The sequence below is a fragment of the Sapajus apella genome, unplaced genomic scaffold (genome assembly GCF_009761245.1).
Source record: "Sapajus apella isolate SASKATOON/1434 unplaced genomic scaffold, GSC_monkey_1.0 scaffold14, whole genome shotgun sequence".
NCBI classification, from domain to species: Eukaryota; Metazoa; Chordata; class Mammalia; order Primates; family Cebidae; genus Sapajus; species Sapajus apella.
The window spans coordinates 28855122-28927210 of record NW_022436954.1 but is presented as its reverse complement, the minus strand read 5'-3'; the positions used below and the strand labels follow the sequence as shown (position 1 = coordinate 28927210).

Genomic DNA, 72089 nt, shown 5'->3' with positions numbered 1-72089 from the left:
CCCAAAGGTAAACACTATCAAAACCACCATCAATTAGTTTTGTCTGTTTTTGAACTTTATATAAGTGGAACCATATAGTAAACATTATTTTTCAACTGGCTTTAACTCAGTAGGACTGAAAGAGGGTACAAGGGGACTCTGTGGTGCTGGTAATGTTCTGTTTCATGATCTAGGTGCTGGTTACATAGGTGCATTCACCTTATGAATATTTATCAAGCTGTATGTGCACTTTTCTGTATGTGTAATTATAGCTCAATAAAAATGTTTACTAAAAAGTAAAAAAATAAAATAAAATAAAAACAAAACAAAAAACCCACCAGCAGCCAAGACGTTATACCAACATGACATAAGCAGACAACCGCATTTGATCCTTACCATGTGTTTCCACTGTTACAGAAGTTCACTCAGAAGCACACAATTTCCCCCCAGAAACCAGGGGCTGGGTGGGTGAGGGGAAGGGGTGGCCCAGTGACAGGTGGCCTGGAGCAGGAAGGAAGAGCAGGGACTCTGCTGCCAGACCGTGTGTTCACATTCCAGCACACCACTTGTGTGTGTTATTTGACAAGTTATTCATTTTGGGGGTCTCAATCTTATTACTTGTAAAACAAGGATAAAAATAATACCTACTCTGTTTGGTTGGCATGTGGACTAAATAAGTAAATCCATGTAAAATGCTTAGAACAGTGACTGGCACATAAATGCTGTCAGGGTTAGCTAGCTGCTGCTGCTGTCACTATGACCATCATCATTGTTAAAACATGGGAGGAGCCCAAGGGCAGAAGGACTGAGCTCAGATGGCTCCAAGCAGAGTGGTGCCCCAAAGGGACTTGCACAGCACTCTAAGAATGGCATCCACTGGTGTCCCCAAGCAGCTTATGGTGACAGGGGTGAAACTTCAGCCGCTGAGCGTTGAAGCCACTTGTACCCCTGCCAAAAGCCACCTTGTAACTCAGGATGGGTTGTAACTCAGGAAGATGCCCCACTGAGGACAAGGTCATAACATAGGAAGGAGCTGTCATACAACCCGACCTGTAACACTGGAAGTCAAAAGAACCAAAGCCAGGCCTGGAGGAGGAGCTGGGGCTGAAACTGAGGCCTAAGAAGGGACTTCATGGCCAAGGCAGCCTAGATCTGTGTCCTGAAACTGGAGCACTCACCTGAATGGCAGAAGACAGCCAGGACGAGCAGCAGCCCAAACAGGACAGACCCTCCTTGGATTCCCATTGTGACTGTCCAAGAACCTGGAAGGAAGGGATAGGAAGGACTGTCAGGAACCAACAAATGACTGCTGGTTGTCTCCAAAACCAGGGGCTGGAAGGCCAAGGAGGCTTCTGAGAGGAGTATTAAGGGGGAGTCAAGGCACACTGGGCTCAGAGTCAGGAATCTTTGGGCCACACCTCAGCTCTAACCCACAGCACCACATACCCTTGAGTAGGCTCAGTCCCTATAAGCCCCAGTGTGCACCACCATGTCACAGGAGTAACACTGTCCGCCCCATCACGGTCAGAGAGTCAAGCAAGAACATGTGCAAACTGACTCATACAGCCACTGCAGTTCCCACTCTACTGTCCCCACCCCCGGCTGCTGGCTGAAACAGAGGGCCACTTCCCTGAACCACAGCACTCAGTGAATCGGACCAAAGGGGTGACTCTGGAAGGCACCAGCATGCACTTAGCAGCAGAACATAGAGCAATGGCTTAGCATACCCAGACGCTCTCTCTCCCCACTGTAAGAAGTATAATGGGTTCATTTCCTTGCTCCCTTTAGGGATATGAAGAGAGGTATTGGGCAACTTTTTAAGTTTCCATTACACAAATGCTTAGATGTGTAGTGATAGCATCAGGTAAGAAGAAGGGAAGGCTGAAATGCCTCCAACCATACTTTACCCAGTAAAGAAGCCAAGGCACGGGGAGGGTTTAAACTTACCTAGATACAAAGCATCCACAGCAGAACTAAGAAATCTCCCTCCAACTCTACGTCTCTGAACCCATCCTGAAACAAGGAGGTGGCAGCACCTGTAAACCAGGATACTCCATATTCTATTCTCAAGAGCCCCACAGGCCAAGACAGACAGATGGGGTTCTTGGAACAGTGGATCACCTACCCTCCTCTAAGTTAGAAATGCAGAGTTCCCTGGGGCTACGAAATCATCACTTGTCACAGCTTGACAGAATTTGCTGGTACAGGCCAGCAGAGGACTAAGAAGTTCCAGGAAAAGGGCAGGGTCTGACATTGTCCAAAGAAGAAAATGCTCAGTGAGTCAACCCTGGGGATGGATGTGGTGGAGGTGAGAAAGAGGTGGCTTTATGATATGTGAGAAACCAGAAGAAAGACAATTGTGGCCTGGCCTTTCCTTACACACTGATGGATCCCCACCACCCCCTGGGCTCTGAAACCTACAGCCTGCTATGGGACACCATCCCCCATGTGGACCTTCCCTGGGGCCTGGGCTCCAGCAAATGCCAGCCACCTTCTCGGTTCCCCATTGTCAGGGGTTTCTGAGTAGGAAGGGTGAGTCACAGACTCAAGTTAAACAGGGCTCCAGTCCATGAGGAACTGCTACAAGTGAGCAGGGGGAGGAAGGTATTGTTCTGAGGTCCCCCAACAGAGAGTTCCAGACACCTCCTAAAAGTTAAGCATAGCATGATTGGAGCCTGGGTATTATTAGTGAGATCCTGTCTCTACAAAAATAAAAACATTTAAAAAAAATTAGGCTGGTGCGGTGGCATACACCTGTAACCCCAGCTACTTGGGAGGCCGAGGTGGGAGGATCACTTGAGCCCAGGAGGTCAAGGCTGCAGTGAGCTGTGACTGTGCCACTGCACTCCAGCCTGGGTGACAGAGCAAGACCCTGTCTCTAAAGAAAGGAAAACCCAACGTAGCTACGATGTCATCCCTGTGGAAGGAGGAGGGAAGGAACCTCCTGACTTGGGTTAGGCACCGGAAAGGTGTCCAGATGGCAGGAGCTACAGACTCAGCATGCTTCCCTTGGAATGGTCCTTGACATAAATCACACTTCCACAACACACAGCGTCCCTGACAGGGAGCTGTTCTTTGATGAGTACCTTAGAACTGGCCTGCTAAGAAAGCAGGAAGGACACAGTGAAAGTGTTCAGGGCACAGGTGTTCCAGTCTAGTCTGGAGGCCTCCGAACAAAGCCAGATAGTTCTGGCCCTGCCACCTCTTTGCTATATGTTAACCTCTGATCTCCACGCTTTGGCTAGTAAGCATGGTGACAGTTATGTGTATCATAAAGTACAATGCCTGGCCAAAGATGACACTCAAAAAGCTGTGGCCACTGTCAGTGTTACTGAGAAGTCATGAGGTTACCCGAGGAAGCAACTGCATGGGGAGGGATTGTTGTGGGATGAAGGGTGGGAAGTGAGACAGAGGAGGGTGTGAGGTGCTTGGACGCCAGAGAGACACCCTGAATTGAATGAGCAGGGGAGACCTCAGGCATCAAACTTAAGGCAGCCGTCTGTTTTCTGGGTGGGTGGGGAGTGTCAAGCCTTAGCCTCAGTTAAATAAAACTGGCTGCTTGCTGCTACAGCTGATCCCATGACATGCTGCAGGGGAATCCAAGATAGCAGAGGAAGGAAGTAGCTACGTGCAGATGCCAGGGTCAGGCTGTTTGATCAAAATAAGACCAGGCCTTTATGAACCACTGCAGAGATATGAATTTCCAAGAGCAAAACGTTCAGATGGAGTGCGTGTGTGGGGGGGGGGGGGGCAGAGGAGGGCGGGAGACAGAAAAAGAAATAGTTGATGGTTTTAAGGCTATTTTATAAATGCCCTAAAATGCAGATGGTAATTAACACTAAGCAAGATCATTTACGGCTTTTTCTTTTTCTTCCCGATTCTTTATTTTTGCCATCCTTTCCCCAAATATTCTATAATAAATAAACCAAGTATCATCAAAACATCAGGAAAATCCATACATGAAAATGCTCCTTTTCTAGTAGTCATAGATCATCTGTCTTTTGGTAAAACTACTCCCTAGTCTAAAACATCCTCCATTTTAAGTAAAAAAAAAAAAAAAAAAAAAGGAAGGTGCCCATAAGTTAAGTGCAGATAAAAGATCTTTAGCTGGGCACGGTGGCTTACGCCTGTAATCCCAGCACTTTGGGAGGCTGAGGCAGGCAGATCACAAGGTCAGGAGATCGAGACTATCCTGGCCAATACGGTGAAAGCCCATCTCTACTAAAAATGCAAAAATCAGCTGGGCATGGTGGCGGACACCTGTAATCTCAGCTATTTGGGAGGCTGAGGCAAGAGAATCGTTTGAACCTGGGAGGCAGAAGTTGCAGTGAGCTGAGATCGTGCTACTGTACTCCAACCTGGATGACAGAGCGAGACTCTTTCTCAAAAAAATAAAAGATCTTTAATGCCATTCTCTAACACCCAATTATCCATTCCTCTGCAGATCTTGTGGACTTTACCTTTAAAATGTTTACAATCTAGCCAGTTTCACAATACTTTGGTTCAGGCCAACACCTCACGTTACTGCAGTGCAATGGTCTCCTAGTCTCCCTGCCGCCGCCTGTACTCCTTCATTCAACACTGCAGACCATGTGATCTAGCTAAGAGTATGTCAGTTCAGCGGGGCGCAGTGCCTCATGGCTGTAAATGAACCCGAAGTGCTGCAATTCCATCCAAACCAAGAACTTACATGCAAGATACTCTCAGCATCACCACTCAACTCCTCTCCAAGCATCTCCGGACTCCTAACAGTGGGTTTGTCCCTAAGGACTGTTCTAATAATATTGCTATTGTTCTAATAATATTGCTATTCTGAATGATTTTTAGTTCCTTTAAAGAATGCACAACTGAAAAATCCCTCAAAGAAGGTATGTAGGGACAAGTCTTTCCCAACCTTAGGAAGGAAGGGCAGGTTGTCCTGGCTGGAGCGTAAGTTGACTCCGAAGTCATTTCTGTAATGGGAGCTCCAAGTAGGCCTTTCATCACAGGAATAAGAAACAGTCAATGTTATACAAACATTGTTTAAAATAGCAAAAATTTAGTGACACACACATCCAATAAAAAGAAAATTGAGTATATTTTGGTATACTTCCATGGTGGGGAACTGCAGAGCCAGGAAAAGTAATGGGCATGGAAGGCTGTTCACAATGAATTAAGAAAAAAAGCTAGTTTAAATATAGCTATTATTATTTTCTTTAAAACATATATGCATCCAGCCTTCCACACACACACGCTTGGAATACATCAATCTTCTGAATTTAGATCATGTGGGTTAACAGAGTGGAAGAATTATGAGCAGTTTATGCTTAAATCCATTTTTTTTCTTAATGAACATTTTCATAGAAAAATCTCAACATGATAGATTTCTTTTTTTTTTTTTTTTTCCTGAGGTGGAGTCTCGCTCTGTCACCCAGGCTGGAGTGCAGTGGGCCAAGATTGTGCCGTTGTACTCCAGCTTGGGCAAGAGTGAAGCTGTCTCCAAAAAAAAAAAAGTAAAATTATTAAATTTTAGCAACTTCCTCACTGGCAACTGGTAGAACAGCATTTAAACCCAGGTCTAAGCTCTGAGAGAACCACAGTTACACTCTCTAGTAGGAAGACAGGAGACTTCTTGTGAATTCACTTTCGGGAATACATTAGTTAAGCTGAGGTCACTAGAGAATAGCTTTTACATCAGTGGTGTTTCCACAAGATTCACAGATGCCCATGAGTATAGTTACTCCTCCTAGGAGCCTGAAGCCTTAAAGGCTGAAGAATTTTAGGTCTAGACATGTCCTCAAAATAAAACCCAATGTCTTTATTTTATAGGAAATTAGTGGAGGCCCAGCAGGATGAAATTACCTGTCCTAAGGCAACAGGTTAGTCGCAAAATCACCCTGAATGGATCTGGTTTCTATTTGCCAGGGGCTGGTAACTCACAAGATACCTGGTGTCAGCTGTGTCTGCGAACTAGAGCTTCTGAACTCCAGGTCTGCGTGTCACCTTGGAGACATACACAGTACCTGCTCTAGCCAAGCCTGTTGAGGTGCCCAGGAAGTATCAACCACTCAGTTCACAGAACCAATTACATCAGCAGGAAGAATCAAAGAGAAAACACCCATCATAATGGAAAAGCCTCTCCCAGCCAGCCAAGGTTCTCATGCCAGGAATAACCAATCCAGAACAGAACTGTGTGTGTAGTGTGTGTGTGTGTGTGTGTATATATATATATATACACGTGCAGGGTACACGTGCAGGATGTGCAGGTTAGTTCATAGGTAAACGTGTGCCATGGTGGTTTGCTGCACCTATCAACCCATCACCTAGGTAATAAGCCCAGCATGCATTAGCTATCTTTCCTGATGCTTTACCCACACCCACCCCACCCACTGACAGGCCCCAGTGTGTGTTGTTCCCCTCCCTGTGTCCATGTGTTCTCATTGTTCAGCTCCCACTTAATAGGTCAGAACTCTTTGAACCAAACAAATCCACGGCTTCCCCCACTAGGGCGTTTCCTGCAGTTTGTCCCTGAACGCCTATCCCTAGCTCTCCAAAGAGTCTCTTACCTCTGCACTCACAGCCCCAACTATGTTAAGTACACAAGCAAAACCAAGGTTGAGTGAAGATATTTCACAAACATATGGGACATAGGTAAAAACAAGTCTTTGCCTTTAAAAAGCCTCAAGCACTTCTGGGCTTGGTAATGTCTGTGGTGGTTTGGCTGAGGTTCTTAAAGAGATAGCCCAGAATTTTCCTTGCTCTCCTTTTCAAGGGCTTCTACCAGCAGCTGTCAAAGATGAATGCCATTAGGCACCCACTCTCCCACCCTAAGATCCATTTTATTTGGGTTTTTATCTCCCAAGCCATTCAGCTAATGGGATGTTTTCCTTACAACTAAGTTTAGCAAACAGTTTCTAGTTTCCACTGTGAAAATTAGAGGCTACAAGTTTTAGGACTGTTTGGCTTGTAGATGAGGCAGCCTCCCTTTCTGCCTCTCCTTCATAAACGGCCATGTAAATAGGCACATTTTGGTACACGTTGCCACCTCCCTCAACACTCTGAGCTCTGTGCCTTCTTCAGGGAACTGAGAGTAATCTGCCAGGAGTGGGGAACTTGAACAACTGTTCAGGGATCACAGGGTACCTAAAATATTAGCAGCCACCGCGTTTGTGCTAAGCGCTTTCCATCAATCATCTCAACCACCCTATGACGTGAAGCCTACTGCTGTTTGTTTTTTGTTTTAGACGGAGTCTTGCTCTGTAGCCAGGCTGGAGTGCGGTGGCGCGATCTCGGTTCACTTCAACCTCCGCCTCCCGGGTTCAAGCGATTCTCCTGCCTCAGCCTCCTGAGTAGCTGGGATTACAGGCGTGTGCAACCTTGCCTGGCTAATTTTTGTATTTTTCGTAGAGACGGGGTTTCACCATCTCGATCTCCTGACCTCGTGATCCGCCCACCTCGGCCTCCCAAATTGCTGGGATTACAGGCATGAGCCGCTGTGCCCGGCTGAAGATAAAGCGCCGTTAAATACTTCCCGAATGACCATTGGAGAGTCTGGCTGGCACTAAACGGCCTTAAAAGGTACATTGCCTAATGTTGTTTTTTAAAAGTCAGCAGTCAGACTCTAAGAAGGGCGAGGCCCGAGCCGACCCAAGAGAACAAAACATCACGTTGTACTTAAAATGTCCTTTTCGCCCAAAACCTGCTTTTCAAAATTACACATTTAGACAGCGAGGGGAGAGAGGAACAGCCGGGAACCACAGAGGGCTGGCCTTCCCCGCCACTGGCGAATTTTCTCTAAACTGCCACAGCTTCCCTTGAGAAGAAAGCGGTGGCGGGGGTCCGGGTACGAGGCTGCCCCCGAAGGGATGGGGGACGGGGCTGCTTCTGCGAGGGGACCAGCTCCCTGCTTCTCCCTCCCCGTAGATGAAAATGAAGTGGCGTTCGCCCAGGACACCGGGCCGCGGGGACGGGCGAAAGCGTCAGGCCTCTGTAGGCTCGCCCGGCGGGGAGGGGGCGTGGAAAGCGAGGACGCGGGGAGCCCCCCGCAGACTCTCCCTTGGCCCACAAGGCCGCCACCACAGCCTCGGCTCGGCCCACCCCAGCCCCAGCAGGCTCTCGGGCCTTCTTACCTTGCGGCGCCTGGGATCCACTTCCAGCCTCGTGCAGCCTCTGCGCTCAGCCCGCAGCAGATCGCTCCGGTCCGCAAGGCCCCGCCCCTGGCCCCGCCCCTCCGGGATACCTGCCAGACCCAGGGCGCAGCCGGGCTCCGGGCTCCTGCACCGCGCGGCCACACCTCGGCAGGGACCCTCACACCCCTCACCCCCGCCGCCGCGCTGACCTCAGCCTCCTGGCCCAGGTTCTGAGAAGTCCGGTGGCCAGGACTCGATGAGCACCTTCAGAACCCCAGGGAACTGAAAGTTTGGGGCGTTCTCCTCGGATTTGCTATGGGACATAAAACCAGTAGGAAACATCCAAAGACTTCTGATTTTCCCTTTTATGTTTTTTTAAAGTATATTAAAATGTTTTTCAAAACGTTTTTGTGCCCAGGCCTTGCTGGTGCCCTGGGCGCCCCGAGGCCTGGCTGTCACGCTATGCGGCCCTGCTGCAGTCCGTCGCTGCTTCCTGCTGTCAGACTTGGGCAGCCTCCAAACAGCCATCAGCCACAGTCGCATTTGTGCCTTGTGATTTTGTTTGAAACCGAAACAGAACTCTGTTATGCGTTTAAAAGCTTACTGGGCTGCTCAGGGACTAGTGTTTTGAATGAACTTCTTTGAGTGTCTCTATCAACTTAAGCTAGTAGCTACTGTGCCCCCAGCAGCCACCAGAGACGGGGACAGAAGAGTAAGAGCAGGGGATCCCCCTGCGTGAATCCGTCCCTTCAGGGTGGCCTCGCCTTCAGGGATTGGATTGCAGGAATGGTTTCAATGACAGAGCTGTGTGAAAGTTTTAAGAGTTTTTAGTACTTACAGACCTTGGGGGATACACAGCATGCCTAGAGGGGAGACACACACACACACACACACACACACACACGGAGGTCAGGGAGCACACGGCGAGGAGAGTGAGTGTGGAGTAGGGGAGGGAGGGACCGACGGCTGGGCCAGCAACTTTATTCAGATAATTTCCTCTGGAGAGCTCTAACTGGTGATTTAAAGCAAGCAGGTGAAAAGGCAGAGGTGGGAGGAACTTGAACCGGAGTTTGAAGCTGCAGTAGTGCCCTATTATCATGTCACATATTTATTTCTCGCAACCAGCCGTTTGCGTGGGGTATGGTACTGGAAACTGTCCATGGTAATTGAGACCTGCTTCTGTTATTAAAAGATAAACAAGTTTGAAAATGGATGCTGACATAACACCAAATTACATGCACTCACTAGAACCAGAACCACCATTTGGAACATTAGTTTTATGTGCAGATGTAATTAGAAGTTTCCATTTGCTATTATATTTGGAAAGTGTCCCACTCACTGCAGAACTGGCTTTAAGAACCCAATAGGAGGAAGGGTGGGGCTACAGGCCAAAAGTACCTCTTCCTTCGAGAGGACAGCCTCTGTTGGAAAGCATGAGACACATTTTGACTGTCAGGAAAAGAAGATACTACATCTCAGGACTGCTTGTGTTGAACTGGTCAGGGAAGAAGGCATGAGATAAAATGTAAGCACGGGGAATCATGGATTCCTGAATCTCTTGCAGAGAAAATCATATGGTAACTGTCTTGACATGTGCCTTCTACCTTAATTCTGATGGCTTTGGGCTGTCAGGGAATGAATTTCATTTAGTGGTGCTCAAATCCTGGTATTCCTCAATACAAGTGGGAGTTTCTTAAATCAGGAGGACTTGTTTTGATGTTTAAAGGGTGCCTCCTTAAAACAGCTAATACTGTATTTTTCCTAAGATGGTTTCCAAAGTTCTTTTGCGTGCATTACCTTACATGCATCCTATTAGCTATTCCTTCCTTGTCACACTTGGCTTCTAAGATGCCACTCTCTCCTGGTTTGGCTCCCAGTTTCTTGGCCATTCGGTCTTGAGATTCTTTTTCTTTACCCCCTAATAATTTGGTGTCCCAGGATTAGACTGAGAACCATGGCTATGTGTGCTCCCTGGGAGACTATAGTGTATCTACTCTGTTTTACCTTGGATGTATATGTTTGCAGATGATTCAAAATTTCAATCTCCATCCCTGCCCACTCCCCCTTTTTTATATTCATATCCAGCTGACTCCTGGATGTCTCCATTTATATGTTCCACAGACATCTTGAACTTAATGTGCACAAATCTGAGTCATCTTTAAAGACTGACTGCTTTTCCTGCACTTTTTTTCATAAATGAAGACAGAAACTTAAGAATCAATGTTGACCTCTTCCACTCTCTCACATCGACTCACATTCCTGCCTACTTTACCATTTCGATACCTCAGTTTCATCCTCTCTTCGCATTGCTACTGTGTGAATTCAGATCTGTAGTTTGCCTTGCTTGAACCATTACAATTCCTTCCTACCAGGTCCCCATGTTGCCCATGTTAATTCCTGCACACCCTGCCCCTTCCCTACTTATCCTCCACATGGCTGCTAGAGACCTGGCTAGTTTACCTCTCCAGCCTCAGGTCTCACTTTTTATTTTCCATTTCATTTTGCCTTGTTCTCATCATCCTTTTGTGAACACAGTATGGCTGAAGCAGCCAGTATGCAACCATGAAGACAAAAAGTCTTGTGCTAAGGATGGCAGGGCAGAAAGATGGAACGAATCTGGACTGTTGATAACACCACTGTGCCATCATGTCAGCTCTGAACTAGCTATCTCTGACTATTCGCAAGAATAACCACCCCCTAACTATTTAAGCTACTGTTAATTTAGGTATTTGTCTGATTCTAGTGATACACCAAGCTTCAGAGAAATGAGTAAAAAAATCGGTTGTGTTTTCAAGAGCCAGAAATGGCCTTTTCTCTACCATTAGTAGAGTCTGGTTTGGGCAATGTTCATGCCAACTGTTAAATTCCTGTTATGTGTGAATAAGCGTTCTTGCCAACGGCAGTAAATACAGAAGCCTGTTATCAACAAACTACACCACAGGCTGGGCATGGTGGCTCACGCCTGTAATTCCAGCACTCTGGGAGGCTGAGGGAGGCAGATCACTTGAGGACAGGAGATCCAGACCAGCCTGGTCAACATAACGAAACCCCAGCTCTACTAAAAATGCAAAAAATTAGCTGGGCATGGTGGTATGTACCTGTGATCCCAGCTACCCTGGAGTCTGAGGCATGAGAATCGTTTGAACCCTGGAGGTGGGGGTTGGAGTCAGCTGAGATCATGCCACTGCACTCCAGTCTGGGAGGTACAGCAAGACTGTCTAAAAAAAAAAAAAAAAACTACACCTTCGTTTGAACTAGAGGTCATACTAAGAGAATATACATTCTAATGAGAGTATAAGCAAATCAAAGCCTTCTGAGGAGCAAGAGTTGGGAGATTTGGGGCATCATGAGTACTCTGGAAATGGAGAGAGAGCTCATCCAGAAAAGAGAAAAATGGAAAAACTGGCACGGGATTCTGGGGCCAGCTTTAATCACCAAGATTTATTAGTTTTTGATTACTGCTTTATTGGGACAATTCAGTTTTGAAAAAAATTTAAGTGGGTTGACGCTGTGGTCTGAATGTTTGTGTTCCCCCATATTGTTGAAATCTAATCCCTAAAGCAATGGTATTAAGAGGTAGGGCCTTTAGGCTCTGCCCTCATGAAAGGGATTAATGCCCTTATAAAAGAGGCCTGAGGACACTTGTTTGCCCCTTCCACCACATAAAGACATGGCAGGATGGTGCCATCTTTGAAGCAGAGAGTGAGCACTTACCAGACACCAAATTTGCTGACGCCTTGATCTTGGACTTCCCACTCTCCAGAACTGTGAGCAATAAATCTCTACTGTTTACAAATTACTCAGTCTAAGGTATTTTGCTATAACAAACTAAACAAAGACAATCGATTTTTCTTTTAAAGGATAGCCATAATAGTATTTGATAGCCTGGTTATACTCCATTAAATGAAAAGTAAGCAGGAAAAATGACTTAGTCTATTTCAGAACATTTCGACATGTGTGAATATGAAAAGGTAAGTTTGTCTTCATGGTCCCTAATGGCAGCTGCTTAGCCTTGAATGCCACTTCCTTTTCTTATAGTTTTCTCTACAAAGGAACTGTTCTTGGGGGGAAATGGACGATAGAGCACACAAGAGGGTACAGTCAAAGCCAGGAGAAGACTTTGAATGGGCCTGCTATACTCACAGCAGGTCAGCAAGAATCCATCCCATCTTCTATGTTAAAAGCAAAGGCTGATTAATGTTAGTTTATGAAAAATAGGCAAGTATACAAAATACAAGATTGGAATCAAAATTTGCTTTTAAAATGTGAGTTTTTAACACTCGAAGGATTTCATTCTTAACTCTCAATTGTATAATTACAAAAAAAATCCAAGTTTCAGGAAAACATACTTAATCCTAACATAAAATTCATGTCACTTATCACAAAGACAGTCAAGTGTATAAAGAAGAAATGAAACAGAAGCAGTATTTACAAATTTAAACTACATAAGATGTTGTGAACAATCTTTTGTTAATAAACAGCACACTACATACTTTTACACACTACATTTCAAAAATGCATCTGTGAATAATATGATAAAGCGCATAGTATTGAAGACTTTAAAGGTCATCATGTTGAAGACTTGAAATTAAATTCAAGGTTGTAGTGATGAAAAATTTCAAGTCAAGGTCTTAGCAATAAAGACTTTCAATTCAAAGACAGATTGTCTAAGGGCAAACCACTAGCGTTCAAGTTGTTTACTCAATTAGTTCTCTGTGAGTACAAAATATTAGGAATCACTAAATGGATTAGCCTAATTACAAATTCTGATCATTTCTAAATAACTCACAACTGCAAGAAGTCTTTTGCCAGAATCAGTCACATAGTTTCTCTCTATCCTTGTGCAGGTTATTTTAAATCCTTATTTCTAGATTGATATAAAATATTTTAAAACAAAGGTATGTCTGTTCCTTAGCTAGAGAACTATTCTTCCATTGACTCCTGGAAGAGAAAAAGATTCCCATTTCCTCCTCTACCTCAAAAACACAAAGCAAACCCAAACAATCCAATTCCTAATGTAATGTCACATAGAACCCAGGGCCTGGAACAATATTTCATGCTAGTTTCCTGCTATATGCAGAGAACACTTTAGTTATTTACATTATTGAGAAATCTATTTAACAGCCTAGAATGATCCTAGTGCTTCCATCAGCAGAAGGCTTGCTAAAAAAGGCGTGAGCAGCGGCGTCGGCGAATGGGAACATCAAAGACTCTCCTTCGTCTCTCCTCTTCATCTTCTTCATCTGATTCATCCATATCTGCTGAATCATCATCCTCGTCTTCCTCTTCTTCCTCCTCCTCTTCTTCTTCCATCTCTTCATACTCATCAGGACCCATTTCCTTGAAAGAGAAAACAGTCTTTTGATAACAGCATCTATCAGTTTTAAACAGTTATTTCATATAAATTCTCATTTATCTATAATTCAAACAGCCAGACACGCCAAATACGAATTTCCATAGACTTGAACAGTGTACTCTCATAACACACAAGCGGATGCAAGATTCTGGAGTAGATTTTGTATCTCGTGTTACATAATGCTCAGTGCGGTTTTTGTTGTTATTGTTTAATGGAAGATCTTTTTAAAAAAATATTTATTTTTAGCTTTTCTTAGAGACGAGTTCTTGCTATTTTGTCCAGGATAGGCTCAAACTCCTGGGCTCATGCAATTCTCCCACCTGAGTAGCTGGGACTATAGGTACATGCCACCTGGACCCGCTCAGTATGGTTTTAATGGTAAATATTTCACTAAGGCAGTACTTATTTTTTATACAGTAGTTGGTAATTCATAAAGGTAGCAAACAGACCACCTGTAACAATCCAAGATACAGTTTTACTGAACTTATATTCATGTACTGAATAATTATTAATCTATATACTTACAGAAAAGAGGATATAAAAATATTAATCAAGTATGACCTCTACTGGTAACTTTTATGCATTGTCAACAAGAGTTCTGAGATTTTTATTGAGCTCCTACTATAAAGACACACCATTTCAATTCAACCATCAGTAGCCTATACTTTTTTAAAAAATATTTTTATTTTTTTAGTGGCTTGAAACAACAGTCATTTTTATCTCTCATGATTCATGTGGGTTGGTATTTGGGAAGTATTCAATGGGGTGGTTCCCGGTTGGGGTCTCTGGTGATGTTGCAGTCAGACGGTAGCTGGAATTTCACTCATCTCACGAGCTTCTTCATTCACACATCTGGTATCCGTGTGGCATGATCCAAATATCTGGAGTTTGAAACAGCTGGGGCTCCTGGGTGCCTCCCTCTATCTCTATGTGATGTCTCTACATGGTCTCTTCTGCATGACAGCTTCATGGTAACTGCACTTCTTACATGGTGGCTCAGGGCATCAAAGACATATATCCCAGGAGAGAGAAAGAACTCTAGGCTGAAGGCATATTACCTTTTTCTAACTAGGAAATCACAGTGTCACTTTGCCAATTCATTATAAGTACATCACTAAAATCAACCCACGTTGGAGGGAAATGACAGCCTCTACTTTTAAATTAACTTGTTGGAGGCTCTCAGAATAGAACAGTAGTGATGTTGAATGTGCAACATCTGAATCTCTCTTGGAAATATCAATTCTGCCCATGCAGTATCTTTAATCAAGCCTTCGCTTACTCTGCTGTCAATGTTCTTCTCTCTCACACATTTGAAGACACAATGGGAGGAGTTGCTACATTGAACAGAATTCTGAATAGCCAGGACCTACTTGGTATTCTGGAGAGTATGGGGCAACTTTTGGCTTGATGTCAGCCAGAGTCCTTCCACCAAGGCCTTTATGGCGTTACATGATCCACCACCCCATTAACCCTCTGATCTCATCCCCCGCCCCTCCCCTCCTGTTCACTGCACTCCAGCTACACTGGCCTCCTTGGGTCAAGCACACAAGCACATTATTGTTTCGGAGCCTCTACACATGCAGCTCCTTTGCTTCGAACACTCATCTCCCACATATCCACCTAATTCCCTCTGCTCCTTTCACGTTTCAGCTTAAATGTCACCAAGGCCTCTCCTGACACATCTTTATGTTAGAACAACCTAACAATAAATTCTTTATCCCTTTTACTCTGCTGTTTCTCCATAGCACTTATTACCACTTAACATTAGTACATAGGGTTTATTGTTACAGTTTGTCTCTTTGAATTGGAATGTAAATTCAAAGGCAGGGAACTGATTATATTGTTTATCACAGTACTCAATAAATAGCAGTTGAGCAAGCAAATGAATTAATATAGGAGAAAGGAATTGTGTCACTTAGGATTTATTATAACACTAACAACAACAATAACAGAGAACATATACACTGATATGACTTATAAGACATTACATTCTTTTTATCTTTGGATTTTTTTTTTTTTTTTAATCTAAGGAATGAAGACTTTGAAATTCAGTTAGGAGGTCCAAAAGGTGGGAAAGGGAAAGGCTTGGGAAGTTCTAAAATGTGGTATCTGAGTAGTATGATCATTAATTATCTTAATGAAGAAGAAAACAGAAAAGCTGTTAAAGAACTCAATGTGGCTAAAGAAAGAGACTGCTCAGAAAAAAGTGTACACACACGAACAGCATATGAAAAGAATCACACACAGAGAGGAGTGGAAATGTGAAGCCAGAGCCTCTACAAGTGCCCCAAACGAGCCACACACATACACCACCTAGACCGAGAAAAGACACAGGCCAACGAATGCATATTTCCAAGAGGCATTCCAAGGAGAAAGAAAAAGGAATTGTTAAGCCTACGAATTAATCAGACTGGTAGAGGACGGAGAAGGAGCAGAACAAGTCTCCGTATCAGAAAACTATTATTTCAACAGGAAAGGTCAACAAATACAACCATCATTGTCTAATATTGATAAGAAATAAGTCCAGAATTCTCATTTTATTTCTCATCCTTGAGAGAAAACATTTTCCACAAGGCAGGTCAAGATTTTATATGTTTATTTGTGGTTAGAAGGAAATGAAAACTAGTAAGAAAGAACATAGTTAAGAGAGAGCTGAATATGTAATGGATTTATTATTGTCATTTGAAAAGGAACTAATAAGTAAATATTGTAAAACTTTCTCAGTTTTAATTCCTGATATGGTAAGTATTAATACAATCCACATAAGCAAGAATTCTTCAGAGCCCTCAGTAAGTTTTTAGAGTTTCAGGGGGTCATGAGACTGAAAGTTGGCAACTACTGTCCTTAAATAAAGACTACTTTACACCCACCCTAACCAACATTAAAAACAAACAAGACTCCAAAGGATCAAGTTGACCCAACAGTAACTCAACTACCTGCCAAAACAAACCTCAATGCTCTTTAAACTTTAGGACAAAGAATATTATCAGTGATAAAGAGGGAGATTTCATAATGATGAAAGAATCAGGTCATTAAAAATACAAAATAATCCTCAGCATATTTGCATGTAATTATACAGCTTCGAAATACATGAAGCAAACCTGGCAGAACTAAAAAGAGAAACAAAAACTATAATTACATTTGGAGATTTCAACAATCATCTCTCACTAGTTGATAGGACAAAGACCAAAAAAAAAAAAATTACAAGTATACAGAAGACTTGAAAATCACTGTCAACCAATTTGATCTATCATATGTAGAATAATATTCCCCCAAATAGCAGAATGTACATTATTTTCAAATATACAAGGATCATTTACCAAGATAAACCATAATTTGGGGCCATAAAACATTTAAAAGGATTGAAAATACAGAGCAAATTCTCTAACCACAATAAAATTAGAAATCAATAGCCAAAAGATAACTGAAAACTCTCCAAATGTTTGAAAATTAATACATTTCTAGAAAAGTCATAGAGTAAATTAAATTACAAGGGAAATCTAACACTATTTTGAACAACATGTTCATGAAAACACATCAAAATGCAGCTAAATGAAATGCAGCTAAAACAGTGCTTAGAGAGAAAAAAGGTCTAAAATTACTAATATAAACTTCTACCTTAAAAAAGCTAGAAGAAAAGCAAATTAAATTCAAAGTAGAAAGAAATAAAGATAACTGCAAAAATCAATAGAAAATAAGCAAATAGAGAAAATCAGTAAAACCAAAAGTTGCTCCTTCAAACGATCAGTAAAAATGATAAGCCCCTAGCTAAAGCAATGAACAAAAGAGAAGATATAAATTAACAATATTAAGAACAAAAGAGGACATGTGACTATGGCTTTTGTAGCCATTAAAAGGATATCATGGGAATACTGTCAATAATTTTATGCCAATAAATTCAACATTTAGATGAAATGGACAAATTCCTTGAAAGGCACAAATTACCAAAACTGAAACAAGAAGAAATAGAAAATATGAATATTAAAGAAATTAAATTCAAATTTCAAAATTTTCCCACAATGAGAACTCTAGCCCCGGATAACTTCACTGATGAATCCTATCAAACATTTAAGGATAAGATTATTCCAAACTCATACAGATACTGGGCTGGTCAAAAAAGGAATTCTGTTATGCGAAGTAACAAATTCGCAGTACTGGAAATACAGTTTCTAGCATTCCTCCATTGGAAGAAAGCTAAATCTTCACTTCCAAATGTACACTGTAGATTCTTTTCACTAGATATTTCATACATGTAATGGCCCAAAGTCTCATTATCATCCTTCTCTTTCCCAACCGGAGTTGAAAATGTGGCTGCTCTGGGTCATATTAATATCATGTCTCTCTTCCAAAACTTATTTTAGACCCATCCACTGGGGTCATTCGAGGAGCTAGCAGGCATTTTCCAAACATTCAACACCTACAACTCAATTGTATTCTGGGTATATAATTCATATTTTATCCCCATTGTATAACTGGAGCTTCATAATTTTCTTTAATCACATTATAGTCTCTAAGATTGGGGTTACTGTTACACTTGTCGTAAGGTAACCCTAAAACTGAGATTTTTAAAATATACCTAGTTGATTTAAGAAATGACCCCAGAGAGGCTGCCAGAAGTACACATCTACACATTAAATTCTCTTTATAATGAACCCCGTTAGAGAATATTTGTTTATTTGACATTAAATTGGAAGTTTTAGCAAAAACACTGTAGGAAGTTGTTTTCCCAGTCTTAATGAAATAAAATAAAGCTGATTTTAACTGGTCTAATGTGGTATTTCTCATAATGTAAAGCATTTAGGCCACTGAAAAGTGAAAAAGAAGTTGAATCTTTAAAACAGATAGCAGAAATTCTCTGGTTACAGAGTATGGCACCTTACTTGTCCATCTCTCTCAGCAATTCATATGACCCCAAGATACTTCCTCAAAATCTCTAGAGTTCTCTGGGACATTATTTATAAACTAACTACTTGCCTGCCTTATCTGTAGTGTTAACTCTACAAAGTCATATAAATCAGCACTAGAGGAAAATTTAACTTACCAATCGGGCTATAGACACCCTGAATGTTGGGCATGCCATATGGAATCGGGGAATGGCAACATTAAAGATCTTGTCTTTAAAGTAAAGAAAATGGAAGGTATAATATCCTTCCATGTATCCTGATGTTGTAGAGAATGTGGTACAGCTTGTATATTCATATACCCGACCTGGGCTGATGATTGGAAATTCACCTACAGGGAAAAGAGTAACAATAAACCAAAGTATAAAATTCATTTCTTTATTATAATACATAAGGTATGTTCTCTATGGCATTATGTAAACTATGAAATAGTAAATGCAGAGTTAGAAAAAAAATTCCAAAAGAAAATGTAACAAAATTTAACAGTGATAGGACAATGAGTAGGTATTTTATTCCTCTTAACACTTTTTTGTTTTTTTGAGACATAATCTTACTCTGTTGCCCAGGCTGGTGTGCAATGGTGTGATCTCGGCTCACTGCAACCTCCATCTCCCAGGTTCAAGCGATTCTCCTGCCTCAGCTTCTTGAGGAGCTGGGATTAAAGGCACCTGCCACTATGCCCAGCTAATTTTTGAATTTTTAGTAGAGACGCGGTTTGACCATGTTGGCCAGGCTGGTCTCGAACTCCTGATCTCAGTTGATCTGCCCACCTTGGCCTCCCAAAGTGCTGGGATTATTACCCACCATGCCCTGCCCTCTTAACATTTTTTAAATGTATTCCTCAAATTCTCTACAATGTAGAAGGTGGGAAGTATCTAGTAAAACAAACAAAACAGAACAGGTATGTTTCTTTTTCAAAAAGCTTTGAGGCATTGAAGACACAACCTTTGAGACACGAGTAATAGAAAGCATCACAGACACCAGTTCAAACAGAGATAAGGGTAATCCAAATATTTTAAAGTAGCAAGAAACAAAAACATAAAATTGTGAAGATGCATCCTAAGCATTCAGACCAGACAAAATAACACTCACAAGGCATAGTCCTTACACCACTGGACCAAATAGCAGAAAAAGAATTGTGGCTTTAATAAAGCCTCTTAGCACTAGATCCAGGGAAAAAATTCGTTAAGTAACCATGTAGATCTATTCATGGGCATGAATTTAGAAAACCTTAAGCTGAATTCTGCATATGCTTAGGACTGATAACAGAAGTACATATCTTAAATATGTTATTTTTCTGGAGTACATATTCAAACCTGAAGAATCTGAGGGCTCAGAGATTTGAGATAATCATAATTTTTAAGAAAGCTAAATGACAATGGTAACTACAACTAAAGTGACTGAGATCCACAAACAATAAAGATCTATGCCATTAATTTTAACATTTCCCCCCAAACTTCAAAAAACACGACCAATACAAAATTTATTTCCCCTTTCTGCCCTATGCTTTCTAACCCACAAAATATAATGAATAATGAACCAGTTTTAACAAAAAAGAATAAAAGAAGGAAAAGCAAAGAACTCCAGGTGATCCACAGAAAGGGAAATCAATCCCTGAATAATTAAGTGTGCTATTATTTTAGAAAAGTTAATGCTTAAGGGATTAGACTAATAGGATAATGACCTTTATACATTATATTTATGATGCAAAGTCTAAAATTTCTTCTAAGGGTTTAATATATAAACCTAAATCTTGGGTTTCATACCAACTACTCCAGGTCCTTGAACTTCTTCCACGTCACCCTTAGCATTTGTTATTCTCCAATAGCGACTGTCCAACTGACAGGCCTTCTCAGGAAGTGCATCCTTTGACATTTCAATCCTAGAGAAGGGAATAGGGTGGTAAAGACAAAAATCTGGCTTTTTTTGTTTCATTTCTTTGGTTTAAGAGATATAGTATTCAGGCTAATACTATGAAAGAAAATTTCCAAAAAATTAAGAAACCCAACCCAATGGTAGCCAGCTATTTTTCTAAGTTCTCAAAGATACTGGCTTCATTAGTTTGATTTCCCTACTAAAATACTTCCAGTATGTATATATGCTTGTATGTGTATTTTAAAATATACTTGTATAACATAAAATATATTTTAAAACACAGTATCCTTAATCCCTTAGGGCAATGAGTTATCTTTGTGTCATAGCACAGAATACTACTAACATAAATTTAAAATATTTGTTTCTTATTTAATAAAATCCAATGTCTAACGCCATGTCTGACATCCATGAAGCACACAATACACATTTATTAGATTTTTAAATTGAATATAAATAGGCCAGATGAAATTTAAAATGCATGACTTTATCATGGCAATTTGACATTTTCTAGAATGCATTACAACTTAGAGCTTTAATGATGACTACAACTTACTGGTCCATTTCCACAGTACCTGGCACAATACTTAATACCCAGTATATTTTTTTTCTTTCTTTCTTTTTTTTTTTTTTTTGACGGAGTTCTGCTCTTATTGCCCAGGCTGGAGTGCAATGTTGCGATCTTGGCTCACTGCAACCTCTGCCTCCCGAGTTCAAGCGATTCTCCTGCCTCAGGCTCCCGAATAGCTGGGATTATAGGTACCTGCCACCACACCCAGCTAATTTCATATTTTTAGTAGAGACAGGGTTTTTCCATATTGGTCAGGCTGGTCTCGAACTCCTGACCTCAGGTGATCCACCCACCTCAGCCTCCCAAAGTGCTGGGATTAAAGGTGTGTGCCGCAGTGCCCAGCCAATACCCAGTATATTTTCAAGAAAAATAGGCCGGGCACAGTGACTCATGCCTGTAATCCCAGCACTTTGGGAGGCCAAGGTGGGTGAATCACAAGGTAAGGAGTTCAAGATCAGCCTGGCCAACATGGTGAAACCCCATCTCTACAAAAATACAAAAAAAAATTAGCTGGGCATGGTGGAGTGCACCTGTAATCCCAGCTACTTGGGAGGCTGAGGTGGAAGAATCGCTTGAATCCAGGAGGTGGAGGTTGCAGCGAGGCAAGATTGTGCCACTGCATTCCAGTCTGGGTGACAGAGCAAGACTCTTATCTCAGAAAAAAAAAAAAGGAAAGAAAGAAATAACTTAAATAACTTAGAGATTAATATGTAGTCAAAGTCCTCCATGAACCCTATACTGTAGAAAATGTATCCACTTTCCTCCAAACTTCAGCAAGTTCTTTCAAAATGTGTCTTACATACCATGTCAAATGGGACAACAGCAACATTGGTTATATCTCACTATTAACTGAAAGGCGACCCACTGAAAATTCTCACCTGATTCGGTATGTGAAGAAATAGTGGGGTGGATGTACAGAGCTCAGTTCTGGCAGAAATGATGTGGAAACAGAAACGGTAATATCCCCAGTTGTTGCTACACACTCTGGATCATGAACATATCTAGGTAATTTTAAAATTAAACATTTTAAAATCAACTACAAGATTTAAAAGATACAATGCAAAATAGCTTATACTTTAGGATGAATAATTTAAATCATATTTCAGACCCAGAAAAGTTAAATTATATTTGGGTATAGTCCTATTAAACTTAGAAGAAAACTAGATACAAACTACAAAACATTGGTGATTCTGGATAAGTAATGACAGCAATCAGGTTTAATGATCAGTGGTTCAAATAATGTATCGGTAATTAGGTTGGAAATGAAAATGAGCTTATTCAGTTTCCAGAGCTAAGGAAACTTTTGGGACATCTGAAAACCCAGCTATACCTCCTGAATGATGGCTCTGACAATAAAAATGTGCAAGTATGTTGTTCCCAGAAGCCTCTAATGTATAATCAATCTATCATTTCTGCCAACCAGGCTATTATGAACCAATATTACCTTTAATATTAGCTACAATATCTGAACATTCCATTTAGAGATAATAAATATTTGCCAGGAGTTAACAGTTACTGACTTGCTGTTCATAACAAATCTATCAGTTGGCAAACAACTTTTTGTTTTTTTTCAAAAATAAATTATATAGATACTATAAACTCATTGTTTCTAAATCAAAATCATCTTTTTCTTGATTCTTCCAGATAACAAAAATACCAGTTGTCTAAGTATTTAGATGTTTGGCTTTAGAGTGAGAATAAAATAGTGAGATTGAAGAAATTCAATCTTCTATCATCAACCTCAATAGAGAGGTTCTATTATCAACCTTCCTGGGAAACTTCATTTCATGATTTGTGACTGATCATTTTTTTTTTCTGATTTACAATCATTATTTCAATCCAAAAAGACCCAAATAAAATACCTGAAAATTTGGTCTCTGATGATGGGGAAGCCACCTGATACAACATTGTTGACATAAGATGTAAACCAGTCAGTAAAAGTAGCACCTAGAAACCAGGAAAGGGGGAAACAAAGAAAAGGACAGTTTTTGTAAAATCTCTACAGGAAACAATTGTAATTCCTCTATGCTTTACAATGTGATGCCAAAACTAGAAACATTTATAGATATAATTGTACTAATCATTTATAAGGTCAATTTCTATTTTCAATTCTATCTACCTTATTTCCTTGGGATTCTCCCCCTCTCCATCCCCTCAACTGTTGTTATTCTCCAATGACCTTCAAACTATTTTTTTACACTTATAATTAATCAACTTTTAAACTTTAATTCATTCTGGTACAAGAATGAAAAGCCTTCTGTCTGTAATTTATTGAACATATAGAACAAAGGAGATGCAGCTATGTCTAGGAAGAAACTACAAGAAAAATATCAGTACCTATTCTCAGATGTCCCTGGTCCAGGTACATCCTGACTCAAGCATAAAATTTTGGCAGAAGCCAGGCTCAGTCTGGACATCTACCAGGGACATGGCATTGTGGAGTTCTGTGCATCAGGCCAATCCCAAAGTGGTCTAGCTGCACACTACTATAGATTCCACCATATTCTTAGTGACTAGCTCAAAGCAGAAAAAGACTACCAGAACAGTCTGGTCCAGACCATATATCTGTGATCTAATGATTGGATTATGACAAGTATTTACATGAATTAATTATGTTTACCCCTTCTAGGTAATATTTAACATAACTCTGTCAGACCCCCCATTTTTTACTGTTAATACATCTCAGTGCCTAGCACATATTAGTCCTTTAATTAATGTTGTTCAATGAATTTCCTTGTAATCCGGTTTCAATTAACCCAGTTTCTGTATTCTGTCACACTGAATGTCAGATGCTAAATGTATAGTATTTACTAGTTATTCTATTTAGGGAATGATAAAAGATATAATTTGGCTTGTATCTAAGGGTACAAGGCTTTAAGCTTTTAAAAGGCCTCAACTGAGAGAAGGCAAACTATAATAGTTGGCTCTTTTCTCAATATTAATGACCCATTCTGACCCATTATTTATTAAACACTATTGTATTCAAGGATCACTGATCATGTACCCACTTTGAGTAAGATAATAAGAAGCTATATGAATAATATCATTAACATTCATGGAAGGTATAGTTTTATGTTTTTAGCACTAGTAATTTCTCTGAAAGAGTTTTTTAAAAATCATACATATATATACTTTGTGGGAAAAATGTTATATAAGTAAAAACAAATTTGTGGTTTACATAAAAAAAATTGGCCTTGTGTATTTTAATCTACCTTAATTTATTACAATACATACCAGAGTGTGTTCTTCAAGATGAGGATAGACTAGGCTGTATTCACTACTAAACTTATCTGACAGACTCCAGTTTTTTAAAATATCTATTAATAGCACACTGAACACCAGGATATGCCATTTGATGTGTTACCAAACATTCTAAGAAATCCAAAATTAGCTGAATCAAGATGCAATTTCTATGTTCTAAGGTAATTTACCTTTTAAAGTAAGCCCATGTGTTGGAGTCTCTCTGATAGTTCTGGGGCTTTATCAAGACAGCTGAAAGGAAGCTCCTTTTTCATCCTTCCTCCCTGCATTAATTTCCCACCTCATCTCTTGTCAGTGTCTCTCAAGCTTTTACTTTGCTCTCCCATTTTAAGAGAAATACCAGCTACTAGCATAGTATTATTACACCTTAGTACTCTGCTGGAGTGGTGTTCTAAGATAAACCTGGGCTACTAGGATAGTATTATGACACCTTAGCACTCACCACACCATGTCAGATGAGCACCAAACTAAGAGTAAGGAACACACAGAGCCTAGGCAGCAGCCTCCCTTAGCGCTCGGCTGCCTTTCATTTATAAACTGAGTAGCACTGCTGGACTACAGCAACTATGGTAATCTCTGAAAGCGTGTGCTATGCAAACATACCAATGAGGGCAATGAGCATAGGAAAAAGCTCCAGAGAGTGCTTAACTTAGAAACCAGAGACCACATGAGTCAGAGTGAGCTGAAAGCTAGGACCTATATTTAAAAGCTTTTTATAACTTACTAGGTAAGGGTGAGATACTGTGAAGCACATCACGAACCTCGAATGTGCTATAGTATGGAACAAACAGAGACTTATACATTGTTCAAAGTTCCAATGAGAAGATAGAATTAAATACAAACTCCTTAGTCTACAAGGACCCTTTACTATTAGTGTACGGAGATGTTTAATATATGTCAGCAATGGTCTTAAAAAGCAGAACGGAAGCAGTCTGGAAGCCTCTCTAGGTGGCCAAAATGTAAACAAGACAAAACTGGATGAATAGCAAAGGAGTGAACTGTAGTTACTTACAAATTGAAGAGTTCTCAAAACCTATAGGAAATACTCTTTTAAGGCCAGAAAAACTAGTTGTACCAAGGAGTTTATGAGGCAGAGAGTTTATATTAGTCCCTAAATACTGTTGCTTTGGAGGTCTCTAATGTAACTTAACTTAATGTGACAGTATCTTAATGTTACTGTATTACCACTAAAAGAGAAAAAGTTTAAAGTTGCTTTATATATCTGTATCTCCAGTTATACATGAATATAATGAATGAAAAATGTATGTGCATGTTAAGAAAAATATATAACATTCACAGCAATTCTGCGTATTTAATTGCCTTATAGAAGAGTCCTCAGAGCATGAGACTGTATAAGGATTGGATTTTTTTCCAAATTAAAAATACTCAAAACAAAAACTGTTCTAGTGAAAACCTAAATGCAGTACTTTATGAACCAACAAACCTTAAATAAATCCAAGTATGAAATTGCCAGCTGCTAAAGTAACTAAAAAAGCTTTTACCAATTTAATTTTCTTATTATATCCAGGAGGAAGAAGGGGGAAAAAGACTTTTTTCTTTCCTACCTATGATAAACATGTCAATAGCAGCTGGATTTCGAGCCATTTGGTCCTAGGTGAGAAAAAGAATACAATTGATAAAAACATATTTTACTTAATTTTTCATGTTCATTATCTGTATCTTTCCCTAGAGATGAGGCAAAACAGAGAAAAATAAAGTTGAGATAAGAAGATATATGGCTTGTTATCCTAGAAGAAACGGTTCTGAATTCAGAGTCAAGAGGTCTGAACAATTCTAGGTTACTCACTCCTCTCAGTAAGTGGAGAGCAAGCTACCATACTACAACCTTACAGAGACATCAAGTCAAAAATGAAATAAAATGTATGAAAATGCTTTAAAAAATTAAAAGCTATAAAAGCTCTTTTTTTTTTTTTTTGAGACAGAGTCTTGCTCTATCACTGAGGCTGGAGTGCAGTGGCACAATCTTGGCTCACTGTAACCTCTGCCTCCCATGTTCAAGTAATTCTCTGCCTCAGCCTCCCGGGTAGCTGGGATTACAGGCGCCTGCCACCGCACCCAGCCAATTTTTTTGTATTTTTAGTAGAGACGGGGTTTCACCATGTTGGCCAGGCTGGTCTTGAACTCCTGACCTTGTGATCCGCCTGCTTCGGCCTTCCAAAGTGCTGAGATTACAGGCGTGAGCCACTGGCGCCTGGTCTAAAAGCTCTTTAAATATATAAAATGTTATATAGAGTCACATGTCTCAACTATGAAAAGCATTTTCTTTTATTTTTTATTTTTATTTTATTTTTTTGAGAGGGAGCCTTGTTCTGTCGCCCAGGCTGGAGAGCAGTGGCTGGATCTCAGCTTACTATGATATCCACCTCCTGGGTTCAAGCGATTCTCCTGCCTCAGCCTCCCCGAGTAGCTGGGACTACAGGCATGCACTACCACGCCTGGCTAATTTTATTTTTATTTTTAGGAGAGACAGGGTTTCGCCATAGTGGCCAGGCTGGTCTCAAATTCCTGATCTCAGTTGATCCACCTGCCTCAGCCTCCCAAAGTGCCGTGATCCTGTGAGCCACCACACCCAGCCAAGCATTTTCTATTTTAAATTTCTCTTTTGAGTAAAAAGTTCACATCTAGGCAAAAATGAAGGCAAAGGTTGTGTAACTGAAAAATTACTGAGAACTGAAAATTATTTCTTTGTTTTTATTAAATGAAACCAATACCATAATATTTTCTGTGGTTACATTAAAACAGTAAAAGTCTGCTAAAAAAGAACTACATTTTTTGATATGTCAGATACCCCTGAAGAAAGTTTCAAGTTTTTACTGCACTCAGAGAATGAATCAAAGGATGTTCACAGGCTAAATTTTAGAAAGTCTGAAACATATATTACAATTAATTATTGTAACAAAAAGCTCCTCATCAGTTTTCCTTAAATTACCTTAACACAAATCGCAGCTTTCCCTCTGTAGATACACTAGTTTTTTAAGTCCAACTGTCAAGTCTTCTCTTGGATTCCATGCCATTATGTCAGAACATTAACTCTAGTTGACAGGTCCATAACTAAAATGCATAATATTCTATACCTATTCTATAATCCTAAAAATACCTAATGCACACATTTATACAACCATCAGAACACATCATAATGCCATATTTAAACACATGTTCTACTTACTGGACATTGGTAGAAAACTTCATTTTTATTTCGGCCCTCTGCAGCTTCCACTGCTATGTACTGACTCAAACCAGTATGTATGCAAAAAGTTAAAGGGAGACAGTATTTCAGTCCCTGTCTCTGCTGGAATCCTCCGGCAGCTGTATCGACGTCTAACAAATCTTCAGAACGATAGTGATTAGACAACGCCATGCTTCCCAATAACCTGAGGAGCATACAGACTCAACATGTAATACATGGCATGTAATACATGAAGCTGTGCTTCATTTTTCTGATGAATAATAATTTCATGTAATTATTCATATAATAAATTCATGTAATACATGAAGCTGTGCTTCATCTTTCTGATGAATAGTAATTTCCCACTCACAACTTTATAAGTACTGATTAACATGACAATTCCAAATCAGGAATACCCAAAGCACTATAATTTCTAAATATTTAATTCAAACTCCTTCAATTGGAAAAATTCTGATTTAAGTTGAAAATTAATTAAATGTCTAAATGGCAATGTTTTAAAAAGAAATACAGTTTTATTGTTTTCAAGAATCTATCTTGCCGTGATATATTGATTTGCCAGTGTTTTGCTAGCCATGTATGTATGGCCAATTTAATGTTTACAGAAGCAAATTCTCTGATGCCTTTATCTTGATACGACCTTTAGCTTACCCTATGCAACCAGACAGTAAATGTAAAGCAGCTTAAACCTTGTCCAGATTTTCACAAACTTGGATGCCTATGGTGTATAGATTAATCTCATTAAATATACATATAGCAATATAGGTATCAAGGCATTCCTTGATGAGATTCCTAAGTCTCAATGCTTAAGTCAGGTATAGATAAAAATCCCTGTGTTGCAATTTATGACCTATTAGTCATAACTCAGAGTCATAACTCTAAGAGTTACAAAGTTCTCTCCTGTTTGCTCTTAAAATCTGACAATTTTTCAACTTTGTCAAGTTTCAGTTCAATAGGAAAAAATAGGCAATAACAGCCAGGCACGGTGGCTCAAGCCTATAATCCTAGCACTTTGGGAGGCCAAGGTGGGCGATCATGAGGTCAGGAGTTTGAGACCAGCCTGGCCAACATAGTGGAGTTCCATCTCTACTAAAAATACAAAAAATTAGCTGGGCGTGGTGGCGGGCACCTGTAATCCTAGCTACTTGGGAGGCTGAGGCAGGAGAATCGCTTGAATCCAGGACAGAAGGTGGAGGTTGCAGTGAGCTGAGATCACGCCACTGTACTCCAGCCCAAATGACAGTGCAAGACTCTGTCTCAAAAAAGAAAAAATAGCCAATAATTTAGGGTTACCTAGTTCTAACTGACTTCTGTTTCTGATCCATGCCCAATATTTGACTTTTTTTTGAGACAGGACCTTGTTCTGTTACCCAGGCTGGAGTGCAGTGGCTTACTGCAGCCTCAAACTCTTGGGCTCAAGATATTTTCCTGCCACAGCTCCCGAGTAGCTGGAGCAATAGGTGCATGCTACCATGTCCGGCTAATTGTTTTTAACTTAATTTTTTATAGAGACAGGATCTTGCTATGCTATCCAGGTTGGTCTTTAACTCCTGACTTCAGCAGTCCTCCTGCCTTGGCATCCCAAAGAGCTAGTTTCAGGCGTGAGCCACCGCACCCTGCTCCCAATATTTGACTTCTGAATACTACATTGTAATCTCAGTATGATCACCTCTGGGATTCCCTGAACTCATTCAACCCTCATCTGAAATTGTAACAGAGCCTCACATGACTCTTCACACACAAAGGAACAACAGATTCCAATAAGAACAATGCAAAGTTCTCCTTAAACTCCTATTAGCATTTCACAAGCACAATGTCTCTGAAACAGCTTACTTTCATAAAAGTACACAAGGAGTAGACCCATTCAAAGCACATGCCTTCAAAAACTGTGGGTGAATTTTGATGACTACTGAATGGTCTACCTTTACCCAAAAGCTCCACAATATAAGGTGGATATGGTGGCTGGAAGCCTGAGGCAGGAGAATTCCTTGAGCCCGACCAGCCCGGGCAATATAGCAAGACCCCATCTCTAAAAATAATAATAATAAATAAAAATTTAAAATAATAAAAGTTTATGAAACAAACATTAAAAAAAAAAAAAAAAGCTGAGCCAGGCCAAACAGTATATGCCTGTAGCCCCAGCTACTTATGAGGCAGAGGCAGAAGGATTGCATGAGCCCATGAATTAAAGACCACTAGACTGGCAACATAGCAAGACACCATCTCTTTAAAAAAAAAAAAAAAGACTTGGTGTGGTGATTTGAACTTGTAATCCCTGCACTTTAGGAGGCTGAGGCAGGAATCGCTTGAGTCCAAGAATTCAAGACCAGCCTGGGCAACATGGCAAGACCTCATCTCTACAAAAAATACAAAAAAGTAGCTGGGCATGGTGGTGCACCTGTACTTCTACCTACTGGGACAGCTGAAGTGGCAGGATCGCTTGGGCATGGTGGGGGTGGTCAAGGCTGCACTGAGCTGAGATCACACCACTCACTACTCTCCAGGCTAGGACAGAGTATGGCCCCATCTCAAGAAAAAAACAAAAAAAGTTCTACGATAAATACTTCATTTTTTAGAATTAAATTTTAAACAGGCCATTCAATTATAGGCTGCATTTAATATGACAAAACATGATTTTCTTTAGTGTAGTGTATGCAGCTCTGAATAAATGATTGCTTTTATGTATAGTAGGTAGAATTTGCATCAAGCTCCCAAAATAATTTGACTAGCCGGTAACCAGATACACATTTCAAGAGTTCTGAAGAATTTAGTTAAAATATACTCGCACTCACTTTTACTGTATGTCCCATTCCCCATCCCATACCAGACTTCATTTTAACTATACAGATGCGTTGGTAGAAATTATGTTTTTATGAGATATATTTATTTTGGTAAAATCTAATTCAAGCTATAGATTTTGTCTTGTGGATTGCTATAAAGGAGAAAGGGAATTCCCATGCTTCTTTAATTTGTTAAAAGTAACTACAAATACAATTCATTTACTTTCATTCTAAAAAATAGCTTGCTTCATTAAAAATAGCTGTAACACTGAATATCTTACCCAGGAACCACTAATTTCTGTCCATTGTGGATTCTGTATGAACATCGATAATCATCAGGAAGCTTGCAGCCAATCTGCGCTTCCACGGCATCAAGGTCTTCCTCTCGAGCACCCTCTGTAAAGGCACCAAAAAAAAGTGAATTGTAAAGAAGTAGCCTTAAATCTAAGAAGAAATGCAATTTATTTGCTAACTAATGAGACAATCTTAGAGTGAGTGAATTCTGTCCAAAATATACAGCTGAAATTGAGGGAAATGAATTGAAACTCATTTGAAGCACTCAGCAAGCAAATTTCTTAGTTCCCTCCCAACAGGGAAAACACTGGCACTTAGTAAAACATGGAAAGTGTGCACCAATGAGATCCACAATAATGTTTTCACATTATAACGCAAACCTCTAAATTTCTTGAATCTAAAATGTTCATACTGCTTTTTTTAAAAACAACAACAACAACAACAACAAAACCCCTGGAAGTTGTCTAAACTGATGTTACTCAAGAGTTTTAACATTGACTCTCAATGGGAAATATAGAATATAAGGTATGGGCTCATGTGTGCAGAGGTAATTAACTTGAATTCTATTTTTCATGTTTGTAAACTTGACATATATTCTAGCTTTGAGAAGTGGGAAACAATGACAAATTCCAAGAGAAGAGATCGACATTCAGCAGCAGCCCACCAGTTGTTGGATCAAACCTCTAGCTGAATGGTGACAACAAAAAAATTGGCTTGACAATTTTCAAAGAATCACAAAAGCAGGGGAGAGGGTCCAGAAAAACAGGGAGACTGAGAGGTGAGCCAGGCATCAGAAACCACCTTGTCTTTAGACAATTGTCAATTCGGAAAGCAAATATGAGATTGAGTGGCCAAGCAGCTGAGCAAAGCTTTAGGCAGTACCACAGGGTTAGAGGGCAAAACAGAGTTCCGTGTCCACAAAGGAGAGAGGGACCTGGTAAAACCCAAGGTTTTTGGGCTAGGATCCTGACTGACCACATCCTAGGAAAAAGAATGAATTGAAAATAAGACTAGTCCTCACAAAGACTAAAGCCCAGCTTTCAATCATATAAATCCCTGATTACATTACAGTGATCTGTCCATTGACTAGCTGCTAGCCAAAAGCAAAAGTAATCTCTAGACGAAAATAACATTACTCCAAAATACGAATTATGTCTAGCAATGAATTAAAAACAACTAGGCCTATACAAAGATAAGATCTGACTAAAGAAAGAGAAAAAATAGAAAATAATAGAACCAAATCCATAATACATCATTATTGGAGTTAATAAACATGGACTTATAATCACAATTGATACATTCAGTGAATTAAATGACAAGATGGAGAATTTCAGCAGAGAACTAGAAACTATAAAAATGAATCAAATAGAAATCTTAGAGCTGAAAAATGTAAAAACTAAAGTAAGAATACACTGAAAGCGTTTAACAGCAAATCATAGTTTTAAAGCTAAAGAAGAAATTATAAACTAGAAGCCAGGTCAGTAGAAAGAAAGGGGTGGAAAAACATAAAAAGAGCCTAAGACACAAGTGGAAGGACATGGCGGAAAGGTCTAAGATAGGTGTACTGGAATCCCAGAGGGAGAGGAAAAGCAGAATGAGGCAGAAGCAGTATTTGGAGATAACAGCAGACAATTTTCCAAATTTGATGAAAATGTCAAACCATGATTCAAGAAGCAGCATAAACCCTATGGAGAAAAATTACAAAGGAAATCATTATCTAGATACATCTTGGAAAACTGCTAAAATCAAACACAAAGAGAAATTTTAAAAGCAGCCTGGGGGCACGGTGGGTATATAATTACCTTCAAAAGAAAAGCAATAAGATTGACGGCTAAATTCTCTACAGAAACAATAGAAGTTAGCTGGACTCCGTGGCTCATGCACGTAATCCTAGCACTTTGGGAGGCTAAGGTGGGAGAGTGGCTTGAGGCCAGGAATTCGAGACCAGCCTGGGCAACACAGCAAGACCCCATCTCTATAAAAAAATTTTAAAATTAGCCAGGCATGTTGTCATACCTGTAGTCCCAGCTACTCGAAAGGCTGAGCTGGGATGATTGCCTGAGCCCAGGAGTTGGAGTCTGCAATGGGCTATGATTGTGCCACTGTACTCCAGCCTGGGCAACAAAGTAAGACCCTGTCTTTAAAAAGAAAAGAAACAATAGAAGTCAGAAGAATGATATCTTCAAAGCGGTGAAGAAAAATCACTGCTGACAAGAACCCTATATCCAGTGAATATATCCTCAACAATGAAGATGAAATAAATACATTTTTAGATAAATGAAAGAAAAATTCAGCAGCAGCAGTCAGTTAAAAGAAATATCAAAAGGAATTCTTCAGGTGGAAGGAAAGTGATCCCAGGTGGAAGCATGAAGACACAGGAAGGAATAAAGGGCAACCAGAAAAGGTAAATATGAAGGTAAGTCTAAAAGAATATTGAATATGTAAAATAAGAATGTTTCACAGAAATTAAATATGTTAAAATCACAAAAACTATAAATCAAAAGGCAGGAGGGAGGTGATTGGAGTTAAAGCATTCTAAAGTTCTTTCATTGTCCAGGAAGTGGTAAAAATACTAATTTATATTAGACTTTAATAAGTCAAAGATGCAATGTTGTAATCTCTAAGATAATCACTAAAAAAAGAAAGGAGGAAGGAATGGAATAAAACATAAGAAGATTGCAAAAAAGGAACAGGAACAGGTGGGAACAAATAGAAAAGCAAACAGAAACATGGTATATTTAAACTCAAACACATTAGTAACTCTATTAAATATGAATAGACTAAATAATCAAATGAAAAGACAAACTGACAGACCAGATAAAAACCAAAAAACTAGGCCTGGTGCGGTGGCTCACGCCTGTAATCCCAGCACTTTGGGAGGCCGAGGCGGGTGGACAACGAGATGAAGAGATCGAGACCATCCTGGCCAACACGGTGAAACCCTGTCTCTACTAAAAATACAAAAAAATTAGCTAGGCGTGGTGGCACACACCTGTAGTCCCAGCTATTAGGGAGGCTGAGATAGAAGAATTGCTTGAACCCGGGAGGCGGAGGTTGCAGTGAGCCAAGGTTGCGCCACTGCACTCCAGCCTGGTGCCTGGTGACGGAGTGAGACTCTGTCTCAAAAAATAAATAAATAAATAAAATACTAAAAATAAAAATAAAAAATAAAAAACAAAAAACTATATACAAGAGACATATCTTAAAGTAAATACAGAAAACAAAGCTAGAGTAGCTCTACTAAAATCACATGAAAAAGACTTTAAGGCAAACGACTTTATTAGAGCTAATGGAGGGCTTTTCGTAACAACAAAAAGGTTAAATTCACTACACAGATGTTATAATTATAATTTTATGTACCTAATAAGAGCTTTAAAAAATATTTTTAAATGACCACTAAAACAGGGAAAAGGTATCTCTACAATCACAGTGGCTGCAATTTTCTCCTGCTGTAATATTAGCAGCTTAAAGCACTTATCATTTCACAGTTTCGTAGGTCAGAAGTCTAGACACGACTCAACTGGATCCTCTGCTCAGGCCCCACAAGGCTGAAATCATGGCATCAACTGGGGCTGCTATCTCATCTTGTGTATAAATGCTTAGGATCCTCTTCCAAGCTTACTGGCTGTTGGCAGAATTGATTCCTTAGAACTGAGGCCCTCAGCTCCTGGAGGCCACCCAGCATTCTTTACCATGTGGCCCTCTTCATAATATGCCAGCTTGCTTATTCAAAGTCAATAGGAGATGCACATTGAATCTCTCTGACTTCTGGAAGGGCCCAGTCCTTTTAAGGACTCATCTCATTGAGGCCCAGTCAGGATAATGTGCTTTTTGATTAATAATTAACTCAAATTCAACTAATTTGAGACCTTAATTACATATGCAAAATCTCTTCATATAATATGACCTAATAATGGGAAGAAAATCAGTTATTTTCACAGTACCACCTACACTCAAGGAGAGATCATTATACCAGGCATGTACCAGTGCCTGGGAATTTTGGGGCTATCTCAGAATTCTGCCAACCACAGCAGCAGATTTTTATCATACCTCTCTCAATAACTAATAGAACAGTTAGACAAAATAATACAGTAAGAGCGTAAAAGATTCCAACAAGATTAACAAATTTTACCTAATTATATATACAGTACTGAACTCCATAACTGCAGAAAATAAATTCTTTTTAAGTATACACAAAACATTTACCAAAATAGGTCATATACTAGACCACAGAATAAGTCCTAACAAATTTTCAATGACTGAACTCACATAAAGTATCTCCTATGATCACAGTGGAATTAAAATATAAATTATATTTAAAAGATTACTTTAAAAGTCCCAAATTTTTAGAAATTAAATAATACACTTCTATATCATTTACAGGTTAAAGAAGAAATCAAAGAAATCAGAAAATACTTTGAACTGCATAGCAATGAAAATGCAATGTATTAAAACTTACGGGACAAACTAATGTGCTTAGTGGAAAATTTAAAGCTTTAAATTCATTTGAAAAAATAAGAAAGCCTGAGAATCTATGATCTAAGTAATGATCTCAAGTCAGGAAAAAAAAAATCACAGTAAATTCAAAGAGAAGACATCAAAGAAATTAATGAAATAAAAAACAAACATATAGTAAAGGATTGACAAAGGCAAAAGCCGGTTCTTTGATAAGATTCATAAAATTCATTCACCCCATCTAGCAAGACTGATGAAGAAAAACAGCAAAAGTATAAATAATTAATATCAGAAATGGAAAAGGTGATATCACCACAGATCCAACAAGCATTAAAAAGATAAGAGGATATTGTGAAAAACTTTATGTCGATAGATTTGAAAATAGATGAAGTGGACAATTTCCTAGAAAATAACTTATCAAAATTGACATAAGAATAAATAGAAAATCAAAATAGTCCTGTATCTAATAAAGAAATTGAATCCATAATTTAAAACTTTCCTACAATGAAAACTCCAGAACTGAATGGCTTCACTGGTGTATTCTACTAATCATTTAAGCAAAAAATAAGACCAAGCTTACATAAACTCTTCCAGGGAACAGAAAAAGACGCAACACTTCCCGACTCGTTTTACAAGGCCAGCATCATCTTGATACCAATACCTGACAAGAACATTGCAAGAAAGGAAAAATTACAGGCCAAACTCTCATGAACATAGATGTAAAAATCCCAATAAAATACTAGCAAATCATATCTAGTACATATAAAAAAGATAATATATTACAACCAAAGTAGGTTTATTCCAGGAATACAGAGTTGGTTTAGCATTCAGAAAAGCAATTAATGCATTTCACTGCATTAACAGAATAAGGAGAAAAATCATGAGAATCATAAGACAGACAAGGCATTTGATAGAAATTCAATTATCCATTTAAAATACAAAAACCAAAATCCTCTTCCCAAACTAGGATCAGAGGGACTATCTTCAATCTGATAAAGAATATCTACAAGAAAACCTATAGCAAATGTCTTACTTAAAGGTGAAATGCTGAACGCTTTCCCTCTGTGGGTAACACCCCCATGGGCACCGAGGAAGGAGAACTGTCCAGACCCCAGGCACAATTAGTGCCTGAAGAATATCTTAGTTTATAGTGTTATTACTCAGCTATTTCCTTTATATAATCCTTTATATATAATCATATATTAGTTTATAGAATTAGTGTCTGAAGTATAACTTACTGCTTACATATATCTAGCTTATATAGTCATAGTTAATACTTACATCTAACATACTTAGTTCTATATAATCTTTCTATATAATCATATAGGTATTGTAGTTGGAGCTGTACTGACACATTTAGTGCTGATTTACAGAATCCTTGTATATAACCATATAGTAGTAGTATGTAGTAGGAGGAATACCTAGAGCAGTCACAGAACAGAAGCAGTACATGGGAAAACAGCCAGACCAGGACAAGAACCAAAGACCCAGGCGGTGGTGTCCCTGCCTGAAAGGGCATACACTGTATGGCAGGCTTGGAGCAAGAGCCTCTTCTCCTGATAAAGAAGTTGTAGTACCTTGCATCTAGTTCCTGTGGAAAGTAGGCCTCAGGCCTGAGATCCTGGAAATAACCGAGGGAGAAGAACTCCTCTGGTGTGACCAGTCACAGTGGGTGTACACCTTGTCAGTCTTTTCTCCCCTCTGTGCTAGCTCAAATTATCCTCCCATAAATATCTTAAGAGAGGAGCACAAGTCTGTCAGCTCCCACTGCATTAGCTTACAGTATCCTTCTGTTAGAAATCCTTTGAAGTCTCCAGCCCCCAGATAAGCAGTGTTGTGCACAACACCTGTTGCACACAGCCCACCTCCTTGCCTCGGTGACCTAATGGGGGTGGACACCTTTGCTGTACACGACCCTCTAATACTGCGCATGGCACGGCCCCCTACTGCACATGGTCCACCTCTCTGTCCAAGTGACATAATGGGGTGGCCCCCTCACTTGTGACTCATGTGATTATGTATGCCATATTACAAAGCCTATAGATGATGACCTCACTCACCATCCTGCCCCCTCCTTGTACCTAATAAATACAGATGCTCCTGGGCACTAGGGGCTCTTGCTGATCGCCGCTCACAGGTGGCGTGGCCCCCTGAGTCCAGATGCTCTTCACCAGTTCTTCAATGTCCTGTCTCTTTACTTCTCGGATCCTGCACCTCAGCACAGCATAAGGGACACCCCACTACCCTGTGGGATCCAACAGTCCTACGCCCTCTGCAAACAGAAAGATAAGGATGCCCACTATCCCATCATCACTCCTATCCAACACTGTACTGAAGGCCCTTGACAGTGCAATAAGGCAAGAAAAAGAAATACATGATATGTGAGGCTTGGAAATCTAGAAATACAACTGTCATTATTCTACATCCTTAGGGAAATGTGAATTAAAACCACCACTACACACCCACCACAAAGGCTAAAATAAAGAGATTGACAACATTAAACTACTGTTTACTGTAAGAATGTAAACTGGTAGAACTACTTTCAAAAATAAACACCATCTCTTGAAGTTTAATAGAAGCAACTCTATAACCCGGCAAATCCAATGCCAGATATTTACCCAGCAGAAATATACTCATATATACATCAACAATGTATATAAAAATTTACAGCATTATTTGTAATAGCCAGAAATAGAATTAAACCAAATATCCATTAACAGTAGAAGGAACAGTCTACTCAGATAATGAAGTACTAAACTGCAGCCAAAATAAATAAACTGTTATACTCAAAAAGACTGAATCTCACAAACAAAATAGAAATAATTCATACAAAATACTTAATCATGCGACTTACATAAAGTTCAAAAAAGAAAACTACTCAATAGCATTAACAATCAGAATAGTGGTTGCCTCTGTGAAAGAGGGAAGAAATATGAGGAGGGCTACTTCTTGATCTGGAGGGTGTTATAATGGGCATGTTTATCTTGTGATAATTCAACGAGTTATGCATTTATAATTTGTGCCCATTTCTGTATGCTAGTTAAAACCATTAGTGACATCATGTACCCCTGGATATAAAGTGATGAGAGGGGCACTTCACTTCTGTAGCAATCTTTCTAAAAAAAAAAAATAACTCCAGCTTCAGTCTAATCATCAGTAAAATATCAAGACAAAGCCAATTTGAGGAACCACAATTACTTTTGCACTAATCTAACACAAAACACCTGACAAGTATTTTCTCAAAACTGTCAAGGGGCTGGTGCGGTGGCTCACGCCTATAATCTCAGCACTTTGGGAGGCCAAGATGGGCAGACCACTTGAGGTCAAGAGTTCAAGACCAGCCTGGCCAACATGATGAAACCCTGTCTCTACTAAAAATACAAAAATAACCCGGTTGTGGTGGTGTGTGCCTGTCCCAGCTACTCAGGAGGCTGAGGGAGGAGAATCGCTTGAACCTGGGAGACAGAGGTTGTATTGAGCCACGATTGTGGCATTACACTCCATCCTGGGAGACCGTCTCAAAAAAAAAAAACCACCTGTCAACGTCATAAAAGACAAAGAAACTGCCACAGATTAGAGTACACTAAGGAGACATGACAACTAAATGCAATGTGGTATTCTCGACTGGATCCTGGAACAGAAAAAGAACAATAATAGAAAATCTGGTGAAATTCAAGTGAAGTCTGGAGTTTAGTTAATAGTAATGTGCCAATGAAGATGTTTTAGTTTTCATAAATGTCCCACAGTGGGATATATAAGGATAACTAAAACTGGGTGAGGGTGTATAGAACTCTCTGAACTATCTTTGCAACTTTCTGTAAATCTCAAATTACTCCAAAATAAAAAGTTCATTTAAAAAAAGAGAAATTTTAGTATAAAAGAAACCAAGCTGAATGGCAACCTGAACTACTGGATGAGGAAAGAAACTAATATTTATATGGTGTGTGCCACATGTTAGACATTTATCATGTAACAGTAAGAAACTGAGAATTTCTTGAAAAAGATAAAGAGATAAAAATAAACATGGCAAGAAGAAAACTAAAAGGAAATATATGTTTACAATACAGTAAAATCAAGATTGAAAGAGGTATCATACTATAATAGAATTTGAGAGGCAGAAAGGCCAAAGTTAATCTTTGCTCCACTACTTTGACATAGTTTGTATATTCGTCCCCTCCCAAATCTCAGGTTGAATTGTAATCTCCGATATTGGAGGTGGGGCCTGATGGGAGGTGACTGGATCATGGGAGTGGATTTTTTCTCACGAATGGTTTAGCATCCTTCCCTTGGTGCTGTCCTCAAGATAGTGACTTCTCATGAGATCTGGCTGTTTAAAAGTGTGCCACACCTCCATCTCTCCTTCTTGATCTTTCTTTTGCCGTATGATACACAATCCCCATGAGTTCCCTGAGGCCTCCCTAAAAGCAGATGCTGCCATGCTTCCTCTACAGCCTGCAGAACTGTGAACCAATTAAACCTCTTGTCTTGTAAATTACCCAGACTCAGATATTTATTTATAGCAATGCAAGAATGAATTGCTTTGTCATGCACACTGACCGCATGATTTCTGGCAAGTTATTTTACCTCTTTAACCCTGTTTCTTCATCCTCAAAAGGGGTATAATACCACCTACCTTAGAGAATTACAGTGAGGATTAAATGAGACTTCCCATGTTTAATAAGGTGCTTTACTAGCACTCGGTGAACACTCATAGAAGGCAACAGTGAAAAAGTTACTAGGAGTCAAGAAGCCTAGATCAGAGTTGCATCTTGGTCACTAGTTTGAGACTTGGCATGAGTCACCTAAACTCTCTGGGTATGTTCCTTCAAGTACAAAATGGGGGGTACTAGCATAAATCATAATGGGTATATTATAGCCCACACTTCAAATCCTGGCCTGCTGCCTCCTTGTACAAATTAAGTTGTATTGGAATACAGCAATCCCATTTGTTTATTACCCATTTGTTTATGCATCATCATCAGCTGCTTTCCCACAACAACAGCTGAGTTGAAGAGTTGTGACAGAGACCATGTGTCCCACAAAGCTTAAAATTTTACTGTCTGGTCCTAGAAAAAGTTTGCCAATCCCTGGTCTAAACAGTCTCTAAGGTGCCTTCCAACTCTAAAATTCTAAGGTAACACTTAAGGTAAATATGAGATTTGAAGACATGTAACAACAATGTTAATATACCAAAATTTCAAGATGCTCCATAAAATTTTCCCAAGCCCAATGCCTATTTGCTTCCTGATTTTCCTTTTTATCTGCAACCTCTATAACCTTGCAATTGAATCAGAGACTGTGGCAGCTGAGGCAAGCAGCTAGGTTCCTGACTTGGTTCTAATATTCATAAGCCTAGGGTTTCAAGAACCCCCAGCACTGCAGATATCAAAGAGTCTTTATTCTATTCCAACTCATGACAAAGCCCAAGAGAACTGGCACCATGGAGTAAAACAGGAGCTGTCAAGGAATTTTCTGACAACCACACCTCCAACTGCTAGGTAGTACAGGGAGCCTGGAAATGCCAAATTGAATGCACCAAAAAAAAAAAAAGGAAAGAAAGAAAGAAAGAAAGAAAGAAAAAGAAAAACAAGCAGCAGCAGCAGCGATTACATATCCTTAGGTTTATCTTCTTGATAGCTCTGGGCCTAAGAGCAGAACCATATACCATATCATATTCCAAATGTCCTAATATTTGGACTAGCTTTTCTAGTCCAATAGACAGTCTAAGACATTCTAAACATAATGGGATAATAGGTCCTGTCTCTCTTTAGTCAATGTTAACACCATAGCTCTGGAGTCAGCTCTATATCCAAATCCTAGTTTTGCCTTTTCCTTTGTGATGGTTAAACAATTTAGTTGTTTTTTTTTTTTTAACGCCTTAGACAATCCACCTATAAAATGAGAATAGTAATTATTTATCACATAGGCCTTTTGCAATTAAATGGAGTAATACTGAAGAAATACTTAGCCAGTGCCTAGCTTTGTGTTTAATTAATAACAGCTACGTAAGCCCTTACCTTATCATCACCAAATACCTATATTCAGATTTATTTTCCTCTTGAAATATTAACCCTACATACCAAGTAAAGTATTATTATTTTCTCCTAAGAAAAGAAGCTATTCAATATATTAATCCAGAGTACTTTCCTTCAAAGCTCTATTCTCTCTGCCAAATCATTCTTTCTTCCACCTTCTAGCAATTCAGTTTTAAGCACTTGGTCATGCAACCATGATTTGTATGAAAGTAATATTTGCATAGGAAATTAGAGAGGAAACATAAAATGCAAAAGGAATACTCTTTCAAAAGAGTCTTTAGTTCTAAAGAAAGGAAAATATTTGAGAAGAACTGATTCCAATTTTAGCTCAGCAAAACCAAACATCTATACAATGCCTTTCAGTGTAGAAATCTGAAAAACAACTTGGAGGGTAAAACAGGGAAGTAGCAATATATCTACCGTCTGTGTATTTTCATGAGCATTAATTAAATCAAATTAATGGAATAGCTTAACATTTCTTGCCAAAATTGTACAACAAAAGTGTAACAGAGCTTCTAGAGTCACACAGACCTCAGTTCAAATCTTAGTGCTACAATTTTGTAAGTGTCAAAATAAGGATAAAAGTTATCCTTACTCTACTAGGCTGCTCTTACACAGGTAAAGACCAAGGGTCTTTCTGAATATTAGACTATCAAACATTTACTTGTAGTGAAAATAGGAAAGAGTGTTGATACAATAGGAAAAATTTCACAATTAAAAAAAATCTTTTGGCTGGGCATGGCGGCTCACGCCTGTAATCCCAGCATTTTGGGAGGCTGAGGTGGATGGATCACAAGGTCAGGAGTTCAAGACCAGCCTGACCAATATGGTGAAACCCCATCTCTACTAAAGTTACAAAAATTAGCTGGGTGTGATGGTACACACCTGTAGTCCCAGCTACTCAGGAGGCTGAGGCAGGAGAATTGCTTACACTTGGTGAAGGTTGCAGTGAGCCAAGATTGGACCACTGCACTCCAGCCTGGTGACAGAGCAAGACTGTCTCAAAAAAAAAAATATTTTAAAAGAAATCTCCATAGTTATTCTCACACAATCTTAGCATTACTACTTTCTTAATAGAATATAAATATAAGGATAAAAGTTCAGCTTTTCCTTCTGATAAATAACCACGTGGGTCCCAAGGCTGAGAAAAAACAGGGTAGGCACTAGAGTGAAAGTCCTACTTCCATGGCCAAATATGAACAGCAAATCACAGAAAAGGTTGGATTGACACAGTTGCGTAGATGACAGAGATTCAAAGTTATTTAAACTAACCTATTTATACTAATAGCAATGAAAACATGGAAGGAGATCCTGCATTCCCAGTACCTTTCAGAGATAAAACCATCCGAGGACACCTGGGCTCCAAATATTTCTTGAGATCATCCCAGGCCTTTTTAATAGCAGCATAATGGTCAATGTATCTTCCTACATCAGAGTAAGTATCTATGAAGAGAGATTTCCAACACTGATTCTTCTGTGTTTTCTCTTCCCTAAATAGATGAAAAACATGAGATTTTGAATCTTTTAAAATAATATTAGCATATATTTTAGATACTTAACAGCATATAGGAATTTTTACTTTTCCCTTCCTTTTCATTTACTATATTTTAGCCACAAATGAAGATCAAATAGCAAAAAGTGATATATACATCAAAAATTTTAACAAAAGTTACTGCTGGCATGGTGGAACTGTTAGTCGCTCGTTTTCTTTCTACTTATTTTTGTCTGTTTTCTAATCTTTAATAAAATATAACATAGTAATAAGGTATAAATTTCAACTTGCTCTTAAAAATATACCAATTATAAACTTTTAAAGGCATCATGTATTCTGTTTTAGAGAATACTTAGAATCTTGTCATAAGGTAATATTAATCTAACACATATCTACATTGAATTAGTTGAGAATCATAGAACATAAAAGTAATTACATGATTCAACATTTCTATTTGGTATAATTCCCCAAGCATTTATTGAGTATCCTCTTAGCCACTGAAGATATATTTTAAAAAGGCATATTTTTTTTTTGCCTTCAAAAAAGGTAGAGTCTAACCAGCAACAAAGAATGAAGTATAAAATTAAGGATCAGAAGTGATAGAGGGTAAGGCAGCCACAGAGGGCCTTAAGGTAACATACTAATGAGCTTGCAATTCATCCTATAGGGAATGGAGAGTCACTGATGGGTTTTAACAGGAGAGTTAAAAGAGCAGAATTGGGCCAGGTGCAGTGGCTCATGCTTGTAATCCCAGCACTTTGGGAAGTGGAGGTGGAAGGGTTGCTTGAGGCCAGGAGTTCATGACCAGCCTGGGAAACACAGTGGGAACCCATCTCTAAAAATAATAAAATTTAAAAATTATCCAGGCATGGTGGCATGCATCCAGGCATGGTGGCAGGCACAGTCCCAGCTACCTGGGAGGCTGAGGTGGGAGGATCACCTGAGCCCAGGAAATTGAGGCTGCAGCAAGTCATGATTGTACCACTGCATTAAAGCCTGGATGACAGAGCAAGACCCTGTCTCAATCAACAAATCAACAAACAGCAGAACTGTGATTGCTGGGGCAGATTAGGAGGGTTTTCTAGAAATACTAGGAAGAGATGGTAAACTAAACTACCACTAAAACTGTGGTAGCCAGATGAAATGAAGATGTGAAAAACATACAAAAGCTAAAGTCAGAAAGGCTTGGAAAGCCTTTGTGATGAATGTAGAAGGAGGGAGAAAAGTGGAAAGAGAGAGAGACACACCTAGGATGATTCCTAATTCTGATTTGGATGTGAGTGTATGCTGCTGCTATGAAGACTGGGAATGCTGAAGAATAGGTTTAGGAATGGGGAAAAGGACAATTCAAGGTTTGTGTGTGTTGTGGGGGTGGGTAGGAAAGGATAGGGGAGCATCTTTTTATTAACCTAAATAATACACACATATATTATTAAAATTAAAAAGTACCAAAGAACTTATGATGAAAAACTATTCTCTTGTTTTAAGTACAACTCCTCAAAGGAAATCTTAGGTATTTCTAGAAGTTACCTCTATAGTTCTAAATGTTTATCCCTCTACTTCTTGATTTATCAACTTCACATGTATCTACTGATACCCCAAAGGGAAACATGGGAAGATATAGCAATACTTAAAATTCCCCTTACCCTGTTCTTTTTCCTCCCAACGTTTGATAGCTCTGCTATTATTTTTTAGTTCTGTCTAAAGCTTGCAGCTTTAAATAATATGCTTAAACTCTGCTTCTTCCTTTACCAACTTTAGTCACTACCTGATTCCACTCAATCTAAGAAAAGATATTAGCATTCCTACTCATTTCTTTCACCTTTCACAACTCCCACTTTCTGTCATCTGTACTTTGATTCTGTCAAATTTGTTAACATTTACGGAATCCAGTTAATAAGTGTGGGACAGCCAATAGAAGGTCCAGCAGACAGTTGTGCAAACAATTCTAGAGCTCAGTGAGGAAGTCAGGGAGGGAGACTCAGGTTTGGGAGTTAGGAGCATGCAAATATAGTCACTATAAATGGCAACAATGCATGCAGCGGACTTCAGAGAGGGAGAGGAGCAGTGGGCTAAGGACAGAAACTTGGTGAATACCAACATTTACTAGGAGGCACGAGAAGACCCACAAAAAGAGACAAGGGTTAGAGAGGAGAATCAGGACAGACTAGTGGAATAAGCCAAGGACCAGTTTTCAGAAATCCATATTCCCCGAATACTCACTCAGATATCAGCCAGTATTTTTTGCAATGTCTTCTCCACAGCGGATCATGACTTGATAGCTGGCTAAGTCTTCGACTGACATAGCAACAGCTGGCAGTAACCAGATTCACCAATAGTATAAAAGAAAGTAAGAAAACAATTTTAAAATAAAGATTAAAATATTCATTGTTTTGGTTTATGTCTTTAGTTTCTCTTATTTTTCACTTATTACCCCTATAATTACAAAACTATTTTCTAAAACCTGTTTAACATGTTAAGTAGCATAATTACCTTGTGAGTAGTGAAACTGAGTTCACAAATCCTGAAACATCTACAATTATAATTTTTCACAAAAATATCTGTAAACCATATATACCACTGGAGTTAATCTCAAGTCAAGGAGGAGCCTTCCTATGCTTATTACTGGGATAATAATCATTTCTACATATAGGAAGAAAGTTATTCAATGATAAACAAAGGGACTTGGTTTTTTTTCCCCCCAAGATCTGTAAGATCTATGTTACTAAAATACACAGACCTTGTATTTGTTTTTGTTTTATAAAATTTTTTACTTAAAGGAAAAAAGTATTACTGCCAAAACCACATTTTCATTAAAGTAACTACTGGAGAGTCTATCTATGAAGGGTGCCTGAATCCTAACTATTCTGATACAAGTTAGTAGTTGCCCCAAAACATGGAATGTTAGAAGCAAATAACTTTCTTACTATACAGACATTTCTAACACAACAGTGTTGTAATCCTGTAGATTCTACCCTACATAATTAATTTGTAAAAAGAATGAACCTAAGATTAGGACTCAATATTGTCTGGAGAGAAATGACAAGTTATCTTAATAGAAAGCAAGTATTCAAAGATCTCACTTGGGCAATAGCTAATCAACCAGAACCTTAAATCACATCAGGTTTGTCAAGGACATGAGCAGGATGTGTTGAAAACCAATCTATAGTAAACAAAATTGCCTTTCTTTGATTTTCAGATTTTATAGAAACACTATCCTCATCCTTTTCTGCCAAGCTCAGGAGATGCCCAAACTAACTTTTGCAAACATAGGAATTCCTCCAGTTTTGTGCATTCAGTTTCCATACCCTCTGCTTGATTCCTCTCCCTCCACTGCCCTAGGAGCCAAACAACATAAAAGAATCTGGAATAGGCACAAAAGATGAGTTCAATACACATCAAGGTTGAAAACTACTGTTCTGGAGATTCTGATCCAGTTGGTTTAAACTGAGATCTATACCTCAGGCATGCATATATTCAAAAGTGCCACAGGTCATTCTAATAAGTGCACAGTGTGGCACTTATTCACTCCATTTCAGAATAAAGCACTCTGAAATGGAGAAGGTATTAGATAATCTCAATTCAAACTAGGCAACTGATGCTACATGATTCCAGTGTACTAATCCAATCCAACCCAATCCAGTTCAGCAAATACATACCAAAAACTTCAGAGCTTATCACTAGACTAGACCCTTGACAAAACTGGGCTGTATGGTACAAGACAAAAAGCTGCAATACACTGGACACTTTTATGTAGATAAAATTCAATGATACTCAACTCAATTTATTTCCACAGACCTTTATGGAGAGATCATGTCACTTGTTTAAAATTGCGATTACCACCTAAAGCATTTAAAGTAAAATCTTAACTCCTCACCTTGGTTCCCAAGGTCCTGCATGATCTCACCAGCCTCATTTCATCACTGTCTGTGAATCACTCCCTACCTCCAGCAACGCCAGCCTTTTATATCCTCCATCAGGCCACGCTGTTGAACAGCAGTCCCGTCAACCTCTGAACATACTTTCCCACTGCCAGAACTGCATATGCCCTTGCTTCATATATGGCAGCTTCTTCTGATTTGAATTGATCACCTCTCCCTTCCTATTCCTTAACAGAGCAATCTATTTCCTTTATTGCCCTTGGCACCTCTTGTAATTATGTGCTTGCCCACTGGACTGTAAGATTCGTAAGAGTTGCCTTAGCTGCGTTGTTCACTACTGTACCCTCAACACTTAACAGGCTGGCACATAGCTGGCCCTTGGAAAAAAAATCTGTTGAATACAAAAACAAGCAAGGCAGTCCTTACAATCGAGAAGTGCACCATCTACCTGGCATGGCAAATCAATTCTGCAGGAAGGAGGTAGAGAGGGTGTCTTCTCCACCTTGCCAGGTTGAGAAGAGGTAGGCAAGGCATTCCAGGCAGGGTCGAGAGCTGGAGCCACAGGGAAAAAAAAAAAAAGTGCAGGTGTGTTGTATGCTGGCAGAGGTCTGATTTGGCTAGAGTGGATGGTGCAAAGTGATAGAGGAGGAAAAATGAGGCCTGGAGGACCTTAGATAATAAGCCAGATGATAAGAACCTTCAATGCCCCAGAAGTTTAAGTTACAGTCTGTAAACAGGGGTGTCAAGGGTTTTCAGGAGAATGACAACCAGATATGTCTTAGAAAGATCACTCTGGCAGCAATCAAAAGTTGGAGATTGTTCGTTAAATTGTAAAATAAAAGTGCTAGCAGGTACAGGTAGCGACTACAGGTAGTGAACAGAAACTTGAGGTATCCCGCTATCACCTCTGAGCTAGGCCAACAACTATCTGTAACTCCAAGAAATCTGTATTTATAAAAGGACCTCTAATAACACAAGGCACAATCATCAAATGGCTAGAATCCAATGGTTAATCCAAAACACAAAACAAATTTCGCCCACCTATCCTAAAAGCGCGACTTTGCATTCTCTGCAAATATATATGGTAGCACAGGAAACTCACAGCCATGCCACCCCCTGTCAAGGATGTAAACAATCCTGACAGCTGGGGGGCGGGCTGGGAGCGCCATTTCTTCCACCATCCCAGACAGTCCTAAGTTCTGAAGGAACTGGGCTTTGAACTACCCTTATCAGCAACCGGTGTTTATTTTTGGAACAGATACTAGTATGTGGGAAACCCAAGGTGTCCAGGAGATAAGACAGTCACCGGTATGGCATCACCGGAAGTCAGTACGAAAACACAAAATCCAACATCAAACCGTACGGAGCAATGCTGAGAGCAAAACAATTCTCACGCACTGAAGTCCGAAAGTGAACCCTGACAGCGATTCTGGCGCTGGGGAAGTCTCGCCAAGGGAATCAGGGGTTGCCTACCTCCTCCTCTCGCTTGCCCCACCTGCCCACGCCGACGCCAGACTCTGCAGGCCCCGGACCCAGCAGGAAGAGCGCCTGGTCCGGACAGGGGCTTTTACACAGCAGCCGGGACCGACCCCGACCGGGAGGGCACCTGCGGGACCAGCGGGGGTCCGCGGGGCGCGTCGGGGAGGTACGAGGGCCACTACCTCCTTCTCTTGAAAGTGGGCCTCGCCGAGGCCTGGGAGAGAGAGCTCTCGCTGCTTCGCAAGCCTGGGCCCAGGACCGGAGGAAGACTCTGGGCGAGGCCCTTTCCGCCCCGGTCTCGCCCCGGCCCCCTGTGGCTCTGCAGGATGAGGGCGGCCCTAGCGTCACCTTCTGGTGCCGCGGGAGCCGGAGTCCTGTCAGCGGCCCCGGCCCCCATCCCTCTGCCTCGCCGCCTCCTCTCCCCGTGTCCCCACCCCTGCTATGCATGTCGTCCCATTACTTGATTAGGTCCCGATAGTCCAAAAAGGATAAGATGAGGAGCAGGGGATCGGTGGGCAGCGACTCTAGGGTCAGCGGCGCCGTCTCGGTCTCCATGGCCGCCATCTTGCCTGGACCGGTTCAGGTCTGGCCCCGCCCTGACCCCGCCCCTTCCCCGCCCCCCCGCCGCCCGAGCCGCCCCCAGCCGCTCTCACAGGTTTGTTATGTAACCGCCGGGCCAGCCCCGCCCTCAGGGCGGGTCGAGAGGGGCGGCTCCCTGGAAGCCCCGCCCACGTCCCCGCGGGCCGGCAGCCAGCCCTGCAGTGCGAGTTCTGCCTGCTTCCTTCGCGCTCCGCTTCTAATCTCTGCAGATCTGTTCTCTCATCCAGGATCGTAAACTTGCCCAGCTCAGGACTCTTGCCAAAATCTGCCTCAGTCTCCGCAGCTCCTCCTGCGAAATTTTACACTTAGTATCCAGGAAGCCTCGCTCAAAATCTCACACTCCTCCACGCCCTTGGCCCCCAAACCCATTCCTTCTCTTTGTTTTCCAACCCAAGAACCCCTCGTTTTCCCGGCTCAGCCTTCCCCGCCCCGCGTGTCCTCGCACACAGCAGGGCCGTTCCGAGACTTGTCCACTCAAACGAGCTGAGAATCAGCAAGGGACGCCAGCAGAAGGCCCTTCTTCCAAATTAAGGAAATGATCATTGAGGGCATAACTTCACGACCCTCCCCGTCTTTCTAAGTAGAATGTGTGCAGAAGTGAGTCTCAGCCGCTGTGCATTAATTTGGTTGTCTTGGCTGTTTTCAGCCTATTAGGGCAATGCCAAGTGTACAGTGTGGATTTTTTCCAGCTTCAAAATTTATTTTGGCCAAGGTTTAGATCCCACAGGGTTAAGTATCCCGCGTGTGAAGGGATGAACTGAGACTCCCAGAGGGCATAATTGATGGAGGCAAGAAGAGGGCTGCTCTTCCGCTTTGCCTAGGTGGTATTAAAATGACAGCTGGGGGCTCGGTGCGGTGGCTCACGCCTGTAATCCCAGCACTTTGGGAGGCCGAGGCAGGCGAATCACCTGAGGTCAGGAGTTCGAGACCAGCCTGACCAACACGAAGAAACCCCATCTCTACTAAAAATACAAAATTAGCTGTGCGTGGTGGTGCGTGTCTGTAATCCCGGCTACTCGGGAGGCTGAGGCAGGAGAATCGCTTGAACCCAGGAGTCGGAGGTTGTGGTGAGCTGAGGTCTCTCCACTGCACTCCAGCCTGGGCAACAAGAGTGAAACTCCGTCTCAAAAAATAAAGATAAAAATAAAATGAGAGTGGGAGAAGTATAATGGATCCATACATCACTTGCCTGATTTCTTCTTTTCCATTGTTCTTCCAAAAGTAGTATGGTGTAAGGGGCTTTGGGGAATCCAGACAGACCTGGACTTCACACACCTGTTATTTATTTTACTACCAGTGGAATGTTGGAGCAGTTATGCCTAGGTTATCTCAGACTGTCTGTCATCTCTAAAACCACCCCTCCTCTGGTTAACTAAGGATGGCGATAAAGCTTTATGTAAAGTGCCTGGTCAGATAATAAATGTGGATTTCCCAAGCTTATACATGCATCAGTCACTAAGTTCTCCAAACATTTCCATATCCTGAAGAAAGTTTCTCTCAGTTATTTGGAAGAGTGGAAGTGATATACCCCAGCCCACCCCTCCCCAAAATCCATTTCCTCTATTCTTCATACCATTAATGCTTTCTATTTATGGTTTTGCTAAATATTTATAACCTGTACCACCCAGCCAACAAAACGGAACAACAGCAACAAAAAACTCTGCCTACATCTCTGTGCCTCTAAATTGCTTATGCACATACTTAGAAGAACATTTATTGAATTGGATTTCAATTACTTGTTCTGTGGCTCTCTCATCAAACTGTAAACTCTCAGTCTTACTAATCTTTCCAATTTCAGGGCTTAGCAAGGTATTCAGCAACTAGAAAGTTTAAATTTAGGTTGAATAGATGAATGAAGACAGAATCATTTCTGTTTACAGGGGAACCATGCCTTTTATATAGGCAAACACTTACAAAATTATTGGATCCTGATTTATGTTTGTCTCCATTTATCCTTCAGATGGGACACCTGTTTTAAATCCTAACGCTGGGAAGAGGTTCAGGTGCACTGCATTTGCTTCTGCTGTCCTATTGCACTTGAACTTGGTGGAGCTATGCCCTAATGCTGAAGACTAAAAGTATGACGCTTCTGTACTGTCAGGGCCAGAACTAAGGTGAGGCAAGAAAGCTACTTGCTTGGGGCATAAAATTTAAGGAGAGGTGTCAAAAAACTGAATAATCAAATAACATTTTAATGCAATATTTTAAAAAATAAAAATTAATGCAAAAAAATTTCACAGTGAACAAAATACCAAACTCTTAAACAAAAACGGGATCCCACAGTGCCATGTAAGCCATATTGGAGCCTGATACAAAAAGAAAAAAAAAGTGCACCCCTTTTTATTGTTTGTTTGTTTTTGTTTTTGTTCTGGGAGCAGGGTTTCTCTCCTGTCACCCAGGCTGGAGTGCAGTGATGTGCTTTCAGCTCATTGCAACTTCTGCCTCCCAGGCTCAAGTGATCTTCCTGCCTCAGCCTCCTGAGTAGCTGGGACTACAGGCATGTACCAAAACACCCTAATAATTTTTGTATTCGTAGAGATGGGGTTTCACCATGTTGGTCAGGCTGGTCTCGAACTCTTGACCTCAAGTGGTCCGCCTGCCTCGGCCTCCCAACGTGCTGGGATTACAGGTGTGAGCCACCACTCCCGACCAGGTGGAAGACTTGCTTCTCCCGTGTAGCTGGGCTTAGAGCTTCTGTATACTCCCTCAGCCCCTCTTTTCCAGGCTGCTAGGCCCTGCCACTTCCCACCTTGCAATGTGCCATTGGGTTGCCAGCCCCTGATGCACTAGCCCAGGCCCCTCGGGAGAGGAGGCTTTGGCTCAGGCTCCAGTTTTCTCCCCAGCATGTTATGAGGCAGATGGAAGAGGTTGCGGGAGCAATGCAGGTGGGCAGGACCCAGGAGAGCCCTTTCCTGGGCTGGGGCTTCCTACTGCCCTTCCCCCACCCCCTGTGACCCTGCCCCCAATACTGGCTGGGAAAAGGATAGGTAGGAAGAGAAAGTCCAGGATTTGGCTGTTCACATTCCCAGGGCTAAGTTTGAGGGCAAGGGCTCCAGAACCTGTTGGTCTGGGTGGAAGGAACAATCCCTCTGACTTTACTAATTGTTTTGGAAGCTGGTTTCTAAAGGTCATGGGGGAATTTCACTAACATAGTATTTACTTACCATTGTAATTTCTATGGTAGATCAGAAAGGTTCTAACAGAAGGGTTTAGATGTAGAATTTTTTTAAAAAATGTTTCTCCTCAGGAGTAGAGAGGGACAATGCTTGAGAAATACACAGTCTTACATGTTTCCTTTAGAACCCCAGTGACACCTTGTCTATGAGTAACTCCTAGCAGACAGCACCCTACCCTTGGTAATCACATCTTAGCTTCATCGGCTTTGAGGTTCCCGTTGGCTGTTTAGATAAATCCTTCAGACATTAATTCTTATCAAGTCCAAGCATCTGGGCTCAGGACTGTGAGAATCAAGCTGAACACAGTGCCATACCCACCCTTTAGAAAGTGACAGACACTCCTTAATGGTTTGGTTTGGGAGGGGCAAATTCAAATGGCCCTGGAAACTCCTTTTCTACCCTGTTTTCATGATTTAGCAACTCGCTGCCTCAGCCGATCTGAGTTAGCTCAGAGGCAGAACAGGATAATCCAGAAGGTCCTACTAAAAGGCAACCTAGATATGCCCTGGATCCCTGGCTTCCGCCCCAGCATTTGTGAAACATAGTTTAAGATCTGGGCGGGGCGTGGTGGCTCAAGCTTGTAATCCCAGCACTTTGGGAGGCCGAGGCAAGCGGATCACGAGGTCAAGAAATCGAGACCATCCTGGCCAACATGGTGAAACCCCGTCTCTACTAAAAATACAAAAATTAGCTGGGCATGGTGGCATGGGCCTGTAGTCCCAGCTACTCAGGGGGCTGAGGCAGGAGAATCACTTGAACCTGGAAGGCAGAGGTTGCAGTGAGCTGAGACTGCACCACTGCACTCTAGGCTGGCGACAGAGCCAGACTCTGTCTCAAAAAAAAAAAAAAAAAAATTGATCCTTCTCTATTGAACTCTTTACGAAATGAATCCAGTCTCTCTCTGCCTAGCCTAGGCACATCTCTCAGTGGGACAGGGAGGCTAGGGGCTGGGATGGGTGGTGGGATGGGGAGAAGGGGTTGCTTACATGCTCCCTCCTTCTCTGCTTGTATCCCCCGTCCCCATCAATTTGTATTTATACCACATGGCGTTAGTAGTGTGTGTCTGTGGCCTCTGAAAAGCAGTTGCACATGTGAAGGTTAAACTCCACTTTGGCTCGGTGCTAAGAGCTGCCCTTGTCCAACTGGGCTTTCCCAGAACCAAAAGCATTATCTCCTATGGGGGCCCTGTCACACAAGCCCAGGCGTCAGCAGTCCTGGTTGTGCTGAGGCAGCCCTTGCATCTGGGATCACAGAAGATAAAGGGGTGGGAGGATCACGGTGGGACTGCTGGGCACTAACTCCCCCAAACAAGTGTGACACCCAGGGAAAAACCCTGGTCTGCAAGACTGCCGGTGATTGGTAAAAAAAGAGACCCGCCCCTGTGGAGCCCAGGAATATTCAGGAGAGGGATGAGTGGAGATTAGGGACTGCCACTGCTGCTTAGAAAAGCAGCCAGGCTGCTCGGTGACACAAAAATCTGGAATGGATTTACCTGCTCCTGTGGAGCAAAACCACGGACAAACTCATGGCTAATGAGAAGCCTGGACTGGATGTAACAGATTTATAGGCACAGTTCCAGCAGCTATCCATGCTAAGTTCTAGGACTTGGTTCCCTGCTCCTTCCTTAAGGGAGACTAAATATTTCTGAATTTGCCAAACCAATGTCTGCTTTCTTTGTTTTTGTCTGTGATACGTCTCTTGCTTTCTTGCAGCCTATGTATTGATAGGAATCTTCTGGGTGCATGGTGAATGGATCTTCTTAAAAGATACATTTAAAGTGTCCCCTGTCTGTGGCTTCTAATATGGGGGCTAAGGATGTGGCCAAGAATGGCCTGTAATCCAGAAGCCTGCCAAGATTGCATCATTGAAACAATGCTTTCTACCAGGTGGAGAAAAAATGCAGTATTCTTATCCAAAACATAATAGAGGCCAGAGTGCTGAACAACGCTGTCCACCAGTTTGGTAGCCCGAGGGCTGGGGAAGCCACTAGTGTTTGGAATCCTACCATGCCCTGTTGAGGCTTCAACAGGTAAGTGGCCACTGTTCTTGCAATGTCTGATATCTAAGAGTGGCTGAAGTAGAATTGTGCCATTCGTGATACTTGGTATGTAGGCTTGGATAGATTAATGCTGGGGTTCTTCTTTTTGTTTTTTTTTTAGAGACGGGTCTGGCTCAGTTGTCTAAGCTGGCCTCCATGTCAGGGACTCAACTGATCTTCACGCTTTGGCCTGCTGAGTAGCTGGGACTATAGGCTTGTGCCACACACCCAGCTAATGCTTAAAAAAAAGTCTTTATACCTTCTCTACCCTTTTCCGTGCTCTGGGAGACTGATCTTTAGGTACTCCTTCATCTGGGCTTCTTTGTTATCTGGCTTCCAGGAGAGAAACTCAGATAACAGAGAGAGAACAATGAGAGAGAAAAGTGACATTCAGTTATTCAGTCTCCACCTCCTGGGATTTTGGTTGCGGCTGTATTCCTCTGTGGAGACAGCTCCTGTCAGCGCCCTGTTTCCTACCTCCGGCTCACTCGGCTCTGATGATACTGTTCCCTCCCTCCAGCTGCCAGAACTGTGTCTCTTGCTTTTTCAGGGCTGGTAGCAGCTCCCTGCTGTTACTAATCCCTGGGCACCTCACCATCCCATATTAGTTCCCTTATCGGATTCGTGCCTCTGTTAGTACCGTCCCCACTGAATTCTGTTTAGTTATGTTCCTTTGAATGTTTTGGCTGTTTCTTGTGAGGACTCTGACTGATATCGCCTGCCCTCATCCACCAAGGCAAGCAGTACCATAACAAACTCCCCAGGAGTGCATTGTACATTGTCAGAGAGCGGAACAAACACTAACAAAATGGGAACTGCTGCTTGGGGCCAAACATTCCACTCTCTTAATGACCTCACCACCAAACGTACTGTGTGCTCTCCATTTCATTCCAGCTTAGAAAAGCTGACCAAAGATGGATGGGCTTCCAAGGAAGAAGCAATTCTGTCACCCATGTGACTTTCTTGAGGGCTTCTTGTGTGACAGCCCCAAACGACATGTTATGGTCTATGAAAGTCCAAGTTCTGATCTTGTGGCCACGACCTGCTGTAGAGATGAATGCCTAACCTCTGATTGGCCTGTTTTGGAAACAACACCCTTGATACCTGGAAATTCCACAACAGGCTTTATTTACCCAATCGTTTACTCTATTTGAGGAAGGGACACCTACGGCAAGAAGCCTTGAAAGTGATCCAGGCATCAGTAAAGCAAATCTTGTCCTGGAGCCTCCTATTGTATTCAGATGGAATTACAGATATCAGTGATCAATCTCACAGTGATTGCAGGCTTTGGTGAAGCAGGAGGTGCAGGAAACAAACCTCTCGAACACTGAACTGAGGACGGAAGTGGCTTTTTATTCATCCGGGAGCTGTGGGGGGACTACAGTCTCATTCACCGAGCTCCCCGAGCTGCAGCTTCTCTTCTCTTTTACAGGTTTACAACGCTAAAGGGGAAACTGAGGTGGAACTATGTCATTGTCCATTTGCTGGACGTCCAACCTTACAGTCTTTTGGCTTCATTGATTTGCTAATTCATATGTGGCCTGAGCGGGGACCAGCAGGGGAGGGGGCTCACAGAGACAAGACAAAAGCAACAAGCTGTTTGTTGGCAGAGGTGTTTCCAGGAGGGAGCCTGGTCCGGGGAGACGTGGGAGCGTGAACCAGTGCCGGGCTCCAGCCAACAGAGATAGCATTCATTTGCAGCTCTTTCAAGGTTAACAGATAGCAGAGATGCTGGGAACTAACAAGGGAGTCATTTTCTCAGCTCTTTGGTATTTTATTTATTTTTTTCTTCTTCACCCTCCTTCCTATCTGGAAGAGGAGGGAGGGAGAAGGTGAAATTGAAGGAGGCAAGGGGGTCTCCCCTCTCATGGAAATGAGACTCCACCTTCTTATCAGGGACCAGCCTGCAAGGACTTTCTTCTGCTGCTGGGCCTGAAACCAGCCCATTCTGGAAAAAGAGAATGGCACTGAAAGGAAAAATGATGACTCTGCCACCTGACATTGTCACCTTGCATTGGGTCCTGTCTGAACTGAGATACCCAGAAAGTTCTGTAGCAATATAGAAATGGTACCTACAACTAAGGTCCAAGTCTGGTCCCCAATACCTTAGCCAACTTCAGGAACAACAGGTGGCTGCCCACCCATTAGACATGGAGAGACCCACCTACTGTTAAACCTAAGCTATTGGCTTATTGAGCCTCTTTGACAAGGCTTGCATCTGACAAGAAGCATAGTTCACTGGTGAAATTGCTTGACTCTGAGATGGGAAAATTCCATGGAATACCAATGCCATAAATTGCTGAGGCCTGCAATGCTTTCATGCTGAATAATTGGCCAAACTTCAGGTGCTATTCTTGGCTGTAGAGCATACTGCTCCCCAGATTGATGGAAATGAACCTTTACACAATATGTCAACCAGGATTCTCCAAAAAACAAATGTGATGATAGGATTACATTCAAGAGAGATATACTACGGAGCTAGGCAGAGGGTAGGAAAGTCTTATGAAGGATTTTATCCTTCATAAGAGGGAGTAGGAGTAGGGAAGGAGTGCCTTCAGACCACAATGCAGGTCTCACACCTGTGGAAAGAGAAGATGAAGGAAAGAAGGTTTGCCAGGGACAGTCTCAGGCTGGACTGCAGCTTTGAGAATGCCTCAGCCAGGCCAATGGAGAGCACTTGAGCCAAAGCTGCCCATTAGAAAGTCCAGAGACCCACAGAATTGACCTGCACTAATCCCCTGCCATGCTCAGCCATTGGCTGGAAGCAGCCCAGGGGAAGTATGGTTTTGATGCAAAAGCATGGTGGGCAGCAAACTGGCACTCTCTGTCAACTATGCTACCTGCAGCAGGAGATCTGAGTGGCATATTTCCATAGCCATCACACACAGAAACATCGCTAATAGCCTAGCTATTTGGTCAGGCCATGGGCCACCTAAAGACATAATTCACAATTGACTGAATTATGTGCCTTTGGGACATAATTATGGGATGCCCCCCCCACTGAAAAGATTGTAAGTGACAAAATCTAGAGGAAAACAGCTGCCTTAAAAGGCTGATCAAGCATATATGGGCATCATATCTACCTACCATAGCCCATTGAATCTATGCTCTAACCCACCATAGTAATCGAACCACCCAAAAGACCAGGGATGCCCAACCAGGAATTCTTTCATCAACACACCCAGTAGCCACTGTTACTGAAAAAGCTCATACTCTTGGCCAATGGTGCCAGTCTGTCCATCAGTGACCTGATGACATCTACAAGCCTAGTAGGTTTAGCTGTTTTGGGCTACAAGTTACTTAGCACCATATTACCTTCTGCCTTGGCCAAGCAACTAGGCACCCAGGAGTTGAGGAACAGGCTGAGGAGAGTATAAATAGGAAGAGGACACTCTCTCCTCACACTCTTTTTTTTGGAATAACACACAGTTGAGAGTATCCAAGTACTACGGGGGAGCAGAAAACCATGCTATGTATTTCAAAGGAGATTTAATATGAGGAATTGTTACACATATATGTGAAGGTTGAAATAGCAACGGATGAATGCTGAGCTAGTCTAGAAATCAAGACAGTCCTATGGTCTGTTTGTGTCCTTCCAAACTGGATATGTTGAAATCCTAACCCCCGACATGATGGTTTTAGGAGATGGGGCCTTGGACAGGTGATTAGGTCATTAATGGGATTAGTGCCCTTATAAAAGGAACTCCAGAAAGCTGCCTTGCCTATTCTACCATGTGAGGGCAGAGCTAGAAGGTGCCATCTATGAACCAGGAGGTGGGCCCTCAGCAGACACTGAATCTGCTTGGCACCTTGATCTTGGACTTCACAGCCTCCAGAATTGTGAGGAACAAATTTCTGTTGTTTATAAGCTACCCAGTCCATGGTATTTTGTTACAGCAGTCCGAACAAAGACAGACTGCAGAAATAGTTATCACCCTAGGGCTATGCAAGCAAAGGGGAGAAGATCTGTGGTTATAGAACCTCAGAGCTAGAAAGAGGAGCCACCACTGACTGGTGCTCCACAGGCCCCTGAGGGCCCAATGCTCTGATCTCTGAAGAGAGGTCCCACAAAGTTGGCATTGAGATCTCTGAAAGAGGACACCTCACAGCTGGGGTGCTTGTATCTCAGTGCAGGTAACACACAGCAGATGCTCAAAACCTTGAAGGTAGGGTTGCCAGATTTAGCACGTGCATGCACATGCACACACACACATACATATGCACACACAGGCACACACACCACCACTGCCATCAGCATTACCACCACCAACAAAAAACCAGGGAAATAACTACAGTAAAACTGAAAAATAACAAAAAAGTTAAGTTTTAATTATTTCTAATTGCCTATGCAGATATACATTGAAATAAAATAGGAATATCACATAAAACATGATAAAAATCATTCTTTATCTGAAATATCTTAAATAAGCAGCACACAAATTACCTACCTTTTTCTTTTTTTAAAATTTATTTATTATACTTTAAGTTCTGGGGTACATGTGCAGATTGTGCAGGTTTGTTACACAGGTATACACATGCCACGGTCGTGGTGTGCTGCATCCATCGCCCGTCATCTGCATTACTGCCTCTTTCTTTAATTATACTTTCCTGATGATTTGGCTCTCCTTAAGGGTTCTTAGTTTTGCAGAATTTGTTTATAAAATTCCTTGCATTTACTTCTGTGTTTCATTTACATTGTAACAGTTTATACCATGGTCATGGCCAACTTATTCTTTTGCCCACTAAACATTCATTAATGAGAAAACATGCTCAACATAGCATTATGAGCTGCTATACTGAATATCTCCTGGCTGTCACTGACTGGCTGAATTTCACAAGCTTGGGGCTATCAGTGATTTACTAACTTTTAGATGTAAGGTTACTGGTGTGAGTCTGTCACTGGTTGATTTTTCAAACTGTACGTTATCTCTAATAAATGGTGGTTACTTGTTCATGACTTGGAACTTGGACCAAAGAATCATCTTTTCCTTTTCTTTTTATTTTTTTGAGATGAAGTCTCTCTCTGTTGCTTAGGCTGGAGTGTAGTGGCAAAATCTCGGGGCTCACTGCAACCTCTGCCTCCCCAGTTCAAGCGATTCTCCAGCTGCAGCCTCCTGAGTAGCCAACATTACAAGCACTTGCCACCATGCCTGGCTAATTTTTGTATTTTTTTTTTTAATTTTTGTATTTTTAATAGAGATGGGGTTTCACCATGTTGACAAGCCTGGTCTCAAACTCCTGACCCCAGGTGATCCACCTGCCTTGGCCTCCCAAAGTGCTAGGATTATAGGTGTGAGCCCCTGCACCCTGCCTCATCTTTTATTTTCTTGAATATGAAAAATCAGTACTTTTTCTTCTGAATCCCCCCTTTAGGTCTACCCTCAGCCAAATCTCCAGTAGAAATCATATGGACTTTATTTGCGGAGGTATGGGTTTTAGTTATATTGTATTTAAGTGACTTAAGATTTAACTACTGTGGCAGAAACATAGCTCTAACTGGCAATATTTTGTAGTTTACTGAAAGATATGAATAGAAGGCATTTAGAGCATCCTGACAAAGTCAACACAGGATATAGGACTCAATCAGTAAATATAGGACATGTCCTATGTGGAGAGGCCTACTTGAAGAGGGTGCCTCTTATCTGATACTTGGACCTTTGATATGGGACAATCTCACACCTAGTGCTTTGCATACTGAAAGGGCACTCGGGCTGGGGGTCAGAGTGCTTGAGGACCTCCAGAAGGCCTGCAGAAGGTGAAAAACAGCAAGAGAATCCTCCTCTTTCCCTGCTTTCCAGTCTCCTATGAGTACCTCCAGTATCTAAAAGAAACTCAGCTTACAAAAGCCTTCCAGGCCTTATATCACTGAGATTGTACAAGGGTAGGCCCAAGCTAAGACACAAGAGATAATTAATTAACATGAGCAACAATACCCTCCTCCCCTTTAGACTTCAGTGAATGGATGGAGAGTTCTCATAACTCAGATCAAGGACACCTTGATGAACATGGGCACTGACTTTGCTTTGGATAGCTCCCATAGTGCCTTACTCCTTATATCACTCAGTTTTTAAAATGGGCTTTGTGAAACAGTAGAAGTCAATGGTGGTTAACCCACAGTTTGTGTGTCTTACAATGCAATCAAGGCTTTCTTTATAATAAATGTACGTTGAATCTTTCTGTTACCGCCCACTTCCTCTTACTTCCTTTTATTCAGACTATCAGAATATCTTCCTGCTTACCCTCTTTCAATTACAGGCTCACATTTGTCTATTTGTTAAAAAATATACATGTCGGCCGGGCATGGTGGCTCACGCCTGTAATCCCAGCACTTTGGGAGGCCGAGGTGGGTGGATCACTAGGTCAGAAGTTCAAGACCAGCCTGGCCAAGATGTTGAAACCCCATCTCTACCCTAAAAATACAAAAATTAGCTGGGTGCGGTGGCATGCTCCCGTAATCCCAGCTACTCAGGAGGCTGAGGCAAAAGAACTGCTTGAACCTGGGAGGCAGAGGTTGCAGTGAGCCAAGATCGTGCCATTGCACTCCAGCCTGGGTGACAGTGAGACTCTGTCTCAAAAAAAAAAAAAAAGAAAAATACATGTCATATATACCATGGAATACTGTGCACCCATAAAAGGGAATGAGATCATGTCCTTTGCAGGGACATGGCTGAAGCTGGAAGCCATCACCCTAGCAAACTAACACAGGAACAGAAAACCAAAAACTGCATGTTCTCGCTTACAAGTGGGAGTTGAACAATGAGAACACATGGACACAGGGAGGGGAATATCACACACTTGGGCTTGTCAGGGGCTGGGGGTCCAGGGGAGGGAGAGCATTAGGACAAATACCTAATGCATGTGGGGCTTAAAACCTAGATGACAGGTTGACAGGTGCAGCAAACCAACATGGCACATGTACGCCTATGTAACAAACCTGCACATTCAGCACTTGTATCCTGGAACTTAAAATAAAAAGAAAAAAGAAAAAAATACATGTCTACAATGTTAATCTTCCTAAAGCAATACTTTCATCACGTCAGTCCCTTGCTTTCAAAATATGTGCTACAGTATATATCACAGAATATTACCAAACCCTCTTAACTTAGCAGTTTAGGCCTTCTGGAAACTTCTGTTTCTTCAACAAACACTTCTTTTTTTACATAAATAATTCATAGTAATATATAAAGAAAAAACATTGTGCCTTCCCCAAATCCCATGAAATCTTAGTTCTGTGTTTTCCTCATGTAAACATAGACATATAAGGAATGTACAAATGCGGCCGCCAGGCATGGTGGCTCAAATCTATAATCCCAGCACTTTGGGAAGCCGAGGCAGTTGGATCACCTCAGGTCAGGAGTTCGAGACCAGTCTGGCCAATATGGCAAAACCCCACCTCTACTAAAAATACAAAAATTAGCCAGGCGTGGCGGCAGGTGCCTATAATCCTAACTACTCATGAAGCTGAGGCAGGAGAATCGCTGGAACCTGGGAAGTGGAGGTTGCAGTGAGCCAAGATCACACCATTGCACTCCAGCCTGGGCGACAGTCAGACTGCATCTCAAAAAAAAGGAAAAGAAAAGAAACGTACAAATGCTTTTTTAAAAGGGTTATTCTTATATTATTCCACAACTTGTATTTTTAACAAATTGTGAAGTGTTTTCCTTCTTAGGAAATTATTCACTTACAGTATCATTATTAGTGACTATAAGAGTGTTCCTTACTGTGAATGCATCATATTTTATGTAATCAGTCTCTTATTGTGAGAAATTTAGAACTTTTTATTATAATAAACAATGGAGTAATTAATATCTTTATACCTTCATTTTTTGTGAATTGTTTCAATGAGTTATTCTCATTGCATACATTTTAGGTGTGGCATTGCTGGGTCAAAAGATGCAGAATTTTTTAGTTTGTCACATATTTCTAATTGGCTCCCAAAAATAGCTACAGACAAAATATTGAATTCCAGATGTAGAAGTAGTACAGACCACACTGTCTGACCCAAATATGGTAAAACCAGAAATAAATAATAAATATGTAATCCCCAAAGCCCAATCATTTGACCTCAAAAAACAAAAAAGTAAAGGCATCCTCTTAAAAACTCTTTGGTCAAAGAAGAAATAAAAACTGTTATTACAAAATTATTTGACAGGAATGACAACCAGAATGGCATATAATAATTTTTTAAAATTTTTCTGCCAAAACTGCACCTACAAGCAAATTTAAAACTTAAATATTTTTTGTATTAAAAAAAAGAAAAGTAAATATACAAAGCATCCCACTCAAGTTAGTAAAGAACAAATACACTTGCGGGAAGCAATATATCGATAAATTAAGGTAAAGGCAGCCTGGACGGAACTGCGGGTTGGAAGTAGTGAATTGATGGATAAGTTCAATATCTTGCTCCATATGTGTGCGGGCACTCGTGCATGTGTGCGTGCTCAAAGGAAGAGGGACCGCATGGAACATTCTCATGTTTGGCTGACAGTTCAGCAGGCAAGAGAAACTAGACATTCACAGTGGGATTAACCAGGATAAAATCAGTTTCAGCAGAGTGTCATGAAAGCACAAAAGTGGAAGTGATTAATTCAGTGGAGGGCGGACCAGTGAAGGAAAGCTTTGCAGGGAATGTGACAGCTGAGTTGAGCATTATGGCATGGTAGGATTTTGCCAAGCAAAATGCTTGTAGAGAGAGAGTGAAGTCTAGGTCTGGTGGTTAGAGTGGGGGATTGTTTTTAAAGTGCTAGAATTATTTTTCATGCCTAATTAGTTCTAGACATCTATAGGACTATTAACTATACAGCCTTATCATTTTGAATAATGTGCTTTCTTTTAGAAGGTTGGAATTCTTTTGATTCAGGCAATCAAATTTTAGAGACTGCTTTATATTTTTAGCAATTATAATGGAAAATGAACTTCCTAGAAATTAAATGTGTCATTTTATATCTTATCTGTAATGGGTTGATGATGTTAGCATGCAAAGATATATTGAGTACCAACTTTATCCTACAAAGAGAATGTGTCGCATGGATCTAAGTATGCTCAAAGAATGGAAAGTCTATTAAAACCACATGGAAATCTTTTCATTAATTTTAAATATTTAGGAATTTATTAAGTCATAGGATTTTATATAATAAGTATGCAATAGGAAAAATAAGGTATGTATAACTCCTCTTTCCAAAAAGGTGTTTTAAAAATTATCTTTGTTGTTATGAGTGTTTTCAAAATGCAAACTTCTAAATTCAGTATGATTCTATTTTGAGGGAAAAGAAACAATATCCTCTCACTGTGTGTATGCATATGTGTGAGATGTATGTTTGTAAAAGCATAGAAGATAAAAAGAGGTAGCTGTTAAAACTGGTGCCCTGGGGATGGAGCGGGGAGATTCTAGAAAAGGTGAATGAGGAAAATAAGAGGGAATGAAGAAAGATGATTAGTTCTTTTTATACTTTTGTATTTTGTTGTGGTGGTAACTGGTCGTTTTATAATTTTGGAAGAAGAGGTATTAAAGTTTTTGGAAATACAAGATAATTACAGTTTGGGAGGGTGGCTCTTTACCAATGCTGGGTTGGTTAAGGTCTTTGAGGCCAGCACCTATCATTTCACGGCTACTATAGAGTACACTGGCTACATTGAGACTTCATGGTCAAGTTTTTGCTGAAAAGGGTGAACTTCAACACTAGGTTGCCCTTTTTGTTTTGTTTTGTTTTGTTTTTTTTGAATAGGACAAGTAGGGGATTCTGACTGCTAGGAAACTGGAAGAGCTAGAATCTAGTCCTCCCTGGGCATTTGATGACCCATGGCCTTGGGAAAGTCACACCTCTCTGGGCTTTAGTATCCTCCTACATGAGGAAGAGGAAGGAGATAATCATGACAATTCCCTCTGGTTCTAAAACACTGTGATTCCAAACTGTAGTCTATTTTAGCAGGTCTTATTATTTCCCCTTGAAATAGTTTCTCAATAATACTTAGTACCTCGACATCACAGCCATTGTTGATTCAGTTTTTAGGACTCCCATGATTCTAACTAAATGTCACTCATTCAACAAGTTTTTAAAAGCTTAAAGGTTATGAGGGAAACAAAAAAAGTAGAGAATAAGACCTTGCTCACAAGATGCTTCTAGTGTAGTTGTGCAGAAAATATGTGTATTCATCCAGCTGAGAGAAGCCATTCTATGAACTGTACATGAAATTACAACATAGAATAATAAAGTCTCAAGTCTCCACCTAAAAGTGCTGGAGAAGAAACAACTGTACTGTTATGTGGTGATAGAGTTTGGATGTGTGTCCCAGCCCAAATCTCATAATGAAATGTAATCCCCAACATTGGAAGTGGGGCCTGGTGGGAGGTGATTGGATCACAGGGGCAGAATTCTTATGAATGGTTTAGCACCATCCCTCTTGGTACTGTCCTCATGATAGACCACAGTACGTTCTCATGAGATCTGGTTGTTTATGTAGCACCTCACCACCTCATTCTCTCTTGCTCCTGCCATGTGAGACAACTGTTCCCCTTTCACCTTCTGCCATGATTGGAAGCTTCCTGAGGTCTCCCCAGAAGCAGATGCCACTATGCTTCCTGTACAGCTGGCAGAACCATGAGACAACTAAACCTCTTTTCTTTATAAGTTGCCCAGTCCCAGGCATTTCTTTATAGCAATGCAAGAATAGACTAACACATGTGGCGACTGCTTGAATAATAATACGTCGTAGGTGGCACCGGAGTGTAAAGAATGAAACAAAAACTGTACTTGGGAAGTGGAGGAATCCTTCTACAAAACGATCAGAGGAAAGGGAACGTGAATGGGAGTGCAAATCGACATTGCTTAATAGCAGAAAGGAAGGTTGATGGAGCACTGTGCCCTGCCCAATGTTAGAGATAAAGGGAGAGCAATATTAATCAAGGCAGCTTTGAGTATAGTGTCCAGCCCCTTTAGAAAAAAGTTTAGAATAGCTCCCCATACTCATATTTTGTAGTTAGTGAAGTTGAGTCTCAAAGAGGCCAAGAGACATACTTAAAGACACAAAATCAGGAAGCAGTGTGATGGAAACACATGACAGATCCATCTATAAAGCACCTCCTCTTCCTGTTCTACCATGCTGCCTCCTTGAAGGAAATACGGTGAAGTCAAGTCCTAGGAGAGACCCATTCTCCTCACAGAAAGGCAATAGCAAATTTGATTTGTGTAACAAAAATATATTCCATATGTAGAAGTTGACAAACCACATTTAAAATTTAGTCAAAAAAGCAAAGAACCTAGAATAGCCAATCTTCAGAAAGAAAAATTCTGGAGGTCTTAACTTCAGGACTTAATAAAAGCTGCAGTTTAGGCCGGGCGCAGTGGCTCAAGCCTGTAATCCCAGCACTTTGGGAGGCCAAGGCAGGTGGATCATTTGAGGTCAGGAGTTCTAGACCAGCCTGGCCAACATGGTGAAATCCTGTCTCTATTAAAAATACCCAAAGTTAGCCAGACGTGGTGGCAGGTACCTGTAGTTCCAGCTACTTGGGAGGCTGAGGCAGGAGAATCATTGGAACCCGGGAGGCAGAGGTTGCAGTGAGCCGAGACTGCACCATTGTACTCCAGCCTGGGTGACAGAGTGGGAATGTTGTCTCAAGAAAAAAAAAACAAAAACTGCAGTTATCAAGATAGTGTGATACTAGTGAAATAAATGACAGATCCATGAAACAGAATGAATAAACCCAAAATAGAATCACATATATATGGTGAGGGTCCCAAAACCTGTTTGTATACACAGTACGGTAGAAAGAAGAAAGCTTTCTTAGGATGCTTTAAGCAACTGTATTGAGGCATAATTTATGTATAATATTATACTTTCAGTTCAATGAGTTTTGACAAGTGTATAAGCCCACATAATCGTTATCACAATGCTCTACATTTTCAATACCCTCAGAGAATTCCCTCATGCCTCTTTGCTGCCAGTTCCTCCCCAAGCCCCAGCCCCAAGCAACAGCAGATCTACTGTCACTATAGATGAATTATGCCTTTTCTAGAATGTCCTGTGCCTGGACTCATATGATATACAGTCTTTTGTGTCTGACATATTTATGATGAAATATTGGAAACATTCCCTTTGGGATTGGAAATGAGCCAGGAATGTCCACTATCACTGCTTAAATTCAACATTGTACTGAAGGATTTAGTCAGTGAAGTAAGGCAAGAAAATAAAATACATGGTAAAAGATATTGGAAAGAAGAAATAAAACTGTATAATTTGCAGATTATACAGTTGTGTGTTTTGAAAACCCAAAAGAATCTACAAAAAAATGTTAGGTTACTATGAGTGCATCTTCAGTTTTCTGAACATAAAATCAATATATAAAATTATATTTCTAGGCCAGGCACAGTGGTTCATGCCTGTAATCCTAGCACTTTGGGAGGCCAAGGTAGGCAGGTTGCCTGAGCTCAGCAGTTGAAGATCAGCCTGGGCAACATAGTGAAACCCCGCCTCTACTAAAAATACAAAAAAATTAGCTGGGTGTGGTAGTGCGAGCCTGTAGTCCCAGCTACTCAGGAGGCTGAGGCACGAGAATCACTTGAACCCAGGAGGCAGCAGAAATTGCAGTGAGCCAAGATTGTGCCACAGCACTCCAGCCTGAGAAACAGAGTGAGACTCTGCCTCAAAAAGTAAAAAATATATATATTTCTATACACAAACCACACAATTAGAAAGCTGAAATTTAAAAAGGTAACATTTACGATAGCAATGAAAAATAGAAGCTGGAAAGAAATCTAACAAAACTGTGCAAAAATTATTGGAAAAAAATAGAAAACTGAAAAAACATATTTAAAAAGATCTAAATAAAGGAAGAGTTATAAGTTTTTAACTTACTATAAATAAATTGATTTGAAAACTCCATATCATAGAAATATAAATGATCACAAATTGTTCTGAACATCCAACAATAAAAATGCAAATCTCAATGGATATTTTGGTGAAATTTGGCAAGCTTATTAAAATATTTGGATGAATATTTGGACAACAATATTGTCCAAAAAAAGTCAAAATACTCATGATGAAAATTAATATGATGGTCCAAAAAAAGCCAAAATACTCTTGATAAAAATTAATATGATGGGGAGAATTGCCCTGCCAGATATAAATCTAGAACAATTAATTCAGGGCAGTATTGTTGTAGAGATAGAAAAAAATACACTAATACAATAATACAGAAAGCTCAGAAAAGCAATAGGCATATATGGACAATGTAATATATGGTGATGGTGCTATAATACATCAGTGAAGGAAAGGTTGAATTTTTTCAGTAAAGGCTCTGAGATAACATGGATGAAGAGAAATCAGAGGCTAGAGGAATAAAAAAAGATATAGGACTTGTATAAAACAAACAGCAAGGCCGGGCGCGGTGGCTCAAGCCTGTAATCCCAGCACTTTGGGAGGCCGAGGCGGGTGGATCACGAGGTCAAGAGATCGAGACCATCCTGGTCAACACGGTGAAACCCCGTCTCTACTAAAAATACAAAAAATTAGCTGGGCATGGTGGCGTGTGCCTGTAATCCCAGCTACTCAGGAGGCTGAGGCAGGAGAATTGCCTGAACCCAGGAGGCGGAGGTTGCGGTGAGCCGAGATCGCGCCATTGCACTCCAGCCTGGGTAAAAAGAGCGAAAAACCCCGTCTCAAAAAAAAAAAAAAAAAAAAAAACAGCAAAATGGCAGGCGTAAATCATACTGTATCCATAACTGCATTAAATATAAATGAATTAAACATTCCAATTAAAAGGCAGAGATTGGCAGAATGGACTTAAAAAGAAACAAAAGAAACATGATCTGACTATATGATAACTAAAGAGAACACTTTGGATTCAAACAAACAACTAGATTGAAAGTAAAAGAATGGAAAGATATACTATGCAAAAAATAACCAAAAGAGAGCTGGAATAATTGTATTAATGACTGACAAAATGGACTTTAAGGCAAAAATTGTTCTGGAGACAAATTCAACTTATAACAATTAAGTAGCAATCCAGTAAAAAGATAGAACTATTATAAACAGGTATACACTTCACAGCCTTAAAACATGTGAAGAAAAAACTGACAGAACTGAAGGAAGAAATGAACATTTCTACAATAACAGTCGAAGATTTCAGTACCTGACTTTCAACATTAAATAAGACAACTAGACAGCATATTAACAAGGAAATACAAGACTTGAGCAACACTGCAAATCAACAAGACTTAGCAGACATCTATAGAATACTCCACACAAGAATACTAGAATACACATTCTTCTAAAGCGTTCATGAAACATTCTCCAGTATAGACCATAAAATAAATCTCAATAAATTTAAAAAGATTGAAATAATACAAAGTATGTTCTCAGACCATAATAGAAAGCAATCAACACATAAGCAGAAGAATGAAACTAGACTGCTATCGCTCATTATGTTAAAAAATCAACTCAAAATGGATTGAAGACTCAAATATAAGGCATTATACTATGAAACTACTACAGGAAAACATTAGGGAAATTCTTCAGGATATTTGTCTGAGCAAAAATAAATTTTTTCTTTTTCTTTTTTTTTTTTTTTGAGACAGGGTCTCACTCTGTCACCCAGGCTGGAGTACAGTGGCATGTTCATGGCTCACTGCAACCACAACCTCCTGGGCTCAAGTGATCCTCCTGCCTGAGCCTCCCAAGTAGCTGGAGGGAGTTGAGGTACTGCAGGCGTGCATCACCACACCTGGCTCATCTGTGTATTTTTTTGGTACAGACAGGGTTTTGCCACATTGCCTGAGGTGGTCTCAAACTCCTGGGCTCAAGCAGTCCACCTACCTCGGCCTCCCAAAGGTCTGGGATTACAGGCATGAGTCACTGCACCTGGCCATGTCTGAGCAAAAATTTCTTGAGTTATACCCCATAAGCACAGGTAAGCAAAGCAAAAATGGACAAATGTGATAACATCAGGTTAAAAAGCTTCTACACAGCAAAGGAAACAGTCAACAGAGTGAAGACATAACCTATAGATAGGGTGAAAATATTTACAAACTACTCATCTGACAAGGGATTAATATAGACGGAGCTCAAACAATTTAGGAAAAAAATTAATCATCTGTTTTTTTTTTTTTTTTTTGAGACTGAGTCTTGCACTGTTGCCCAGGCTGGAGTGCAGTGGTGTGATCACCACTCACTATAACCTCCGCCTCCCAAGTTCAAGCAATTATCCTGCCTTAGCCTCCCAATAAGCTGGGATTACAGGCACCTGCCACCATACCTGGCTAATTTTTTGTATTTTTAGTAAAGATGGGGTTTTACTATGTTGGCCAGGCTGGTCTTGAACTCCTGACCTCATGATCCACCTCTCTTGACCTCCCAAAGTGCTGGGATTACAGGCATGAGCCACCATGCCCAGCCAATAATCTGATTTTTCAAATGGGCAAAAGATTTGAATAGACATTTCTCAAAAGAAGAAATACAATGGCCAAAAACATATGAAAAGGTACTCAATATCACTGATCATCAGAGAAATGCAAAACAAAACTACAATATCATCTCACCTCTGTTAAAATGAAGCAATAAAAAATGCTGGCAAGGATATGGAGAAAAGGAAACACTTGTACTTTGTTGTTGCTAAGGTCAGTTCAATATATGAAAATCAATTGATCTAATAGACTAATTAATAGAATAGAGGGCAAAATGACAAGATCATCTCAGTAGATGTGGAAAAAAATAACCCAACAAAATTCAACATTATTTTATGCTAAATATCTCCATAGTAAATTAGTACCACTATGGAGAACAATTTGGAGGTTCTTCAAAAAACTAAAAAATAGAGCTACCATATGATCAAGTAATCCCACTGCTGGGTATACACTCAAAACAAAGGAAATCAATGTATGGAAGATATATCTTTACTTCCATGTTTGTTGCAACACTGTTCACAGTAGCCAAGATTTGGAAGCAACCCAAATGCCCATAAACAGATGAATGGATAAAGAAAATATGGTACATGTACATAATGGAGTACTATTCAACCATAAAAAAGGAATGATACCCTGTCATTTGCAGCAACATGAATAGAACTGGAGGTCATTATGCTAAGTGAAATAAGCAACACAGAACTACAAATATCACATGTTCTCACTTATTTGTGGGGTCTAAAAATCAAAACGATTGGATTCACGGAGATAGAGAGTAGAAGGACGTTTACCAGAGGCTGGGAAGGGTAGCGGGAAGGTGGGGAGGGGGTCGATGTGGGGATCGATATCAAGTACAAAAATAACAATAATCTAACTTTCAACATTAAGAAACTAGAAAAGGAGGAAACTAAACCCAAAACAAGCATAAGAGAGGATATAATAAAGAGAAAATAAATAAGACAAAAAATAGAAAAACAGGAGAGAAAAATCAAGAAAACAAAGTTTATTGTTTGAAATGATCAATAAAATTGGCAAACCTTTCACTAGGCTAACTTGGAAACAAGAAGGCTCAAATTGCTACAATCAAGAATGAAAGAGAGGACATTACCACCAACCCGACACAAATAAAGATTATAAAAGAAGAATATGACTAACTGTATGCCAGCGAATTCCACAATTAGATGAAATGGTCAAATTTCTAGAAAGGCATAAACTACCGAAACTGACTGGAGAAAATTAAAAATCTGAATAGACTTATAATAGGTAAAATGATTGAATTAGCAATTTAAAAAAAACAAAACTTCCAACAAAAGAAGAACCCAGAACCAGATAACGTAACTGGTATATTCTATCAAATGTTTACAATTGACACCAATCCTTCATAAACTCTTTCAAAAAATAGAAGAGGAGGTAACAACTCAAATAAGACGGCCTCATGGAATATATCACATTGTACCAAAACCAGAAAAGATATCACAAGAAAACTTCAAATCAACACTGAAGTGTCTTATGAATATTTTGTGTCTTATGAATATAGACACAAAAATCCTCAATAAAATACTAGCAAACTATACTGTGTCTGTTTCAGTGATAAAAAATAAAATGCTGGCAAACTAAATCCAGCAACACATACAAGGATTATAAATCATTACCAAGTGGGATTTATCTCAGGATTGCAAAGTTGGTTCAATATATGAAAATCAATTAATCTAATACACTAATTAATATAATAGAGGGCAAAATGACAAGATCATCTCAGTAGATGTGGAAAAAAAAAACCCCAACAAAATTCAACATCATTTTATGCTAAAAAAAAACCACTTACCAAATTAGAAACAGAAGGAAACTTCCTCAACCTAATAAAGGGCATCTATGAAAACTCCACAGCTAACATTATGCTTAAATATGAAAGACTGAAAGCTTTTCCCAGCAGGAACAAGACAAGAATGTCCACTCTCATGAATCCTACTCAATATAGTACTGGGGATTCCAGTCAGGGAAAAGACAAGGAAAAAAAAAAACAACAACAACAACAAAGTAAAACGGTCTCTATTTGCAAACTACATGATCTTGTATATAGAAAATCCTGAGGAATCTACACAAAAAATTATAGCTATTGAGCTGGGTCAGCAAAGCGCCAGGATACAAGATCAACATACAAAAAGAAATTTGAATTGCTATGTATTAGCAATAGAAAATACAGAAATGAAAATAAACAATTCCCATTTACAATGGCATCAAAAAGAACGAAATACTTAGGAATAAATTTAACAAAAGAAATATAAGATTTGTGTACTGAAAACTATAAAATAGCATTGAAATAGATTACAGAAGATCTAAATAACTGGAAAGACATACCATATTCATGAAATAAAACAGTTATTATTAAGATGGCAATACATCCCAAACTGATCTACAGACTCAGTACAATCTCTATCAAAATCTCAGATGACTTCTTTACAGAAATTGACAAGCTGATCTTAAAGTTTGTATGAAACTTCCAGAGACCTGAAATAGCCAAAATAATCTTGAAAAAGAAGATAAAGTTGGAAACTTCATACATCCTGATTTCAAAACTTATTGAAAAGTTCCAGCAATTTTTTTAAAAGTGTGCTAGGATAACAGGTGCACTAAAATATCAGAAATCACTGCTAAAGAACTTATCCATGTAACCAAAACCCACCTGTACCCTAAAACTATTGAAACACAAAAGTGTGTTATCGAAATAAGGACAGTTATGTAGATCATGTAGTACAACTGAGAATCTAGAAAGAAATTCATACATTTAAGTCAATTGATTTTTAACAAAGTATAAGTTTGCCAAGACAATTTAATGGAGGAAGAATAATATTTTCAAAAAATCCTGCTGGGACAACTGGATATACATATGCAAAAGAATAAGGTTGGACCCTTACCTCGAAACACATACAAAAAAAAAAGAAAAGAAAAGAAAAAAACCTAAAAATGGATCAGTGACCCAAATGTAAGAGCTAAAACCGAAACACCCTTAAAAGAAAACATATAGGGCTGGGTGCAGTGGCTCACACCTGTAATCCCAGCACTTTGGGAGGCTGTGGCTGGTGGATCAACAGGTCAGGAGTTCGAGACCAGCCTGGCCAAGATAGTGAAATCTCATCTCTACTAAAAATACAAAAATTAGCCAGGTGTGGTGGCAGGCGCCTGTAATCCCAGCTACTCGGGAGACTGAGGC

The 72089-nt window shown here is 40.4% G+C and overlaps 2 protein-coding genes across 3 annotated transcripts in view; both read right to left on the bottom strand.

Moving 5' to 3' along the window:
• CD59 (CD59 molecule (CD59 blood group)) overlaps positions 1 to 8174 on the bottom strand; it is a 17675-nt gene extending 9501 nt beyond the window's left edge. The window contains exons 1-2 of the mRNA XM_032283619.1: positions 8088 to 8174; positions 1158 to 1241 (exon numbers count right to left, since the gene is read on the bottom strand). Of these exons, the coding sequence (XP_032139510.1) occupies positions 1158 to 1224 (67 nt within the window). The 5' untranslated portion in view covers positions 1225 to 1241; positions 8088 to 8174. The remainder of the gene's footprint in view (positions 1 to 1157; positions 1242 to 8087) is intronic.
• Positions 8175 to 12326: 4152 nt separating this feature from the next.
• Positions 12327 to 48276, bottom strand: FBXO3 (F-box protein 3). 2 transcript variants are annotated; one of them, XM_032283614.1, is made up of 11 exons: positions 48130 to 48276; positions 44533 to 44622; positions 42144 to 42307; positions 30315 to 30429; positions 27236 to 27440; positions 25614 to 25659; positions 22650 to 22734; positions 21666 to 21788; positions 20111 to 20226; positions 18485 to 18675; positions 12327 to 13427 (listed from the first exon to the last, which is right to left on the bottom strand). In XM_032283614.1, the coding sequence occupies exons 1-11, from the start codon at positions 48231 to 48233 to the stop codon at positions 13251 to 13253; spliced, it is 1416 nt and encodes a 471-aa protein (XP_032139505.1). In that variant the 5' UTR covers positions 48234 to 48276; the 3' UTR covers positions 12327 to 13250. The 2 variants fall into 2 exon arrangements, with proteins under 2 accessions (XP_032139505.1, XP_032139506.1); XM_032283615.1 differs by lacking the exon at positions 12327 to 13427 and adding an exon at positions 15350 to 17393.
• Positions 48277 to 72089: the final 23813 nt, after the last annotated feature.

Excerpts from the sequence above, each read along its gene's own strand:
- FBXO3 (XM_032283614.1), bottom strand. The coding sequence starts at position 48,233 with ATGGCGGCCATGGAGACCGAGACGGCGCCGCTGACCCTAGAGTCGCTG. Across the intron at positions 30,430-42,143 it reads GATGGTTTTATCTCTGAAAG|AGGGTGCTCGAGAGGAAGAC; the intron begins GTACTGGGAATG and ends GTGCCTTTACAG. Across the intron at positions 22,735-25,613 it reads TATTGACATGTTTATCATAG|GTGCTACTTTTACTGACTGG; the intron begins GTAGGAAAGAAA and ends CCTGGTTTCTAG.